This window comes from Loxodonta africana, chromosome 18 (assembly GCF_030014295.1).
Source record: "Loxodonta africana isolate mLoxAfr1 chromosome 18, mLoxAfr1.hap2, whole genome shotgun sequence".
Classification (NCBI taxonomy): Eukaryota; Metazoa; Chordata; class Mammalia; order Proboscidea; family Elephantidae; genus Loxodonta; species Loxodonta africana.
The window spans coordinates 78,832,956-78,905,044 of record NC_087359.1 but is presented as its reverse complement, the minus strand read 5'-3'; the positions used below and the strand labels follow the sequence as shown (position 1 = coordinate 78,905,044).

Genomic DNA, 72,089 nt, shown 5'->3' with positions numbered 1-72,089 from the left:
CACTTGGCAATTTCCACACAAACTGTTCAGTGACATTCGTTATATCTCAGCTAGATATGCTCTTATCAGCACTTTAACTATCTAGATTTTTAAAATATTTCATTAAATTGTTTGCTTTATATTTTTTAGCATGTGTGGGGTCAAAATGAGTTTGGCTGCAAGTAATAGAAGCCCTAACAAAAATGGCCTAAACAAAGAAGAAAATTTATTATCTCACATTACAAGAAGTATGGGTGGGGGGGAAGTGGTTCAGTGGTTGATTCACTCAGAAGCTCTACAACATCATCTGATTTTCAGCCTGATAGCTACAAACCTACAACCCCCAGGGTTGAAAAATGCTGTAACAATTCCAGCAAAGATATTCTCACATAATAGTTTCCCAAGGCTGGAGAGAGGAGCTTCCCTCTTCTGCTCCTTTCCAGAAGCTCCACAGCAGACTTCCCTTTGTGTCACATTCCCAGTCCTAGTCCAGTCACTGGCGAGGGGGCTGGAACCACCACCACAGTCATAGACCAAGTAAGATGCCCTTTGTAGGCGATAGACAGGCCCAACCTCTGGAAAACACTAGGCTGCCCAATGTATAAACAAATCAGGTGCTCCCGGCAACAAAGAGGCAGACAGTGAGTATCAGGTACAGTGTCTATCACAAGTAAAACGTCTTGGTGGAGAAAACTGGGTAGACCTTGTATAGTTCTGTGTTTTCTGTTTTCTGCCTTTGCCTTTTTTATTTGGTGAGAGTAGCCTGTGTTCCTCTTGGTGGCTCTTCGGCCTTGATAACATAATACAGGTTTTGTCCAGATATAGGTGGCAGTGTGCTAAAGGAAGATGGCCCCAGTCCCAAGGGATGAAGTAACAGTTATGAGAGCCCCAACCCCATTAGTCAGTGAATGTTTTAGGGATACCCACATGATCCAGTTTGGTTACTGAGACGGAAGAAGGGTTTCTGGGAAAGATTTTTCTATCTGGCCAAAAAGAGATGAGAGAGGGGCCCCCTACCCCACTTTTCTTCTGCCTTTGAGCTTGGTTTTCTGAAGACATGATGTGTAGAGTTGCTGCAGCTAGCTCATGGCCTTGAGTGGAAACCTTCCTAACAAGGAATAGCTGAGCAAAAGGCAGAAAGGGCCTGGGTCTAGGGAATGTGGGTGAACAGTTGACTCAGCCCTGGGACTGCTTACCTGCAGACTTCTTGTTATGTGAGGTAACAATAAACCCTATTGTTTTTGCCATTTTTAGATGTTCCAATGGCTATGGAAAGCCTCATAATGCTAATCTTCTTTCTAGGAATATAACTACAAAAGCCCTTTAGTATGGTGTATGCACATAAGAAATGTAAAATTTTTTTTTTTTTTTTTTAATGATATCTGAACTCTGCTTCAGGCAAAAAGGCAAACAGAAAACATGTATGTATACATAATTGGAGCTCAATAAATATTCATCTAAGGAATGAGTTAATATTCTACAGATTACTCTAAATTTTTCTCAGGGGAACTTATTTTTTGGACACTTACATCAACCAGCAGTATTCTTGGCACTTCCTGGAGTTCTGTGTTGAAGCCATCCCTAGAAGCTGCATTTCTACACATTTTTCTGCTGCTCTGGGATCTCAGACGTACCTGGGAAAAATTACTTTAAATTCCCTGACTTTCCCTCTTCAACTGTGAACTTGTAACTCACTGCTGCTAGCAGCTAACTAGCTGTCAAGTATTTGCCCAAAAAACGCATTCTTACAATACTTTCCTGTCACAGTCATTCAATACACAGGGCAGGTTAAACATTTTTCCATAATATTCCACGGGCCATTCATATTTTTTACTTAAAAAAAAAAAAAAACTTTAAGTATATGAACCATTTTAAACACAGCAATGTCCAAAAAGTCATATAATAAACAGCCATACACTCATATTAAACTCTCGTTTAATGTATGTTAGCTTGTAGCCATATAAGGAGACCTGGTGGTCCAGTGGTTAAAGCCATCACCTGCTAACTGAAGGGTTGACAGTTCGAAACCACCAATGGCTCCATGGAAGGGAGATATGGCAGTTTGCTTCCTTAAAGATTTACAGCTGTGGAAACCATATGGGTTCACTGTGAGTCAGAATCAGCTGGACGGCAGTGGATTTTTTTGGTTTTGGGTAGCCATATTTACTTATAGGTAAAGCTCTGGATTTGCCCTATTGCTCTCCCTTCCCTTCCCGAGATGCCTTGGTGATGATGATGATATGACTTTGATGACAATGACAATGATGAAGATGATGATGATCCTGATGAAAGAATGGTAATAACAACAGCAAGTATATATATATACACACACACACCAGGCATTATTCTGGTGCTTCATATATATTAACTTCTTTAACCTCCACAGCAGATGTATGATGAAGATATTATTATCCCATTTTATAGATAAAAAGTTGAGAAAGGATTAGCTAAATAACTTGTCCAAGGCACACAGCTGGTAAATAGAGGAGCCAGGATTCCAATCTAGGCAATCCGGCCCTGGAGACCTTTCCCACAGCCACCACGCTATGTAAATTTTGCTGTGTATCATTTTATATGTTCTTGAAAATATATATGCATCCATAATAAATATAGAGTCTTCATTTGTGTATCTTTTGTGATGGTTAAGATGGTGTGTCAACTTGGCTGGGCCATTATTCTCAGTGTTTATATGTGATCACTCCCGTGATTGAAACTGCTGTAGCCAATCAGTTGAAAGGGACTTTTCCTTGGGCAAACAGACAATGTAACAGCTCTTATGGAGACATAAAGGAGAGACCAATAGTAAACAAGTTGGAAAAGGGGAGACATATAATAAGTAAATAAGCACAAAACAATGAAAATATCAGACAGCGTTAGAGAGAAATTTGACACAAGATAATATATGTGGTGTAACAGGGTGACTCTTAGATTTAGCAGATAAGGAAGGTATCTTTGGGGAGGTGACTTCTGCTATAGAACCTCTGAGCGATGTGAGGGAGCCAGTCATCAAAAGACAACATCTGGAGGCGGGGCCAAGATGGCGGACTAGGTGGACGCTACCGCGGATCCCTCTAGCAACAAAGACTTGGAAAAACAAGTGAATCGATCACATACATAACAACCTACGAACCCTGAACAACAAACACAGATTTAGAGACGGAGAACGAACAAATACGGGGAAGCAGCGATTGTTTTCAGAGCCTGGAGCCAGCGTACCAGTCAGCGGATTTTCTGGAAAAACTAGTTTCCCAGTGATGGCTCGGAGACAGCAGTCCATATCAAACCACGTAAAGAAGCAGACCATGACAGCTTCTCCAACCCCTCAAACAAAAAATCAAAATCTTTCCCAAATGAAGATATGATCCTTGAATTAAAAAAACTAATTTACAGAATGCTTCAAGACATCACAAACGAAATAAGGCAAACTGCAGAAAAAGCCAAGGAACACACCGATAAAACTGTTGAAGAACTCAAAAAGATTATTCAAGAACATACTGGAAAAATTAATAAGTTGCAAGAATCCATAGAGAGACAGCGTGTAGAAATCCAAAAGATTAACAATAAAATTACAGAGTTAGACAACGCAATAGGAAGCCAGAGGAGCAGACTCGAGCAATTAGAATGCAGACTGGGACATCTGGAGGACCAGGGAATCAACACCAACATAGCTGAAAAAAAATCAAATAAAAGAATTAAAAAAAATGAAGAAACCCTAAGAATCACGTGGGACTCTATCAAGAAGGATAACTTGCGGGTGATTGGAGTCCCAGAACAGGGAGGAGGGACAGAAAACACGGAGAAAATAGTTGAAGAATTCCTGAGCGAAAACTTCCCTGACATCATGAAAGACGAAAGGATATCTATCCAAGATGCTCATTGAACCCCATTTAAGATTGATCCAAAAAGAAAAACACCAAGGCATATTATCATCAAACTCGCCAAAACCAAAGATAAACAGAAAATTTTAAAAGCAGCCAGAGAGAAAAGAAAGGTTTCCTTCAAGGGAGAATCAATAAGAATAAGTTCAGACTACTCAGCAGAAACCATGCAGGCAAGAAGGGAATGGGACGACATATACAGAGCACTGAAGGAGAAAAACTGCCAGCCAAGGATCATATATCCAGCAAAAAAAAAAAGATACTCAGCAGAAACCATGCAGGCAAGAAGGGAATGGGACGACATATACAGAGCACTGAAGGAGAAAAACTGCCAGCCAAGGATCATATATCCAGCAAAACTCTCTCTGAAATATGAAGGCGAAATTGAGGTATTTACAGATAAACACAAGTTTAGAGAATTTGCAAAAACCAAGCCAAAGCTACAAGAAATACTAAAGGATATTGTTTGGTCAGAAAACCAATAATATCAGATACCAGCACAATACAAGGTCACAAAACAGAACGTCCTGATATCAACTCAAATAGGGAAATCACAAAAACAAACAAATTAAGATTAATTAAAAATAATAATAATAATACACATAACAGGGAATCATGGAAGTCAATAGGTAAAAGATCACAATAATCAAAAAGAGGGTCTAAATACAGGAGGCATTGAACTGCCATATGGAGAGTGATACAAGGCGATATAGAACAATACAAGTTAGGTTTTTACTTAGAAAAATAGGGGTAAATAATAAGGTAACCACAAAAAGGTATAACAACTCCATAACTCAAGATAAAAGCCAAGAAAAACGTAACGACTCAACTAACATAAAGTCAAACACTATGAAGATGAGGATCTCACAATTTACTAAGAAAAACGTCTCAGCACAAAAAAGTATGTGGAAAAACGAAATGGCCAACAACACACATAAAAAGGCATCAAAATGACAGCACTAAAAACTTATTTATCTATAATTACGCTGAATGTAAATGGACTAAATGCACCAATAAAGAGACAGAGAGTCACGGACTGGATAAAGAAACATGATCCATCTATATGCTGCCTACAAGAGACACACCTTAGACTTAGAGACACAAACAAACTAAAACTCAAAGGATGGAAAAAAATATATCAAGCAAACAATAAGCAAAAAAGAAGAGGAGTAGCAATATTAATTTCTGACAAAATAGACTTTAGACTTAAATCCACCACAAAGGATAAAGAAGGACACTATATAATGATAAAAGGGACAATTGATCAGGAAGACATAACCATATTAAATATTTATGCACCCAATGACAGGGCTGCAAGATACATAAATCAAATTTTAACAGAATTGAAAAGTGAGATAGACACCTCCACATTTATAGTAGGAGACTTCAACACACCACTTTCGGAGAAGGACAGGACATCCAGTAAGAAACTCAATAGAGACACGGAAGACCTACTTACAACAATCAACCGACTTGACCTCATTGACTTATACAGAACTCTTCACCCAACTGCTGCAAAGTATATGTTTTTTTCTAGCGCACATGGAACATTCTCTAAAATAGACCGCATATTAGGTCATAAAACAAACCTTTGCAGAGTCCAAAACATCGAAATATTACAAAGCATCTTCTCAGACCACAAGGCAATAAAACTAGAGATCAATAACAGAAAAACCAGGGAAAAGAAATCAAATACTTGGAAAATGAACAATACGCTCCTGAAAAACGACTGGGTTATAGAAGACATCAAGGAGGGAATAAGGAAATTCATAGAACGCAACGAGAATGAAAATACTTCCTATCAAAACCTCTGGGACACAGCAAAAGCAGTGCTCAGAGGCCAATTTATATCGATAAATGCACACATACAAAAAGAAGAAAGAGCCAAAATCAGAGAACTGTCCCTACAACTTGAACAAATAGAAAGTGAGCAACAAAAGAACCCATCAGGCACCAGAAGAAAACAAATAATAAAAATTAGAGCTGAACTAAATGAATTAGAGAACAGAAAAACATTGAAAGAATTAACAAAGCCAAAAGCTGGTTCTTTGAAAAAATTAACAAAATTGATAAACCATTGGCTAGACTGACTAAAGAAATACAGGAAAGGAAACAAATAACCCGAATAAGAAACGAGAAGGACTACATCACAACAGAACCAACTGAAATTAAAAGAATCATTTCAGATTACTATGAAAAATTGTACTCTAACAAATTTGAAAACCTAGAAGAAATGGATGAATTCTTGGAAAAACACTACCTACCTAAACTAACACATTCAGAAGTAGAACAACTAAATAGACCCATAACAAAAAAAGAGATTGAAACGGTAATCAAAAAACTTCCAACAAAAAAAAACCCTGGCCCGGACGGCTTCACTGCAGAGTTCTACCAAACTTTCGGAGACGAGTTAACACCACTACTACTTGAAGGTATTTCAAAGCATAGAAAATGACGGAATACTACCCAACTCATTCTATGAAGCCACCATCTCCCTGATACCAAAACCAGGTAAAGACATTACAAAAAAAGAAAATGATAGACCTATATCCCTCATGAACATAGATGCAAAAATCCTCAACAAAATTCTAGCCAATAGAATCCAACAACACATCAAAAAAATAATTCACCATGATGAAGTGGGATTTATACCAGGTATGCAAGGCTGGTTTAATATCAGAAAAGCCATTAATGTAATCCATCACATAAATGAAACAAAAGATAAAAACTACATGATCTTATCAATTGACGCAGAAAAGGCATTTGACAAAGTCCAACTCCCATTTATGATAAAAACTCTTACCAAAATAGGAATTGAAGGAAAATTCCTCAACATAATAAAGGGCATCTATGCAAGCCAACAGCCAATATCACTCTAAATGGAGAGAACCTGAAAGCATTTCCCCTGAGAACGGGAACCAGACAAGGATGCCCTTTATCACCGCTCTTATTCAACATCGTACTTGAAGTCCTAGCCAGGGCAATTATGCTAGACAAAGAAATAAAGGGTATCCGGATTGGCAAGGAGGAAGTAAAGTTATCACTATTTGCAGATGACATGATCTTATACACAGAAAACCCTAAGGAATCCTCCAGAAAACTACTGAAACTAATAGAAGAGTTTGGCAGAGTCTCAGGTTATAAGATAAACATAGAAAAATCACTTGGATTTCTCTACATCAACAAAAAGAACATCGAAGAGGAAATAGCCAAATCACTACCATTCACAGTAGCCCCCAAGAAGATAAAATACTTAGGAATAGATCTTACCAAGGATGTAAAAGACCTATACAAAGAAAACTACAAAGCTCTACTACAAGAAATTCAAAAGGACATACTTAAGTGGAAAAACATACCTTGCTCATGGATAGGAAGACTTAACACAGTAAAAATGTCTATCCTACCAAAAGCCATCTATACATATAACGCACTTCCTATCCAAATTCCAATGTCATATTTTAAGGGGATAGAGAAACAAATCACCAATTTCATGTGGAAGGGAAAGAACCCCCGGATAAGCAAAGCATTACTGAAAAAAAAGAAGAAAGTGGGAGGCCTCACTCTACCTGATTTCAGAAGCTATTATACAGCCACAGTAGTCAAAACAGCCTGGTACTGGTACAACAACAGGCACATAGACCAATGGAACAGAACTGAGAACCCAGATATAAATCCATCCACGTATGAGCAGCTGATATTTGACAAAGGACCAGTGTCAGTTAATTGGGGAAAAGATAGTCTTTTTAACAAATGGTGCTGGCATAACTGGATATCCATTTGCAAAAGAATGAAACAGGACCCATACCTCACACCATGCACAAAAACTAACTCCAAGTGGATCAAAGACCTAAACATAAAGACTAAAACGATAAAGATCATGGAAGAAAAAATAGGGACAACCCTAGGAGCCCTAATACAAGGCATAAACAGAATACAAAACATTACCAAAAATGATGAAGAGAAACCCGATAACTGGGAGCTCCTAAAAATCAAACACCTATGCTCATCTAAAGACTTCACCAAAAGAGTGAAAAGACCACCTACAGACTGGGAAAGAATATTCAGCTATGACATCTCAGACCAGCGCCTGATCTCTAAAATCTACATGATTCTGTCAAAACTCAACCACAAAAAGCCAAACAACCCTATCAAGAAGTGGGCAAAGGATATGAACACACATTTCACTAAAGAAGATATTCAGGCAGCCAACAGATACATGAGAAAATGCTCTCTCTCATTAACCATTAGAGAAATGCAAATTAAAACTATGATGAGATTCCATCTCACACCAACAAGGCTGGCATTAATCCAAAAAACACAAAATAATAAATGTTGGAGAGGCTGCAGAGAGATTGGAACTCTTATACACTGCTGGTGGGAATGTAAAATGGTACAACCACTTCGGAAATCTATCTGGCGTTATCTTAAACAGTTAGAAATAGAACTACCATACAACCCAGAAATCCCACTCCTCGGAATATACCCTAGAGATACAAGAGCCTTCATACAAACAGATATATGCACACCCATGTTTATTGCAGCTCTGTTTACAATAGCAAAAAGCTGGAAGCAACCCAGGTGTCCATCAGCAGATGAATGGGTAAATAAATTGTGGTATATTCACACAATGGAATACTACGCATCGATAAAGAACAGTGACGAATCTGTGAAACATTTCATAACATGGAGGAACCTGGAAGGCATTATGCTGAGCCAAATTAGTCAGAGGCAAAAGGACAAATATTGTATAAGACCACTATTATAAGATCTTGAGAAATAGGAAAAACTGAGAAGAGCACATACTTTTGTGGTTACGAAGGGGGGAGGGAGGGAGGGAGGGAGAGGTTTTTTTTATTGATTAATCAGTGGATAAGAACTGATTTGGGTGAAGGGAAAGACAACACTCAATACATGGAAGGTCAGCTCAATTGGACTGGACCAAAAGCAAAGAAGTTTCCGGGATAAAATGAATGCTTCAAAGGTCAGCGGAGCAGGGGCGGGGGTCTGGGGAACATGGTTTGAGGGGACTTCTAAGTCAATTGGCAAAATAATTCTAGTACGAAAACATTCTGCATCCCACTTTGAAATGTGGCATCTGGGGTCTTAAATGCTAACAAGCGGCCATCTAAGATGCGTCAATTGGTCTCAACCCACCTGGAGCAAAGGAAAATGAAGAACACCAAGGTCACACGACAACTAAGAGCTCAAGAGACAGAAAGGGCCACATGAACCAGACACGTACATCATCCTGAGAGCAGAGGAACTAGTTGGTGCCCGGCCACAATCGATGACTGCCCTGACAGGGAGCACAGCAGAGGACCCCTGAGGGAGCAAGAGATCAGTGGGATGCAGACCCCAAATTCCCATAAAAAGACCATACTTAATGGTCTGACTGAGACTAGAGGAATCCCGGCGGCCATGCTCCCCAAACCTTCTGTTGGCACAGGACAGGAACCATCCCCGAAGACAACTCATCAGACATGAAAGGGACTGGTCAGTGGGTGGGAGAGAGATGCTGATGAAGAGTGAGCTAATTATATCAGGTGGTCACTTGAGATTGTGTTGGCATCTCCTGTCTGGAGGGGGGATGGGAGGATAGAGAGAGTGGGAAGCTGGCAAAATTGTCACGAAAGGAGAGACTGGAAGGGCTGACTCAATAGGGGGAGAGCAAGTGGGAGAAGGGAGTAAGATGTATGTAAACTTATATGTGACAGGCTGATTGGATTTGTAAAAGTTCAATTGAAGCTTAATAAAAGTTAATAAAAAAAAAAAAAGACAACATCTAAAGGCCAATATTCCAGGCAGAGGAAACACAGAGGTTAAAGCTCTCTCTGCCTCTTGCCAGTCTGAAATACAATCATCCTTTAAGGTAAAGGCCTGCTTCTATGAGGTTTTGCCAGACCATTTCGTCCCCCAGCAAATTCTCTTTTGATCTCACATATTCTTCATTCTCACATAATTAATTTAATTTAGGTTTATTGTATTTTCTTTCTCAAAAAGTTAAATGGTTTCTTAGGACTGCATCTCTTGTTTATCTGCATAAACGTGCGTTATCTGCCTCCAAGGTGTAAACGGTTAAATGCTCAGCTGCTAACCAAAAGTTTGATGGTTTCAGTTACCCAGAGGGATCTCGGAAGAAAGAACTGGCCATCTACTTCAGAAAAATCAGCCATTAAAACCCAAAGGAGCACAGTTTGACTCTGACACACGTGGGGTCACCATGGGTCAGAATCAACTCAAGGACCATTTTTTTTTTTTTTAATCCAGCGTACTAGATGCTCGAAGCTCTATTTATGGTAAACATATCAAATTATAGTCTTGCTTGCTTGCCATTGGACTGTTTGTTCACTACAGTCTTCAAAAGCCTGTGAAAGAGACATGGAAAATTTGGTCCTGGGCTCAGATGAACTAGAAATAAAGAAAGTGGCTCATTGCAGAACGTGAAATTAAATAGAAAGCTAAGGTATTTACTTTCTTCTTGATGAAACTTTATCAGACAGTCAGTCGACGGAAGAAAAAATCTAGTCCAAAGTACGATTTAGATAACTAGTGTTTTAAAGGGAACAGGTTACTACCATGTGTAAAAATGTGCATGTGTGTTTTTGCACTTGTGTGTGTATGTAGTATTCAGTTAGCGTTCCCTATTTAAGGAAATGATTATATGAACAAAAAATACATTTCTCATCTTCAAAGAGCTTACAGTCTATTGGGGAAAGAATAAATGGCAAATACCTAGAACTCATAAAATTTCCAGGAACCTCTAGGAACTTTAAAAACCTGTGCAATTATGTAACTAGTCCTGTACCTAAGGATCCATGAGTGGTGGGCATATAGCTAAGGAAAAGGAAACAGTTTTACCAAAGGGAGAAGGCAGATTGCAGACAGAAATGGGGTGTGTGTGTATGTGAGTGTTTGTGTTCTGATGTTTGCTGGACATACTGAAGATGGAATTCAAACCAATTTCTTCTTACTCACCTTTTTCATAACTCCAGGTGTGATAACCTAGAAACCCAGAGACCATTTATGAGATAAAGGCTCGGAAAAAAGGAGACACCAAACCCAAGATATTTTTGGCACATAGAAGCGTGAAACTATGTTGAAATATGCTATCCACCAGAGTTACTTCACATTACAGAGCTCTAAAAACATTTAGAAATTTTGGGGTTATTTGACTTAAACTGATAAGGATTCGTAAATGCCAAGCTAGGCCAATGGAATGACTGAATAATACAAAGAGAGATAGCAGAGAAGTGGAATAAGAACATCTTTGAAACAGATTGATGATTGAAGCAGAATTGTGATTGAGAACACAAGATTCCACTCTCTGAGTTAGAAGCCCAGCTCCAGAGCTTAATAATGGTGTGACCTTGAGCACCTTACTTAACCTCTACATACCTCTGTTCTGCAAAATGGGGATTCAGTTAACAACGACTATGAGCTATAGTACATAGGGTCGCTATGAGTTGGAATCGACTCAGCAGCACTGGGTTTTTTTGCAGTGTACCAGGCTCTGTCTTAGGTGCTGGGGGATTATTCTAGGCACTGGATGACAGCAGCTACCTTCCTTAGAGGGCAGTTATTAAGCAAGTCCATAAATGCAAAGAGCTGAGAAAATCATTATCATCATGAGACACAGAAGTAAAATTTAGTTTTAGAAACCAAAGCCAATTGCCAGCGAGTCAATTCTGACTCATGGCAACCCCACATGTGTCAGAGTAGAACTGCGAGTCATAGTGTTTCCAATGGCTGATTTTTTGGAAGTTGATCACTAGACCCTTTCTTCTGAGGCACATCTGGGTGGACTCAAACCAGCAACCTTTCGGTTAAGCCCAGCGTGTTAATGTTTTGCACCACCCAGGGAAAATAAGACAGACCGAGGTGAACAGATTGCTGGCAGAGTTAAGGAAACTATGAAAGGAAACAAGACATGTCATCTTCAAATTTCACATGGAATTGGAAACAACATAGAGCACAATACCTGGTAGATAAATGTTAAACAGAAGCCCCTGTCCAAAATTCCCTTGGTTTCCCGCTCTCCAGTCCCCCTACATTCTGGCCTATCCACTTGGCTACTTCACTGCTGAGCTGATTCCCCGAACAGCACTTAGATTTATTATGCCCACCCCCAAAGACTTAGTGATCCCTAATATACTCAGTTCAGACTACAGATTCCTAATTGGGACATTCAAGATTGTTGGGGGAATGGTCTCCTTCTGTGCATCCCATTTAGGCTGCCTAAATAAAGGCTTTGGGCCCAGAACATTCTTGGTAAGGAAGCTGTGAGTTGGGTCTCTCTCTAACTCTTTCAGTTCCTTCTAATTAGAGAAGCCTTCCCCCTGTACAGGACACACAGTAACTTCCTCTGTCTCTTGCTCATTCGTGGGCACCATATGGCACCTGGTCAAACCGACTTCTGTGTGTTCCCGGCAGGGAGGGAACAGGGTCACTCAACTACAGCACTAGAGGGGTGAACGTAGAACATCTGCCCTGCACTGGCCATAGGTGGGCACGACCCTGCCAGCCGTGGGAGACTGGTACCCACTAGTGAAGTTGGTCCCTCTCTTTCTCTTCTCTATGTGAGTAAAACGTTTACCTGTGCACAAATACAGTGTGTGTGGTCTGTGTCTTTTGATGGCAACCTCCAACCCTGATACAGCAAAGATGCAGTATACTTTTATCCCTCACTATCTTTCCAGCCTTATTTCTCACTCTACACCTGCATTTGGGGTCACATCCTACAGATAATGGTTTTGAATGGCCAGCATTCTTTAAATGGTATCTAGTACAGTCTATTCCTCATACCTTCTTCTTTACACAGTTTTGCCTACTTCAGACACTTGAGTTTGAGAACCTTTCCCCTTCCAAACAACCTGCTCTAGTCAAACTTACGTTTTCTTTTTGCCTTTAGAGTTAGAAAAGTAGCTGGTATACATTTGTTGTTGTGAGTTGCCGTTCTCTTAGGCTCTGACCCATGGGGACCTCATATACAACAGAACAAAATGTTTCCTGGTCCTGTACCTTCTTCGCGTTGGTGTGCTCAAGTTCATGGTTGAGGCTACTGTGTGTTTTGAGTGCCTTCTAACCTAGTGAGTTCATCTGCCAGCACTATATCAGACAATAGTCTTTTGTGAGATATAGGGTTTTCATTGACTGATTTTTGTAAGTAGATTGCCAGGCCTTTCTTCCTAGCCTGCTTTAGGCACTCGATGAACATGAATACACTTTTCCTTTCTTCTTATTTACACTCACTTTTGCTGTTCTTGGAATAAACTCTAAGTTTTTCTCTGCCGAAATAATATCCATCCTTCCTGGGCCAACTTAAAATTCAACTTCTTCAAAGACTTCTGACTGTCCCATCAAAGATGACATGGACCTCTTCCCCTTCGAAGCCTTCATCCATACACTTTCAATACCATACTTCTCAACTGCTACCACAATTAAAACTGTTTGTGTTATGGATTGAATTCTGTCCCCCCAAAATGTGAGTCAGTTTGGCTAGGCCATGATTCCCAGTATTGTGGTTGTCCTCCATTTTATGATTATATGTAATTATCCTATGTGTTGTAAATCCTAACCTTTATGATGTTGAGACAGGATTAGAAGCAGTTAGGTTATTGAAGCAGGACACAATCTACAGGATTAGGTTGTATCTTGAGTCAATCTCTTTTGAAATGTAAAAGAGAGAAGCAAGCAGAGAGAAAAGGTTCCTCATTACTACCAAGCAAGAAGAGCCAGGGGCAGAGTGTGTCCTTTGGATCCAGGGTCCCTGTGCTGAGAAGTTCCTACTTAGGGGAAGGTTGATAACAAGGACCTTCCCCCAAAGCCGACAGAGAGAGAAAGTATTCCCCTGGAGATGGTGCCCTGAATTCGGACTTCTAGCCTCCTAAACTGTGAGAGAATAAATTTGTTTCTTAAAGCCATCCACTTGAGTATTTTTGTTATAGCAGCACTAGAAAACAAATGTAGAATTTGGTACCAGGAGTGGAGTGCAGCTCTAACAGATACGTAAAATGTGGAAGTGGTTTTGGAATTGAGTAATGGGTACAGGCTGGAAGTTTTTGTTTTGTTTTGTTTTGATTCATTTTTACTGTGCTTTAAGTGAAAGTTTAGAAATCAAGTCAGTCTCTCACATAAAAACTTATATACACCTTGCTACATACTCCCAGTTGCTCTCCCCCTAATGAGACAGCCTGCCCCCTCCCTCCACTCTCTACTTCGTGTCCATTTCACTAGCTTCTAACCCCCTCTACCCTCTCATCTCCCCTCCAGGCAGGAGATGCCAACATAGTCTCAAGTGTCCACCTGATCCAAGAATCTCACTCCTCACCAGCATCCCTCTCCAACCCGCTGTCCAGTCCAATCCATGTCTGAAGAGTTGGCTTCGGGAATGGTCCCTGTCCTGGGCCAACAGAAGGTCTGGGAGCCATGACCACCAGCGTCCTTCTAGCCTCAGTCAGACCATTAACTCTGGTCTTTTTACGAGAATTTGGGGTCTGCATCCCACTGCTCTCCTGCTCCCTCAGGGGTTCTCTGTTGTGTTCCCTGTCAGGGCAGTCATCGGTTGTAGCCGGGCACCATCTAGTTCTTGTGGTCTCAGGTTGAGGTAGTCTCTGGTTTATGTGACCCTTTCTGTCTCTTGGGCTCATAATTGCCTTGTGTCCTTGGTGTTCTTCATTCTCCTTTGCTCCAGGTGGGCTGAGACCAATTGATGCATTTTAAATGGCCACTTGCTAGTATTTAAGACCCTAGACTCCACTCTCCAAAGTGGGATGCAGAATGTTTTTTTAATAGATTTTATTATGCCAGTGGACTTAGATGTCCCCTGAAACCATGGTCCTCCCACCCCTGCCCCTGCTACACTGGCCTTCAAAGCATTCAGTTTATTCAGGAAACTTCTTTGCTTTTGGTTTAGTCCAGTTGTGCTGACCTTGCCTGTGTTGCATGTTATCTTTCCTGTCACCTAAAGTAGTTCTTATCTACTATCTAATGAGGAAATACTCCTCTCCTACCCTCCCTCCATCTCCCCTCTTGTAACCATCAAAGAATATTTTCTTCTCTGTTTCAACTATTTCTTGAGTTCTTATACTAGTGGTCTTATACAATATTTGTCCTTTTGCAACTGACTAATTTCACTCAGCATAATGCCTTCCAGGTTCCTCCATGTTATGAAATGTTTCCCTGATTCCTCACTGTTCTTTATTGATGTGTAGTATTCCATTGTGTGAATATACCATACTTTATTTATCCATTCATCCATTGATGGGCACCTTGGTTGCTTCCATCGTTTTGCTATTGTAAATAGCGCTGCAGTGAACATGGGTGTGCATTTATCTGTTCATGTAAAGGCTCTTATTTCTCTAGGATATGTTCCAAGGAGTGGGATTGCTGGATCGTATGGTAGTTCTATTTCTAGCTTTTTAAGGAGGCACCAAATCGATTTCCAAAGTGGTTGTACCATTTTACATTCCCACCAGCAGTGTATAAATGTTCCCATCTCTCCACAGCCTCTCCAACATTTATTGTTTTGTGTTTTTTGGACTAATGCCAGCCTCGTTGGAGTGAGGTGAAATCTCATTGTAGTTTTGATTTGCATTTCACTAATGGCTAATGATTGTGAACGTTTCCTCGTGTAGCTGTTAGCTACCTGAATGTCTTCTTTAGTGAAGTGTTTTTTCATATCTTTTGCCCATTTTTTAATTGGGTTATTTGTCTTGTCGTAGTTGAGATTTTGCAGTATCATGTAGATTTTCAAGATCAGGTGCTGATCAGAAATGTCATAGCTAAAAACTTTTTCCCAGTCTGTAGGTAATCTTTTTACTCTTTTGGTGAATTCTTTGGATGAGCATAGGTGTTTGATTTTTAGGAGCTCCCAGTTATCTAGTTTTTCTTCTACATTCTTTATAATGTTTTGTATACTGTTTATGCCATGTAATGGGGCTCCTAGCATTGTCCCTATTTTTTCTTCCATGATCTTTATCATTTTAGATTTTATATTTAGGTCTTTGATCCATTTTGAGTTCATTTTTGTGTATGGTGTGAGGTATGGGTCTTGTTTCACATTTTTGCAGATGGAAATCCAGTTACACCAGCAACATTTGTTAAAAAAAAAAAACAAAAAACTGTGTTTTCCCCATTTAACTGTTTTGGGGCCTTTTGTCAAATATCAACTGTGCATATGTGGATGGATTTATGTCTGGATTCTCAATTCTGTTCCATTGGTCTATGTATCTGTTGTTGTACCGGCACCAGGCTATTTTGACTACTGTGGTGGTACAACAGGTTCTAAAATCAGGTGGAGTGAGGCCTCCCACTTTGTTCTTCTTTTCCAGTAATGCTTTACTTATTCAGGGCCTCTTTCTCTTCCTTATAAAGTTGGTGATTTGTTTCTCCATCTCATTAAAGAAAGTTGTTGGAATTTGGATCGGAATTGCATTACATCTATAGATCGCTTTTGGTAGAATAGACATTTTTATAATGTTATGTCTTCCTATCCATGAGCAAGTTATGTTTTTCCACTTATGTAGGTTTTTTTGTTTTCTTGCAGAAGTGTACTATAGTTTACTTTGTATAAGTCTTTTGCATCTCTGGTAAGATTTATTCCTAAGTATTTTGTCTTCTTGGGGGCTATTGTAAATGGTATTGATTTGATGATTTCCTCTTGGGTGTTCTTTTTGTTGGTGTAGAGGAATCCAACTGATTTTTGTATGTTTATCTTGTGTCCTGATACTCTGCTAAACTCTTCTATTAGTTTCAGTAGATTTCTTGAGGATTCCTTAGGGTTTTCTGTGTATAAGATCATGTCATCTGCAAATAGAGGTAATTTTACTTGTTCCTTGCCAATCTGTATGCCCTTTATTTCTTTATCTAGCTTAATTGCTCTGGCTAGGACCTCAGGCTGGAAGAGTTTTAAAGTGCCTAATTGTAAAAGCCTACATTGCCTTGAAGAGACTGTTAGTGGAATTATGGACATCAAAGACAATTCTGGTGAGGGCTCAGAAGGAAGTGAGGAGAGCTGTAACACCAGATATGGTGCAGATGATGAGACATGGTGGCAGAAAAATGGCAGCAGCAGAACCAGGAGACTGGCAATACACGACTAGGGAGCTGACCCACAGAGTGAGAGAGCTGAGTTCCTTTGGGCAGAAGGCTTCCTGGTGGAGTGGGGTGCCTCTGGGCATTTATTGATAGAGCTAATGAGCTTTGTAACACATGCTTGAGGAGGGCAGAGGCCGGGCTGGCCCAAGAGGCCCAAGGAGCTGAGAGGCCAAGATACCAGGAAACAGAAGCTGAAGAGACAAGGATCATGGGAAGCAGAGCTGCCTCAGTCTCAAAGGGTGGGGCCACAACCTCTGGGGTCTCCAGTGTGGAATCACAGCCAGCTGGATCTCAAAGGATGGGGCCATGGCCTTCTAGGTTTTATAGAGTCAGATCTTCACCAACTCAACTCTGGAGTGTAGGGCTGACTTTCACAAGTCCCAGGGGGATGGGGCAAGATCTGCTGCCCAAAGCTAAGGTGGCAGGGTTGCCATGCCCAAAGGGCAGAAGAATGAGGTCCACTGAAGCCAAGGGGGTAGGATCACCACTCAGACCGAGTAGGAGAATGGGGCTACCCAAATCTGAGGGAGCAGAGTTGCTGTCACAGTGGACCTGGAAGGTGGAGCTGAAGCCCAGGGCTGAGGGGTCTCCACTCAGAATCTGGAGAGTATGACTAACACCCAGAGTCTGGAGGGCAGAGCCATTGTCTAAATGATCTCAGAGAACAGATTATTTTCAATCCGGGAGAGCTAATGTAATGTGTTCTGCTGACTTGGTTGGTGCCTGTTATCCCTTTTTTCCTTTCAATTTCTCTCATTTGTAGTGGAAATGTCTACCTTGTACCTGTTCCAACATTGTGCTTTGGAAGCAGATGCCTTGTATTCTGAATTTCACAGATGAAGAGAAACTTTGCCCCAGGGTGGAATTTTCACTTGGATTTGATGTAAGACTTTTGGGATGATACGATGGGGTGAATGTGTTTCACATGTGGAAAGGACATGAATTTTGGGGGGCCAAAAGGCAGAATGTTATGGATTGAATTTTGTCCCCCAAAAATGTGCGTAAACTTGGCTAGGCCATGATTCCCAGTATTGTGTGGTTGCCCTCCTTTTTGTGATATGAATAGTTAAAAACTCTTAAACTCAATGATATTAATGAGGCAGGATTACAAGCAGTTATGTTAATGAGGCAGGACACAATCTACAGGATCAGGTTGTATCTTGAGGTAATCTCTTGAGATTTAAAAGAGAGAAGCAAGCTGAGAGGAGAGGGACCTCATTACCACCAAGCAAGAAAAACCAGGAGTGGAGCGTGTTCTTTGGACCCAGTGTCCCTGTACTGAGAAGCTCCTAAACCTAGGGGAAGATTGATGACAAGGGCCTTCCCCCAGAGCTGACAGAGAGAGAAAGCCTTCCCCTGCAGCTAATGCCCTGAATTCAGACTTCTAGCTTCTTAAACTGTGAGAGAATAAATTTCTGTTTGTTCAAACCACCACTTGTGGTATTTCAGTTACAGCAGCACTAGATGACTCAGGCAGCTATGTCAGTGCCTTAGGATTGTACATGAAAAGTCCCTGACAACAATGACTGTGTTCTGCTAACTTACATATTTTTACTGTTTTCACCTAGTACCTTGTGCCTACCAGATACACAGAAGTTTCAAAGGAAATCTGTTGACTAAATGGAAGGAGTGGTGAAGACTTGAGAACAAATAGGCCACTTGAGGTTGGTTTAAGGTCTGAGTGGTTGAAGAGAGGCTATGTTCAGTTCCTTCAAGGCTTTTCTCTGGGCAATCCTTCCCATTCCCCTTGCCCCAGCCCCGGCCTTTCCACAGAGTAAGCCTGTGTTTAGAGTCATATGATTTAAAGGTCGCATTTATTAACAAATAGCTGTGTTTATAAACTTAGTTTGACAAAAAAGGGAGCCTTTGAAATAAATACTGTTTGCTGAAACTAGAACTAAGTTCAATTAACAGCTTGTACTGAGCTTGGTTAAGGAAATATGCAGTGTGGCTTCCACAATTTTATACTTCTCATCTGTTCATTTTTTTTTTTTTTTGAAACTTCACTTAGCTTTTTAAATCTTGACTGCGTTTCTAGGCTGGAATTTACCTGTTCAGTGTCAATTTCTGTTGTCATGATGTCCCACTTTAAGAGTTTCCTAAAGAGAAGAGAGGGAGCCTCAGGATCTACCCTGTTCAACTCAACTCTACTCCAGGTCCCTGGTTCTTTTGCTTTTTTTTCATTGTTGTAAAAATATACCTGACACATCATTTACCAATACAACATTTTTCAGGTAAACTAGTCACTCTGCAGGAGAAAGATGAGGCAGGCTGCCTCCGTAAAGATTTATAGCCTTGGAAACCCAGGGGGGCAGTTCTGCTCTGTCCTATAGGGTCAGTATGAGTGTGAATCGACTCATTGGCAGTGAGTGTGGTTTGGAGTTAGTGATATCAATTACCTTAATCATGTTGCGCAACCATAACCCATAATCACTGCCAAAGTTTTCATCACCATAAATAGAAACTCACTGCTTCCTAAACAATGGTTCCCCTTTCCCTCTACATCCTGCCCCTGGTAACCACAAATGAAATTTGGTCTCTACCTTTTCTAGATATTTCATTTAAGTGAAATCATAATATGTTTGTCCTTTTGCAACTGCCTTATTTCACTGAGCATAATATTTTCAAGGTTCATTCATGTAGCATGTACCAGGACTTCATTTCAACTTATGATTTGTAATTCTACTCTGTCCTATAGGGTCGCTATGAGTTGGAATCGACTCGACGGCACTGGGTTTTTTGGGTAGTATTACATTGCTTGGTTATTTTTCTTGTCAAGAGAGTCCAAAAAGCTGTGAGTCCAGTGATTCTGGATCTCCTCCTGGCACTGTTCCACTTCTGCTCGAGAGCATTTTTTGGGAAAGGTTACCCTGAGACATTGGTGGTCTTGATCTCTGATACAGAAAAAACTGATCTGAGCCAAAACCTGGAAAGAGTCACTTTCTTACCTGAAGGATTTTGGCTCTTCTGTCCCCCAAGTACCAGCTCCACAGGGAAATGACTGTAGGTAGAAGATGGCCCCAGGAGCAAAAATTCATCCCAGGAAGAGATTAGCCAGCCCAGAGACTTCTAATGTCTTTTGTATGGTTTTAGTTAACAGGAGATTATTATACCTCTGGAGTATTTAAACCTTTAGTTGCTGAGAGAATGATTCAGAGAATGCAAGATGCTAGAATATTTGCTGATGATCCTGTCCGGGGAAATCAGAACCCCCACCTCTAAAATGTGGAGAAGTTGACCATTGTGGATGATTGTACTCGATTACTTGACGAGATGACAGAGAATTTCATACCAGAGGAAAAGCATTTTCTAGAATGGGAGAGGGCACACAGTTGTATCAAATGAGAGGTCCCTTTAGGGTGATTAGGGACTGCCTCAGATGTATGGGATGTGAGGCCATTACAGCCCCCTCAGTGAGAGAAATGGATAAGGAATGATGGTGACAAACGCATATTCCTTCCAAGTGGTCATTTCGGGAGGCTCTGCATTTTTCTTAAAGAATTCTGCTTTGGAATTACTTCTGAGCTAGTTTATATTTTCAGTCTCATCACTACAATTGCACCTCATTTTTAACCAAAAAATAGTTTCCTGTTTGATCACCCACCTTATTCATCAGACTTGGTGTGGAATGATTTTTGGTTGTTTCCAAAAATAAAATTTACCCTCAAAGCTGAAAATTCACCCTGCTGAAGCTCTTAGAAAGATTGTGCCATTGACTCTAAAGAACTCAAGAGGAGCTCCAGGTATATTTTGGTATAGAAAAGATTTAAATCTCATTATTTTGGAGTTCCATCCCATGTATTTTCGTATCTTCTTCTCATATTGCTTTAGAGATGGAACTCAGACTTGTATAAAGTATTTCAAGTGCATTGATCAATAAGTTGTGCTTAATCTAGTCACTTGTAACTAATTTTGTGCCTCTACAATACCTTAAAAAAAAAACTGTAATTTCTGTTCTCTGCACGGACTTTTTTTTTTTTAATAGACATTATTTTTTAAAGCTGTTTTAGGTTTATAGAAAAAATCGTGCACAGAGTGCGGAGTTCCCATATACCTTCTGCCCCTGCCTCCCAATACACACAGCTTCTCATTAACACCTTGTGCTCCTGTGGTAAATTTATTAAAGTTGATGAACCAATATTGATACGTTATCATTAACCAAAGCTCATAGTTTACATTAGGGATCACAGTTAGTACTGTACAATTCTATGGGTTTTGACAAATGGATCAAATCCTGTGTCCCCATTACAGAAGTTTCACTGGGCTCCCCTGTTTATTGGATCCTCCCTCCCCCGAACACTTTTTATTGCCTCTGTAGTTTTGCTTTTTCCAGAATGTTATATAGTTGGAATCACACAGTATGTAGCCTTTTCAGTTGGCTTCTTTCACTTAGTAATATGCTTTTAAGGCTCCTCCATGTCTGTTTTATAGCTTAATAGCCCATTTCTTTATCACTGAATAATATGCTGCTATACGAATATACCACAGTTTATCCATTCACCTACTGAATCATACCTAGCTTGCGTGCAGGTTTTTGTGTATACGTTTTCAGCTCGTTTGGGCAAATACGAGGGGCATGATTGCTGAATTGTGTAGTGACCTTGTGTATAGTAAGATTGTATAGTTTGGGTTTGTAAGAAACTACCAAAATGTCTTTGAAGTGGTGTTGGTTTGCATTTTTGCAAATTTCTTTTAATGTCAGCTTTATGGAAGACAGCAGGATTCTCATATCTTCTGCATTCAATATATTGTGATTTCCTGCGGCACACAGCCTCTGGAGAATTCCAGAGTGTACTCACGACAGAATGAAAGTGAAAAAAAGGTAAATACGGCCTTAGTATTATGATGAAAATAACATTTGTCCTCCAGCTTCCCTGAAAGGCTTCAAGATCCCTTGGGGTGCCCAGGCCATAACCCTGGGAACCACTGGCATAGAGGAAGGGGTAGTCAAGACAACAGCGTGGAGAATTGCAAGCTAAGGTTTTCAGATCTGTCAGCAATAAGTCTCTGTTTATTTCTACGTCTGTCTCTATATGCTGAAAACTATGTGCTCACTCTGACTCCACCAATTCTGGTCTGAGAGCACAGCATCTATTCTCATTCTAACCCTTTCCCCATATGTGTACCTCCCTTCTCTGAGAGGGAGAACCCAGGTTACCACGATCCTTTCTTTATTAACTTCTTTGGTCAGTCCTCCTGTGGGTGCCTGATCCCCTCTGCCTCTTCTGCTGACTCTTCTCCATGTGGGTGAACTTCCTGCCCTGCTTGGACCCTGAGAACTTTCCCAGGTTGATTTTCTGCATGAACGCCCTCCTCGCCTCCTGTGAGGGTGAATGTTATGTGTCAACTTGGCTGGGCTATGGTGTCTAGTTGTTTGGCCAGAGACTAGTCTAGTTGCTGTTCTGGAGTAGTTACATGCAGTTAAATCAGCTGGCCTCAAGTGAATTGGTGTACCTTCCATAATATGAGTGGGCCTCCACCAATCAGTTGAAGGCCTTAAGCAAAAAGGGAGTTTCCCTAAGTGTGTTCTACCTCCAGGGTATGGTAGATAGCTGGCACAATGGACTCTTCACTCTTCTCCTTACCTGACCTTCAGATTTTGGGCTGCTGGCCCCCTGCAATCATGTGAGCCAATTACTTGAAGTAAATCTCTGTTTCTCTCTCTCTCTCTTTCACTGGTTCTGTCTCTCTAGAGAACCCTGACTCAGACACCCCTGTTCAGGTTTGGACACTCCTCACCAGCTGCAACTATGTGTGGACACCCCTTTGTGGGGATTCCTTCCTTGCCCTGCCCGGGCTCTGACACCCCATGCCAAACCACCCTATCAGGGGACACCTCCTTACCCTGCTGGGCTGATACCCTATGGTAGACCACCCCCGTACAGGGCCATCCTTCTCCCCTGCTACTTGTCTCTAACACCCGCCCGATGCCAGCCTACTACTTCTCAGGAACACCCCTCTCAGTCTGTTTGGACACCCCTGGGCCACCAAGCTTCCTGCTGCATCCTGCACAGAGGTCTACCTCGTCTGATCCACCCAGTGGCTTTGAGGCCGACTTGTTCAGGAAGGGACGGGACAGGAAGAGACAGAAGCTGAGGAAGCACCCGAAATCTGTATCTCTGTCACCACAAAAAGCTCAGGACTCCTAGAGTGTCCCCATTTTCTAGTACCCAAATCCCACATGCCTCTGTGTTCAGTGAGGCAACATTGGGTGCCCTTTACCGGGCCGTGGCCAGGACTCCACTCCTCTGCCCTTCCCCTGATTTATTTTCCTCCATAGCACTTGCCACCATCTGACTGTATTTACTGAGTGAATTCTTCTATCTTTAGCACTCAGGGCTGTGCCTGGCACATGGAAGTATAAGGAAATATTTGCTTAATGAACAAGTCTCAGAAGAGAGCACAGGTGAGCGTAGCCATTCCACGTGCAAGGGCTGCGCTGACATCCCTAATGAGGGTGGGAGACGTGGCTTTGATAAAGGATTTCCTGCCGCAGGGTACTCTCCTGTGCTGGGCACAGTGGTCAAGCTAATGCGTGAGTGCTCCTTCGTCCTGACACCCGCCAGGTGATGCCTCCTCGGGGCCAGCAGCCCAGTGACTTACGGCATTGGACAGAAGAGGAAGTGTAGTTAGCATTCATTCATTGCTTATGTTGTACGGCCTGTCAAAACTAATGAAATTTTATGACAGACGGGCAACGACCAGCTTCCTGGTGTTATTTATCTTTCTTGCTTCTGGCTCAGCGCGCTGGGTGATTTTTCATTTACATTTAAAAATGCCAAGATGACTAAGCGTAATTCGCCTCTTCGGAAAACTAGCAAATTGTATCAATGTACAAATGTAATTAATAATCATCAGGCATGAATAATGAGGAGCAGTTAAGCAGGATACTCTGTCTTTCCAATCCCACTCCTCTACCCCTCTTTCAACTGGCTCCCGAATTCCAGGGACATGCATCATGTTTTGTTTTGTTTTTCCCCTCCCTCTCTGCTCATATCTGGTGGCCAATATTTGCACAAATATTGAACAAGAGGTCCTTGTGACTAGTGACACAGGTCTCTCAGTGGCTCAGGATTTATTTGTGGCAACCTTAGAGGGGGTGATGCAAATGTGTGTAACACATAGGGGGAAAAGAGTAAGTAAAAAATAGAAAATGTCATGTACGGGGATGGGGACCCTGGGACGTTTTCATCTAGAGTAGCAAAACTCAAGATTGGGAGACTGTTTACATAACTGAGAGAAGTCCACAGAACAAATCAATCATGATAGCCTGAACCTGTGAGCCGTGTGTGCTTTGAAAAATTCTTTTGTATACATCACTTCATTCTCTTATCTCCTCACTCCTTCAGTATGTTACCCACAGTTCCCTCGCTCTGGTCTCCACCTGTGAGGGCGGGCTCTCTAGCCCCTGCAATCCCTGCTCTCCACAAATTACTTCTGGGGGTCTCCAGAGGAATTCTTTCGTGTGTTCACTAATAAATTGTTAGATCTCATGCAACGTCTGTATTTTTGTTCCTGCCACCCCCACTCTGTCTACTGGGGTTTTGATGAGCTGTGTCCTTAAGATGGCAAAGCAATAGCATCGTGTCCTCTGGAGCCCTTCAAGGGTCAAATGCTTCCTCCCCACTCCCTGTGTTTTCACTGGGATTTTTAAATTGTGCTGTTTGTGTTGCGATGCCTTCTGGATTTTTTTAGTAAACAGCTCCCGGGCAGGGAAACAGAGCTGAAAGGCAAACATTATACTCTACTCTGAGTCCAAGCCCCTGCCGCCATGACTAAGGCTTTGTTATGGGGGCCAAGCTTTCTGCCTCACCTTCTCTCTCTCTCTTAGGATGGGTTATTTCCCAGAGGACTCCTCAGTGCCTTATGCCAGTGGGTACTCGGAAGCCCAGACATGACCAGACATGTCCACCTCCCAGTAGCGAGCACTTGCTCAGGCTCAACTGAGACATCTCTATAAGGAAGGTGTCCTTACTGAGACCCTGCCCTTTGCTGGGTGCTCTTGTGCTGAAGAATGAATCAGACATCCACCTTGCCCTCAAGGACTTCATTATACTAATAGGCACTTAGTAAATAAATGGTGGTTCTTGTTAGCTGCCATCTAATCGACTCCGATGTGTCTGAAGCAAGTGTATTGTCCAGTTCTCACAATCCTCATAGTCACCAGCATGTTTGAGTCCATCATTGTGGTTATTGTGCCAGTCCATCTCACAGAGGGTTCCCCGCGTCCTGCTTGGCCCTCTACTTCACCAAACATGATGTTCCCCCCCCCCCAGTGTTTGGTCCCTTCTGATGATGTGTCTGAAGCAAGTGTATTGGACAATGTTGGCAATGTAGAGAAACCATAGGGTTTTCATTGGCTAATTTTCAGAAGTAGATCACCAGGCCTTTCTTCCTAGTCTGTCTTAGCATGGAAGCTCGGCTGAAATCTGTTCACTATGGGTGACCCTGTGCATATTCGGAATACTGGTGGCATAGCTTTTGGCATCATAGCAATATGCAGGCCACCACAGTACTACAAACTGACAGACGAGTGGTGGCAATAAATGGTCAATCCAAACCCATTGCCATTGAGTCAATTCTGACTCCTAATAAATGGTAGGGGAAGTAAAAACCAGTGCAGTGAGAGGGATACAGACAGTGAGCTGTGGGGACAAAGAGGACAGCTACTTCCAGCAGAGGGAAGCAGGAATGGCTTCATGGAGGATGCATTTGAACTGAGCTTTTAGAGATGTGAACGTGTGGGGAAGTGAAGAGAGAAGGCACTCCAGGAAGAGGGAGCAGCAAGAGCACGGGCAGGACTACCAGCCATACAAGGGGAATGGTGAGGGTTCAGATCAGCCAAAGCACAAATTGTCTGAAGTGGGAGGGCTTGGGGGAAATTATGGTTGAAAAGGGGAGTGAAGCTAGAGACAGGAGATCCTTGACTAGCAGACTGAGATGTTTGGATCTTATTTTGTACGCAGCAAAATATATCAAACTGAGATAATATACTACACAGAGTCATCGAAGGCTTTGTACAGAGGCACGTGTTTCTGGATCAGTGTGAATAAACAAATAAGGGAAGAGACCTGGTGGGGTGTGATGGATCGCTTTTGTGTGGCCTTTCTCACCATGGGCTTGTAACTCCCACCCAAGTGACTGAGTAGGACTGTGCAGATAGGGTAATTGTGGCCCACTGAAAACATTGGTCTGTTTTGCCGTCCTGCTGGGAAGGAAATGAGCCACCCCAGAGGCACAAAGGAGAGGATCCTACTACCACTAAGGAAGAACAGCCAGGAGTCAGCACATCCTTTGGACCCAGGATCCCTGTGCTGAGAAGCTCCTGGAACCAGGAGACAGAGAGAGCAAGCTGTAACCCTGAAGATGGTGAAAAGCAGTGGCTGGAGAGACTGGCAGGAGATGATGCAGTGGGCCTCCCTGCCCATGGAACGAGAAAGCTGAATGCCTGGGGTGCCTCTGAGGACTTATTGGCAGAAGCTAAAAGAGTTTTGTAACACTTGCCTGAGCAGGGCAAAGGCGTAGGGCCAGAGAGAAGTGTTCCTGCTTGCAAGCACTGCTGGGAAGAGGCTGTCCTGATGGAAGAACTGTATCCTGAGTGTTCCCGAGCCTTGGCTATAACTGTTACTTCCCTAATAAACCCCATAAACATGAGTGTTGTTTGTGAGTTCTGTGTGGCCATTGCAATGAATTATCAAACCCAGCAGAGAAGTAGAGAGTACTGTGGGAGGGATGGTTGGTGTCAGAATTGGTAAAGATGGCGGAGAGAGGAGGCATGTCTGACTTCCACCTCATGGGAATCAACCTTGGGCTGTTGATCTTGATTCTCCTTCCTGCTTGGGAAGTTAGAGGAAGTCAAACACTGCCCCATGCCATTTTGACACCTGGGCAGGCAGACAAGTGAGGAGGCCACTGCATAACAGAAGATATGGGTACTGAGATGGAAGCAGAAGAAATTCAGAATACAGAGAAGATAATGGGTTTAGACAGATGCTGGGGGTTTGGAAAGAGAAAAATCCATGAAGAGCCTGAAGCCCCCAGCATGAACAGGAAGAGAGAGAATGATGTTCGAGAGGCAGAATGATTTCAGGAGAGAATGTAATAAATGCACATTTTCAAAACAGCTTTGTAAGGTGATCAGATGGAAACTATGACCCTTATTTTAAAGGTAGGGAAATTGTGACAGGGAGCAGGTAAGTGGTGTGCCCATGAGTGCTAGAGTAAGTGACAGAACTGACACCCAAACCCAGAGTTTGGATTTTAAAGCCTTTGCTCTTTTCCTTATATACCTACATATTTAGACGCATAGAGAAAATTCAAACCCATTGCCGTTGGATCAATTCTGAGTCATGGCGACCCTGTGTGCTTCGTTCAGACTAGAACTGTACTCCATAGGCTTTTCATGGTTGTCATCTTTCAGAAGTAGATCGTTGGGCCTTTTTTCCATGGCTTTGCTGGGTGGACACGAACTGCCAACCTTTTGATTAAAAGAAATCAACAAGAAGATTAATGACAAAGAGATACGCTGTTGGTGAAGAAAACGCATTGTGCTCATGTTAGTAATTGTTGTTGGGGGAACCATCAGCAAATGAACTTTCCTAATCCAATCCAGTAGGGCTGTCCTGGCATGTGGATCCATAATCCCACTTACTCCTCTAAAAAGAGAGACTTCATAAGAGATCAACTCTAGTACAAAACCAACTTAGAGGTAACAATGGTGGAGAGAAATTCAGCATCCCCCAAAGATTCCGGGCTATCATACATAAAATTCATAAGCCACATAGAAGTTGCTCCATCCAAAACTTCTGGAAGGTCCCCAAGTTTGTAGCTAGGACAATAATAATAGACATTTTGCTCACGGTTATCCTAGGTGATAACCAGATGTTTATGAAGCACCCTTTTTCCCGAGAAATTGTATTCTATCTCGATCTAGTTCCCATTTAGGAACGAGGCAGAGATTGTGCTGTGTTCCCTTGGGTTGGTGAGGAGGAGAGGTGGGAAGTGCAATCTTGCCAATGTCCTATTCGTCTTTCTGTTTATTGTTGCAACTGGCCTCATTAGATCAGGGGAACATTGCCAACATTGATAACTCTGGCTTTCCTAATTAAAGTTTTCTTGGAAAGCCTGCCCCTCTCTGACTCCCTCAGCAGGAATGCTCTCTCATAACTGAGGCATCTGCCCCCTGGACTAACCTTTCCTCAAACCAGATAAACAAAGTAATACCAATAAAAATATCCATCTGTGCTTAAAGATAAATAGAGCATTAATATACCAAGCCGAGACCTGGATTCTTTTGGAGCCAGCTTTAATGATATTAGACATCTGTTCCTGCCTGCTTTTCCCTCCCTTTCCATTTGCACATTCGTAGAAGAAAACAATGTGAAAGCGGTTTGTCTGGGCAAAGTGAGGGGTGCCACCTGACTGGCTTCTGACTTCTATCCTTTTCTGAGGCGATCGCCCTAACGGAGGATGTGAAACAAAGGTATAAGCCAGTGGTGTTCCTTAGCATTGGCACCCTGCTGGGTTTTACTATAGATTTTAAGCACGGTTTATTTTTTACTTTTTAGATACCAGGATGCCAATTTATTCATTTATAACAGTAAATAGAATTGTCACATAGACCAGATGCACAGAGGTTGGCAGGACCATGGTAATCACCCCTTCTGGAAGTCAAGATGTGGGAATATCCAATTATATTTAATACCCAATTATACATAACCACAGCCCGGGAGTTTACCAGAAGAGAGCACGGCCTCAGGTCCTCCACAGCCATTGTTTCTTTTCAGGAGAACTGTACTTCCATGGTAGGAACCGGCCTCAAAGTGTTTCTGGTAACATATTTAAAACATGAGAGGAAAAGTTTCTCCACTTAAAGGCAAGAAGACCTGGGTTTCTTAGATTTGGCACTAACTCCAACCTGATTTTAGGCTAGTGCTTTTATTTCTTTTGACTTCAGGCGTCCATTCTTTAGTCATGGTGGGAGTTGGTCCAGCCATTATCAATGTGATTGGGGGCCATTGTGAGTTTGGAAACATATGGGGACATTTAAAATTGATAGAATGATGGACTTTTAGTGCCTCGAGGCCAAGGACGCCTAAATACAACAATGAGAGGGACACTCTTGGACAACAAAGACTTGCCTGGCCCTAAGTGCTGGTAACACTTCTACTGAGAAGCAGTGATTTTTTTTTTAAAAAGCGGAGAAAATTTTCAAACAAAAAATTCCACAGAACCCTGAAACGTAAAATATATTAAAGGAGGGCCATTTTGCCTGAAGAAGAGGAGGAAGGCCCTGAAGCACTTCCAAGGAACAGAGTTTGAGTACCACTGATCTAAAAATTAAAAAAAAAAAAAAAAAATTAGGTGCTATCAAATGACCATACAGCCATCATACTCTTCCAAGTTCTGCAAAGTTCTAAGGTCTGAGTGGTTGTTTTTTTTTTTTTTTAATTTTTATTTTTAAACTATAGATTTATGTTGTTGTTGGGTTTTACTGAGTCGATGCTGACTCACAGCAACCCCTCAATATTTTATATGCACATTTTTTTTAAAGTTGTGCTATCTATTTATAAATGTTGAAATGGTAAATGTTGTGCTATGTATTCTTAACCACTGTGCCACCAGGGCTTCTCTCTATATAGGGAGAGAATATATAGCACAACATTTACCGTTTCAACATTTTTTACATGTAGAATTCAGTGACGTTAATTAAGTTCATCACGTTGCACGGCCATCCCCCCTCCCAAATTTTTCCTCGTCCTTAGCAGAAGCTCAGTGTCTCCTAAGCAATGAGCCCCCCTTCCCCCTGCCCACCTGTGATAAACACTAATAAATTTAGGTCCCTATACAGTTGCCAGGAAACCCTGGTGATGTAGTGGTTAAGTGCTTCAGCTGCTAACGAAAAGGTTGGCAGTTCGAATCCACCAGGTGCTCCTTGGAAAATATGGAGCAGTTCTACTCTGTCCTATAGAGTCGCTATGAGTTGGAATCGACTCAATGGCAGTGGGTTTGGTTTTTTGGGTTATACAGTTGCCAAGTGGAGTCCTGGTGGCGTAGTGGTTAAGTGTTTGGCTGTAACCAAAAGGTCAGCAGTTCAAATCCACCAGCTGCTCCTTGGAAACCCTATGAGGCAGTTCTACTGTGTCCTATAGGGTCTCTATGAGTTGGAATTGACTCGATGGCAATGGATAATGAATTTTATACACTGCCTATTCTATATATTTTATATAAGTGGGATCCTACAATAGTTGTTCTTTTGTAACTGACTTATTTCACTCAGCATGATGTTTTCAAGGTCCATCCATGCTATAGCATGTATCAGAACTTCATTTCTCTTCATAGCTGAATAATTATATGCATGTTTTTAAACGTACAAAAAGTTGAAAGGATTGTATAATTAACACCCATATACCCACCACCTAGATTTTACAATTGCCAACAATTTGCTATCGTTGTCTCATCACTCATCTCTCCACCTTTCCATCCATTGATCCATCTTATTTTCTGATTCATTTCAAAGTTGCAGACATCAGTACATTCCATGCCAAATACTTCAGCATGCCTATCACGTATTAACTGGAGTTCAAAATTTGTTTATAGTTCTTTTTTGAAGGTAAAATTTACATACAGTAAAGTGAATGGGTCTAGTGTACAGTTTGATGAGTTTTGAAAATACAGTTGTGTGGCTCAAGCCTGTATCCAGACACAAAACACTCTCATCCCTGCGAGCTCCCTCTTCTCAACTAGTCCCCAGACTCATACCCCCATCCTGGGGGAACACTGTTCTAGTTTTTTTTCACCATAGGTCAGTTTGACATGTTCTAGAGCTTTGTGTGAATGGGTTCACGTAGTAACTACTCTACCGCCTGACTTCTTCTACATAGCATAATGCTTTTGAGACTTGTCCATGTTGTTGCTTTTATCTGTTGTTGTTAACTGCTGCCAAGTTGATAACAACTCATGGCGACTCCCATGTGTTACAATGTTCAAGTGCTCCATAGGGTTTTCTTGGCTGTCATCTTTATGGAAGCAGATTGCCAGGTATTTCTTTCACGGGGTCACTGGTGGGTTCAAACTGCCAACATCTTGGTTAGTAGCAGATGGCAAACGGTTTGCGATCAGTAGTGCCTTACTTTTGCATCCAGAGCGGGTGACATTTTTAGCCACAAACTGAAGACAGCTTTGACTTCAATGATTCATGATGTAACACTTCCGTACCAGGCCACTCTCATTATTTCTAGTGGTATTAACTTTGTCTAAACACCACCAAACAATCTGTCAGTTGAGTTCATCCAGTCAAACAACCGGACAGTTTGGTGAGAGGATGGTTTAACTGGGTGTTTTACTGGAGGGGGCAGGGTGGTTGACATGGCTGCAGTAGCTCCCCCAGTTGGCCACCACCATAATCAGGAGGCTGGAGGCCAATACAGACACTGATCTCCTCTGCCGCCTGCAAGCCGGGAGGCTGGGTGTGACCCTTGCCTCCTCCTGTTCTTCAGCCCCATCTTCAGTCATCACAGTCCACACTGCAAACATCTCCGGCACGCATTACCTTCTTCCTTCCATCACTGTCCTGCCTACGTTAGGCGGCCGTCACCGGCCATAATCTCCTCCTCTTACCTGGACCACGGCTTCAGTGTCTTCTCTGTAGGTTTCTCTGAAGACTGTCCTGGCTAGGCTCTGCCCAACTTTTTTTTTTTTTTTTCACCTTACATTGCAGCCAGAATGAGCTTTCCAACAAGCAAATCTGATCACATCACCGTGCTCCTTTAGCTCTGGCTGTTGATAACCCTTAGGAGGAAATTCTAACAAAGCTCTGCATTATTTGGCCCTGCTTAGCTTTGCAGTTATCTTTCTGCACTTCTCCTCCCATATTTGAAGCTGAAATGACTTTTGATTGTTCGAATATGTTACACTTCTGCTCAGCCCCAGACCTCTGCTCAAGTTTCTTTCGCCTGGAACGCTTTCCCTGCTTCTTGGGTGATCTAACTTTTTGTTCTTTAGGACTTCAGATATTCCTTTAAGAAGCCTTCTCTGATTGTGCCCACCCAAGATTGAACTAGGTGGCCCTATTGCATCCTCTTATAGTTGGAGCCCTGGTGGCTCAGTGGTTAAGTGCTTGGCTGCTAACCCAAAGGCTGGCAGTTTGAATCCGCCAGTCACTCCTTGGAAACCCTGTGGTGCAGTAATGGACTCGACAGCAAAGGGGTTTTGTTTTTCAGTTTATTGCATTCTTTTTTCTTGTAGTAGCCTGTGGCATAGTGGTTAAGAGCTACGGCTGCTAACCAAAAGGTCAACAGCTCAAATCCACCAGGTTCTTCTTGGAAACCCTATGGGGTAGTTCTGCTCTGTCCTGTAGGGTCAGTATGAGCCAGAATCGACTTGAGCAAGGGGTTTGGTTTTTCTGGTTTGTGGTAGCCTAAGGGGACAGCAGGAGGATGTAGCTGAAAGACTTTCCACTGAATTCTGTCACCTAAGGTAAATTTCTCACATATTATACTACACATTATAACATGCTAAATATAAACACAGAGTCTCTGGGTGGTGCATGCAGTTAATGTACTCATTGTTAACCAAAAGGTTGAAGTTTCAAGTCCATCCGGAGGTGCCTTGGAAAACAGATCTGGTGACCTACTTCTGAAAAGCATCTGTTGAAAACCCAGTGGAGCACAGTTTTACTCTGACACACACGGGGTTGCCACAAACTGGGGTCAACTCCACTACAACTGGTTTAGTTTTGGCTTAAGTATAAACTCAGATCATATCAACACAGAATGAACCTAGGCAGTCATTTTGGCTAACTTGACTTCTGAAACTTTGGAAGCCCTGTGGTATAGTTCTAGCAGTGTACTGATAAACCAATTGTCCAGATAATAAAACAAAACAAACAAAAGCCTTGTTTTGTAGTGTTTGCTGATTTTCTTGGTATCAATATTCCCACCATGGCATACTTCAAGCCACTCAAGTGGCATAATCGAGCATGGAGTTGGGAAGAGATGTGCTTCTCCGAGCACGAAACCAGGTTCAAAGGACACACTCTGCTCCCAGCACTGCTTTCTTGGTGGTATGAGGTCCCTCTATTTTCTGCTTGCTTCTTTTATATCTCAAAAGAGATTGGCTTAAGGCACAATCTAGTAGATTGAGTCCTGCCTCATTAACATAACTGCCAGTAATTCCATCCCAATAGCAACATAGAGATAGGGTTTACAAGACTTGGAAAATCACATCAGACAACAGAATGGTAGACTATCACGCAATACTGGGGATCATGGCCTAGCCAAGTTGACAGATATTTTGGGGGGACACAATTCAATCCATCACACCATGGGTATGCTACTTAACCTCTCATAGCTTCAGTTTTCTCTTCTAGAAAAAGAGCATCAGACGATGTCCCCACTGCTGGGGAAATGGTAGCACCCTAACAAGGCTTTTCCCTTGTGGCACTTATACTGCAGTGTGGGGTGGGGGGGGGGGAGGGGGCAGATGAAATCAAATATTAATTTGAACAATAATAAACCAGGTTATGATAAGGATTAGGAAGAAAAATCAAGCAGGGGAAGGAGGAGGGGAGTGATTGGAGGTGCTGATTAAATAGTGTGATCAGGCGTGGACTTTTGTGGGGCAGCGATGTTTGAGCCAAGACTGAGTGAAGTGAGGGAGAGACCCGTGCAGATTTTACATGAGGGGCATTCTCAGAGGGGACTGTAAGATTGATATGAACAGGGCCCAGCAGGAAAGCCAGTGTGGCAGTCGTGGAGAGAGGACAGGAGAAGGCTGGAGAAGCAGCCAGGCGACTGTGCCCATTTGCGGGCCATGGGTAGGAGCTTGGGCTTTACTCTGAGTGAGACAGAGAGCCACTGGAGGATTTTGAGCAGGGATGTAGCATGCTCTGACTTCGTTTTAAAAGACTTTCACCCTGGCTTTTTGACCACACTGATTTTTTTCCGATGGAGCATTATCTGGGACTTCTTAACCACTGGACACAGTTAACAGCAATATTGATCATCATTATAAAACACACAGTGTGGGGAAAGAGATTCGCAGATTACAAAACACCTCCATAGTCATCATGTCAGTTTGGGGTAGTTTCTACAGCTGCCAGTCTCCTGGCCAAGTGCTTCTCCTAGCCACTTTCAGCACCCACCACCTCTTACTCCCTTGGCATTTTAAGAGAGGAGCCTGGGCACGCTCCTCACGCTCAGAAAAGTGATTTAGACATCTTTGACAGAGAGCACAGCTCTGGCAACAATGTACTGGTTTGGGGGCTTGCTTGAAATTAACCCGTCTTTTTATAGCTCAGCCATGGTTGCCTGCGCAGAGGGCATCGGGAACAATCCTCGTGTTCTATTTAAACACCACTCATCCCCTCTCTTCAGCGCTTTGGCTTTTTCTCAGACGATAGGACCATCATTGTCACTGCTTCTTTCTTCATAGTGGCTCCTGCAGACACCTCTCAGTCCTAAGAGCGTCAGGACTCTTTCATTGGACTTTAGTGGTTCTTCTTGGCGGGGAGGCGGGGGAGAGAGTGAAATGTATGCATTTATTCATTCATTCACCCACTGCATATTTATGGGGGTCCACTGTGCACTGGAAACTCTAGTAAACACGGAGGACACAACAGTGAAAAAAGAGACATCATCTCAGGCCGTCTGTATCCAGGGAAATTAGATGGATGGGCCAGGCATGGGGGTAGGATGAGGAGTGGACATGGGAGTTCTAGATACATTCCACACCCATGGGCCATGGACACACAGAGACACACAGCACACACACATACACACACGCTGTGATTCCGGCATTCATAACGGAAGTTCATCTGGAATGACAACTAGACTTCCTTCAAACTCCTGCTAGCAGTGACTTCATCACCAGCTTCATTCCTCGGTTGAGACCCAGGTAACCACAGAGAAGACCTGCAGGGCCAAGGTTGGCTGCTTAGGGACAAATGTGCTTTTCAACTGGCAGAAATAAACAAGCTACATTTGAGGCAAAAAATCCAAAGTTCCAACAGTTTCATTGTCCTAAAATTTTAAAGACCCATTCAGTTTTGATCACGTCGTCCTTTATGGATTGAATTGTGTCCCCCCAAAAAATAAGTGTTGTAAATTCTAACCTCTAAAAAAAAAAAAAATTTTTTTTTTTTATACCTGTGGTTATAATCCCATTTGAGAAAGGGTTTTCTTTGTTATCTTAATGAGTCAATCTCTTTTGAGATAAAAACAGATTAAATAAAGAAGCAGAGATGCGGGAAGAGAGATGCCAAGCCACATGAAGACTGCCCAGAAGCAGAAGCTCAGAAGATAACAAGGAACTTCCTCCAGAGCTGACAGAAAGAGAAAGACTTTCCCTACATCCAGCACCTGGAATTCAGACTTCTAGCTTCCCAACTGTGAGAAAATTAATTTGTTTGTTAAAGCCACCCACTTGTGGTGTTTCTGTTATAGCAGCTCCAGATAACTGAGACGTTGTCTAACTGCTGTATGGTTCTGGGCTGACCTGCAAGGCTGGGTGACCAGGATGGAGGGGCTAGAGTGCGATGCCTGAAGCACTGGAAGGAACTGCTCTCCCTCCTACAATCCAAAACCAAAAAACCAAACCCATTGCCACTGAGTCGATTCTGACTCATAGTGACCCTATAGGACAAAGTAAACTGCCTCACAGGGTTTCCAAGGCTGTAATATATTTTTTTTCTTTAATTTTTAGATGAGGGTTTACAGAACAAACTAGTTTCTCGTTAAAAAGTCAATACACACATTGTTCTATGATAATGTCAGTACTCTCCCTTCTCAACCTTGGCTTCCCTATTACCAATTTCCTGTTCCCTCCTGCTTCCTAGTCCCTGCCCCTGGGCTGGCGTGCTCTTTTAGTCTTCTTTTGTGGGTTTGTCCAATCTTTGGCTGAAGGTTGACCTCAGGAATGACTTCATTACCGAGTTGAAAGAGTGTCCGGGGGTTATACTCTCAGGGTTTCTCTAGTACTTGTCAGGCCAGCAAGTCTGGTCTTTCTTTTTGAGTTAGAATTTTGTTCAACTCAAATTTTGTTTTCTCCAGCTCTGTCCAGGACCCTGTATCGTGATCTCTGTCAGAGCAGTCAGTGGTGGTAGCCAGGCACCATCTCGTTGTACTGGACTCAGTCTCGTGGAGGCCGTGGTAGATGTGGTCCTTTGGACTAATCTTTCCCCTGTATCTTTAGTTTTCTTTGTTCTTACTTGTTCCCAAAGGGGTGAGACCATTGGAGTACCCTAGATGGCCACTCACAGGCTTTTAAGACCCCAGACGCTACTCACCAAAGTAGAATGTAGAACATTTTCTTTATAAACTGTGTTATTCCAGCTGAGCTAGTTGTTCCCTGAGACTATGGTCCCCATAGCCCTATGCCCAGCAATTTGGTCCCTCAGGGAATTTGGATGTGTCTATGGAGCTTCCATTACCTTGCCTTGTACAAGTTGTGCTGGCTTCCCCAGTATTGTATACTGTCTTACTCTTTACCAAAGTTTGTCTATTTAGTGTTTTTCCATCCCCACTCCTCCCCTCCCTCGTAACCATCAAAGATTGTTTCTTTTTGTGTGTAAACCTTCTCATGACTTTTTACAGTAATGGTCTCATACAATATTTGTCCTTTGTGATTACTTATTTCACTTAGCATAATGTCCTCCAGATTCATCCATGTTATGAGATGCTTCACAGATTCATTGTTTTTCTTTATCATTGTGTAATACACCATTGTGGGTATGTACCACAGTTTGATTATCCATTCATCTGTTGATGGGCATCTAGGTTGTTTCCATCTTTTTGCTATTGTGAACAATGCTGCAATGAACATGTGTGTGCATATGTCTATTCCTGTGACAACTCTTATTTCTCTAGGATATATTCCTAGAATGGGATTGCTGGATCATATGATATTTCTATTTCTGGCTTTCTAAGGAAGCGCCATATTGTCCTCCAAAATGGTTGTATCGTTTTGCATTCCCACCAGCAGTGCATAAGGGTTCCAAACTCCCTGCATCCTCTCCAACATTTTTTATTTCCTGTTTTTTTGATTCATGCCAGTAATGCCGGGGTGAGATGGTTTCTGATTGTGGTTTAGATCTGAGTTTCTCTGATGGCTAGAGATCGTGAGCATTTCCTCATGTGCCTGTTGGCTGCTTGAATGTCTTCTTTCGTGAAGTGTCTATTCATTTCCTTTGCCCATTTTTTAATTGGATTATTTTGCTTTTTGTTGTAGAGGTGTTGGATTTTCTTGTAGATTTTAGAGATTAGAACTTTTTTTCCAGTCTGTAGGTTCTCTTTTTATTCTTCTGGTGAAGTCTCTTGATGAGCATAAGTGTTTTTTTTTTAGAAAATCCCAGTTATCTGGCTTATCTTCTGGAGTTTGTGTGTTGTCAGTTGTGGTTTGTACCTACAGTGCCGTGTATTATGGTCTCTAGCATTGATCCTATTTTTCTTCTATGAACCTCATAGTTTTTGGCTTTATATGTAGGTCTTTGATCCATTTCGAGTTAGTTTTTGTATATGGTATGAGGTATGGGTCCTGTTTCATTTTTTTGCAGATGGACATCCAGTTTTGCCAGCACCGTCCATTAAGAAGACTGTCTTTTCCCCATTTGATGGACTTTGGGCACTTTTCAAAGATCAGGTGACTTTAAGTGGATGGATTTACATCTGGGTTCTCAATTCTGTTCCATTGGTCAATGTATCTGTCATTGTGCCAGTACCAGGCTGTTTTGACTGCCATAGCTGTATAGTAGGTTCTGAGGTCAGATAGTATGGGTCCTCCTACTTTATTCTTCTTCAGTAGTGCTTTACTGATCCAGGGCTTCATCCATTTCCATGTAGAGTTAATGATAAGTTTTTCCATCTCTACAAGGAATGTTGTTGTTATTTGGATCGGGATTGCATTGTATTTGTAAATCGCTTTGGGTAGAATTGTCATTTTCACAATGTTGAGTTTACCTATCCATGAGCATGGTATGTTTTTCCATATATGTAGATCTCTTTTGGTTTCTTACAGTATTGTTTTGTAGTTTTCTTTGTATAGGTCCTTTACATCCCTGGTTAGATTTATTCCTAAGTATTTTGTTTTTTTTAGGGGCTATTATAAATAGTATTGTTTTCCTGATTTCCTTTTCATCGTTCTCTTTATTGGTGTATAGGAATACAACTGATTTTTGTATGTTTATCTTATATCCTGCTAATCTGTTAAATCTTTCTATTAGTTCCAGTAATTTTCTAGTGGAGTCTTTTGGGTTTTCTATGTATAGCATCATATCATCCACAAATAGGAACAGTTTAACTTCTTCATTCCCAATTTGGATGCCCTTTATTTCTTTTTCTTGCCTTATTGCTTCTCTAGCTAGGACCTCCAGCACAATGTTGAATAGGAGTGGTGATAAAGGGCATCCTTGCCTTGTTCATGTTCTCAAGGGGAATGTTTTCAGCCTCTCTCTGTTAAGAATGATATTGGCTGTTGGTTTTGCATGGATGCCCTTTATTATGTTGAGAAATTTCTCTCCTATACCTATTTTATTGAGATTTTTTTTTTTTTTTTTTTAAATCAGGAATGGGTGTTGGACTTTGTTGAATGTCAAGGCTGTAATCTTTATGGAAGCAGACTGTCACATCTTACTCCTGCAAAGTGGCTAGTGGGTTCAAACCACTGACCTTTTGTTTAGTAGCCAAGCTCTTAACCACTGTGCCACCAGGGCTTCTCCCCCTGCTCAACTTGAAATCCCTTTGTGGAGGTGGCAGACATGTGGGTACCTTGAGCCTGAAATTGAAAATTTTCTGAAACACAAAAGAACAGCTTAAAATCCCAGTAAGCTATAAATGAGTTCATTCATTTACTCAGGAAAGTTTTTTGAGCAACTGTTAGGTGTCAGGCATCATTTCAGTGCTGGGCACAGATAAGGAACCATCTCTTGTCATGGAGTTTACATTTTCCAGGTAGAGAAGATGGACAGTTAAAAAAAAAACAAGCAAATTAGTAAATAGAAAAAAAGACCATTCAGAGATTGTTAAGGACCGTGAAGAAAATAGAAAAGGGCAATAAAGAATGAGCGGGAGAGCAGACTAATTTGTTGTTGTTACTTGCTGGTGAGTCCGCTCTGTCTCATGGCAGCCTTGTATATAACAGAACAGAACGCTGCCCTATCTTGCACCATCTTCATGATCACTGGCAAGTCTGAGTCCATTGTTGTGGGTATTGTGTCAATCCTTGTCATTGAAAATTTCCCTTCATTTCCACTGACCCTCTACTTTACCATACATGATATCCTTTTCTAGCGATTGTCTTTCCTGATGACATGTCCAAATTAAGAGATTTGAAGTCTTGCCATCTTCATTTCTAAGGAGCATTCTGGTTGTATTTCTTCTAGACGGATTTATTCATTCTTCTGGCAGTCCATGGTATATTCATATTTTTTTCCAACACCATAGTTTGAATGCATCAATTCTTCTTCTGTCTTTCCCTTTCAGTATCCAGCCATTGGCTATCCTTATCCTTCCGTCTTAGGCTGGGTTTTCTAGAAGATCAAAACCAGTGAAGCGTATATATATAAATATATAGAGAGAGATTTAGTTCAAGGAAATGGTTCACGTAGTTGTGGAGGTTGGAAAGTCTCAAAATCCATGGGCCAGTTGTTAGGCTGGGGCTTCACTGACTGACATGGTCACAGGGACTGACAAACCCAAACTGGACAGGTTAGATGTCAGGCTGCAGGCTCACGGCCCAAGAACTGGAGGTCAGATGATGAGGAGTCAGATGCAGGATCCAGAGCAAGAATGAGGCTTGCTGGAACATTCATTTATATACTGGAGACAGGCCAGAACCTCAAGGAAACTCCTTTTTCAACTGACAGGCTGCTCATAGCAGATCTCATTATAGAGGTGATTACATTATGGAAGAGCAATGAATCCAATGTCTGTCAAACTACTGAGAGTCATAACCTGGCCTAGTTGACACATAATATTAACCATCACACCTTCCTATTTCATTGTCTAATTATTGGGTAATGTAAGACTAATTTAGGTTGGTGTCAGGACCAGACACCACAACAAGGATTTGAGTGTAAGCAGTTTGTTTGGGAGGCCATCCCAGAAAATACCAGCAGAAGAGTAGAGAAGTATGACAGGCAAGGGACAGAAACCAAGAAAGGATGTGCTGTCAAGCAAGTTACTGCATGGGCAACTGGAGCTTAATCCTGTTGGAGAAGTCTAGGAGCCAGGGCTGAACACATGCCTCTGGGATATCCCAGCTGAAAAGCAAGGGAGCTGAGCATGGATAAAGGACGGCTCCTGGGGCCATTGATTTCCTGTCAAGTCCACTCTGTCCTGCACTGGGCAGAGTGGCTCCAGGAGCCAAAGAAAACCTCGGGAACAGTCACAGACATTGTTTTCTGAAGATGGGTTATGCACATGGCGGGTGCTGAGGGGGTGTGAGCATAGCACCGGAGAAGACATTGCTGGGCACAATTCAGTAGACCTGAGACTAACAGCACATAGGAGGCAGCTGTGTAGAGACCAAAGGAGACAGCATCGAAGGCAAGTTCAGAGGCCATTTGAGAAAGAGCATGAGGCCAGGGTGGCTGGAGGGCGATGATGCACGGCCAGCTGGAACCGAAGTGCAAGAGACAGGCGGAGACAGGGAAGGAGCCCAGTGTCATTCGTAGTGCAGTGGGGAGCCAGCAGAAGAGTCTCTCAGGGCAGATCTGCTTTACTTTCTTACCAGCTCTCTTCACTGGGTCATATTTTGACAGTGTGGGAAGATATTGACCACCTGAAGTGATGGGAACATGTCATCCCATAGGCAGCCAGGGCATAGACAGCAAACTCTCAGACAGTGCTGAGGAGCCCAGCCCCCGAGCTGTGGGAAGGGACTGGCTTTTGTCATGCACTCCCCTTTAGAATGAAAGCAGCCCAGGCAGGGACCCTGGCCTATTCTGAGGATGGTCAAGCCTTGGAGAAGAAGAACAATTACACAGTAAAAGGATTGGAAGGCGGGGAGTTTCCAGTGGCCGTTTCTTTGTGTTGCCCATGATGCTTCCTGACAAAGTGTGAAACAGGGAAGCTGCCTGACTCTGGGCCTGGCTGGCTTAGCTCGGCAGAGTAGCTAACAGCCATCGCTCGCAGACAACGGGGCTGCGCCTCCAGTTATGAATTTGGAACCGAAGCATGCAAAAAGAGATTACAGTTTAGTATTCGCCACATGCATCCAGTGAAAAATGAGACCGTCATGCAGGCTGGGACTCAGTCTGCAAGGAAAGCAGGGAAACGGGGAGCCTGGATGCTGAGCTTGGTCCAGGGCAGGCATGCCCAGGGTGGGGGCTCAGGCACTGTATAGCTTGGGGTAAGAATTTCCTCTTCTTGGCTAATTCTGTCCTTCCTTGTGTCTCCGACTCCATGAGGTTCCTTTGGTTTTTTTCTCCAGGGTACTCTGCATTAGAAACCTGGGTTTCAAACTGGGCAGCTGAAATGCAGATGCTTTGAATCCTGGAGTGGGGCAGGGGGAAGAGGAAGGCATTAAGTAAATTCAAACTGTGATAACACCTTAGAATTATATAACTTGGGGGGAGATTTTAGAAATCATCCTGCTGAATCCCTCCTTCCTTTTAGACATGAGAAAATCAAAGGCCTCGGGGTGCTTGATGGCTGACTCAGGTTCCCACGGCTCCCAGCTGGCAGACCACGGTTAGAGCCTAAGTCTCCTGACTTTCGTGCCAAGAGTCTTTCTGTGACACCACAGACTGATTTTCCTCCTTCATTTGTGGGGAGACTGGAGTTGCTGGCAGAGTTTATTCAGAGCCACAGACAGCCGGAGGCTTTGGTCTGCTGCTAAGCTGCGCTCCTTCCCAGGCCCAGGGCTGCTCTTCGTGTACCTCCCCACATGCTATGCTGTGGGCTTGGCACTGGGGCTGCAAACGCCCTGAAAGAAGCCTGCCTGAAGTTAGGGTCCCTGCCCTGAGGAGAGAGATAGCGGCAATGACTGGTGAGCTAGTCAGTAATGCGTCAATCGAGGCAGTGAAGTGTAGTGGTTAAGGCCAATCTTCTAGAACCAGAGTACCTGGGTTCTAAGCCCAGTCTTGCCTCTTACTCACTGTGTAAACTTGGACAATCTGTTTAATCTTCCACCTGTAACATGGGCATAAATATATACACAGTGTTGTTTTTAGTTGCCATTGTCTTGGCTCTGGCTTCCGGTACAACAGAATGAAATGTTGCCTGGTCCTTTGCCATCTTCCTGATCTTTGCTGTGCTTGAGTCCATTATCGTAGCCACTGTGTATTTTGAGTGCCTTCCAGCTTAGGCTGCTCATCTTCCAGAACTGTACTGGACGATATCCTGTGGTGATCATTGGCTAATTTTCAGAAGTATATTGTCAGGCTTTTCTTCCTAGTCTGTCTCAGTCTGAAAGCTCCGCTGCAACCTGTCCACCAGTGGTGACCCTACTGGTATGTGAAATACTGGTGGCCTAGCTTCCAGCATCATAGCAACATGAAGCCCCTGACAGATGGGTGGTAGATCCTCGTTATTTGTGGATTTCGTATTAATGAGTTAACCTATTTGCTAAAAATTCTTGAGCACTTTTGTGGTCATTTGCAGACATGCACACGTGCACAGTGGTGAAAACGTCCCAGCTGAGGCTGAACAAGGCTATTTTGGTATTCACCAATTCAGTGTGCATGAGGAATTCACAGAACATACTGCTGCAGATAATGAGAATTGATTGTACCTGTATCAGTTATCTACTGCCAGGTAACAATACAAACTTGGTGTCTTAAAACAATACATTTCCTATCTCACAGCTTCCGTGGATTAGGAGTTTGGGCCTGGCTTAGCTGGCTCCTCTTCAAGTCTGAGATCGAGGTGTCTGCCAGGGCTGGGGTTTCATTTAAGACTCCACTGGGCAAGAATCTACTTCTGAGCTCACTCAATTGGTTAACAGAAAGTCTTTCCTTCTGGCTGTAAGACTGATGGCCTCCTTTTCTTGTTGGCTGTCGACTGGAGGCTACCCTCAGTCCCTGGAGGCTGTCCTCAGTCTCTGGAGGCTGCCCTCAGTCCCCCTCAGTCCCTGGAGGCCACCTTCAGTCCCTGCAGACTGCTCTTAGTCCCCCTCAGTCCCTGGAGGCCCTTCTCAATCCCTGCAGGCCACCCTCAGTCCTCCTCAGTCCCTGGAGGCCGCCCTCAGTCCCCCTCAATCCCTGGAGGCCATCTTCAGTTCCTGGAGGCTGCCTCCAGTCCCCCTCAGTCCCTGGAGGCTGCCCTGAGCCCCTGGAAGTCACCCTCAGTCCCTGGGGGCTGCCCTCAGTCCCTGGAGCCCTCCCTTAGTTCCTGGCCAAGGGGGCCCCCAACGTGGCTGCTTGCTTTCTCAAACTCAGTCAGGGAGAGAGACTCCAGCAAGACAGGCACCACAACCTTATGGAACATAATCACATAGTCGTGTTCATGAAATCTCATCACCTTTTCTGTATTCTGTTTGGTAGAAGCAAGTCAGAGCCGTCCAACTTAAGGGGAGAGAGTTGCACAAGCAGTGAACACCAGGAGGTGGGGATCCTGGGGGTCGCCTTTAATGTCTGCCCACGACAGTGCCTCCTAGGGCTGTTGTAAGGACTAGCTGGGTTATATGCACAGAGCCCTCAGGAAGCACGGTGACTGTTGGTCGTGGTGGTGCTGTGCTTACCACCATCAGAAGAACACGATGTTAATTTATGCTTGCTCTTGAAAAGTTTTCTCACGGTCTTTAGGGGACCTGGGAGGACAGGATTTCAATTTAAACATATATCTACAATAATTAATAAATGAAAATAACTCCAGCAGCCTTACTTATTTAATTTTTTTTTTTTTCTAGTTGGAGGCTACCTGGTCAGTGGGAAACCCATGAGGTTTGGAGTTTGAAGAGCTATGAATTCATAGGTGGGTCACTCTGGGCTTACAACTAGAGTTTCTAAATATTTTTGATTGCGTATCCAATCAGTTAAAGATGCTTTAATTTACCATGCACATCCAGTGTATGCATATTTATTATATTATAAAACAGACACAGAATAGAAACTTAAAAAGGATGAGTTAAGTAAGAAATAAGGAATTATTGAAAGCATCTTTCTACTCTGGAAGGCTTCAAACCATCATTGGCTGATCTTTCAAGATTCCTTGGGTGAGGTTTATCATTGGCAACGGTGGAAGTGCATTCATAATTCAAATAGGAAGTTCTGGACTTTTTGTCAGACCTAATTAATGCCATCTATTTTCTTTTTTTCCCCCAAAATGTGCCTGACAGAGAGATCAAACAGCAGTGGGAGCATTGACAGCGTGGCTTTGTTCTTTTTGTGTCCGCATTATTGGTATGGTCTTCAATCTGAGTACCCCTGCAAGAATCCTTTTAAGGTACATACAGATCCTATAACAGTTGATTTAGGTTGAAATAGATAATATCGTTAAATTAATTTTACTGGTCTCATGTAAACTGTGATACGTCATAGTCTGCTTAAAGTAGACAGAGGAGGGAGGGTACCCTTCTGTCTGCCCTGCCCCTTCCTGTTGCGACCCTGAGTAGCTCATGAGACATGTGCCATCTGACACAGGGACAGAGTGGGTGTGCTTGTGTCTATGCGTGTCTTCAAAATTACAAAAGCTTAATTTCTTTCATTCTTTCTCTCTTTCTTTCCAGACAAAAACGAACATAAATAGTTCTATTATATTGTTCCTGTACCCTGTTGGGATATGTACACCCATTTTGGGGACCCCTTTTATGTATTACACCACACAAGTGTATTTTCTAACACATTGATATTTGGTGTCCTATAGACCTGTCTCCACCACCTGTTTGCCAGTTTATCGTACTGTGGTGGCTTACGATGCTGGAAGCTTTGCTACCAGTATTTAAAATACTAGCAGGGTCATCCACAGTGGACAGGTTTCAGCGGAGCTTCCAGACTAAGACAAAGGAGGAAGAAAGGCCTGGTGATCTTCCAAAAGTTAGCCAATGAAAGCCCTGTAGATTAAACAGAATATTGCCTGATACAGTACTAGAAGATGAGCCCCTAGGTTGGTCGGCTCGTGAAGATGACGCGTGACTGGGTCACATTTTGTTCTGTTATGCATAAGGTGACTGAGCGGGAGCTGAGTTGACGGCATCTAAAAACAATATGAACCTACCTGGAACGTTTCCTGCCCCTAGAAGTTTGGGTTGGGCTCCTTGCATCTTCACATTCTGCCTGTCCCCAAACTGCCCCACGATGCTGCCAAGTGGCCTTGGAAGTGGCTATGTTTTAGAAAAGTCTGCAAAGTTGGCAAACGTGCAGGGGTGGTGAACTGTGAGGGACAGCCTCCTGCCGGAGTAAAAACTGCTGACAGCCCCAGCTGCCTGCAGCGGCTCTCTGTCATCTTTGTAAACAGGGTCCAACTGGTCTGCTTTATCTCTCCCTGCAAAATGCAGATTTAATAGGAAGTGCCCTCAGAATCATTGCTGCCAGGACGAGTCTCCAAAGGCATTAGGGATAACAGTTTAATAACTGCAGAAAGAGCTTAGGTGCTTCGCTGTGTTGGGTATGTCTGAGTTAGCTAGTGAAAAACGAACTTGGGACATTAAACCCTTTTATCACTCAGATAGAGCAATAAGGGAAAAAATCCATTCCTTGGCAGGGGATGAGTTTACTAGCTTCTGAAGGGGGTGTGTGTTTGAATGTGATAGGAAAGGGAGCATTTGTCAGAGTGGAAGGGGGATCAAAAGACAAATGAACTCTGTGAGTTAAATACGAGCTTTAAATTATTCCTCTTTGAACTGCTCCAGCTATCAGCAGAATGTGCTGCACAGAAAGCCAGCCTGTCTTCCCAAGGTCTGTGGGCCACACGGGGGCCTCTATCTGCGAGGGTTGCATTTTAAAGGGCAGATAGCCAAGGCTGGGGAGGCCAGATAAATGTCTACTTAGTTGGGCAGTAGAGTCACTTTTGCTAATCTATTTACCTAGGAACCTGCAGAAAATAAAAGGTTTAGACATATTACTTGGGTGAGTTAAAAGTCATTCATACAGAGTGAGGATGGATAAATCAGGCTAACTTCGCCAAGTGGTTTCCAAATTTTGATTCATGGAGTCCCCTAAGGGTTTACCTTCTATGGAAGATTGCACAAATGGCCACACCTTCCACCCCTTCGTTCATGCCCATGTGTGCTGATGTAACCAAACGCAGGGTCTTATTCTGCTTTATTTAGCTGATGGAAATAAGACAGACGACACACCACCAGCTGTAAGGGAAACAGAAAGTGGGGATTTATTGTTTGTGCAAACAAGCAGCAGCATGGGGCTCAGCAGCTGAAAGACCATGTGCTTGCTGTCTGAGGGGGTTGGGAAGCTTTTTATTTCTAATGGCGTCTGGGGGTTGGGTTTGGTGCCCGGAACTCTCTGCCCTCGGCCATCCCATGTCCACATTTGGAAGTCCGGGTGTTGAATGATGTTCAGGTCCAGGGATGGATTGAGGCCGCAGATCTTCGGGTCCTGCACATGCTCCAAAATCTTGATTTGCGCGTGCGTGGGATGCTGGCACCAAATTCAAACTGCGGTTAGGTCCACAGTGCGGTCAGGCCGAACCACAATTCCAAGCTGTGGCCTGGCCGCTGCGAGGGGTGAGGGGAAGTTTCGGCGGAGGCTGCAGTGACATTGGAGACCCTCCCATCAAGAGGTGGAGACTGTTGCTCTACTCTTGAATCTAGGTTGGACGTGAGACTTGCCTTGGCCACTGGGGTGTTAGTAATTATGAGACAAGCAGAGGCTTAGAAAGGATTTGTGCAGGGGGCTTGCCCTCATGATGCTCTTGGAAACTCCTGCCTATACCACCATGCGAAGAAGCCCAGGCTTTTCTACAGGATGAGGAAAACACAGCCAGCTCAGCCTGTGAGCAGAGTTGCCGAGCTGGTGGGTGGCTGACTGCGGATTCACAAACGGCCTCAGCTGAGATCAGCAAGAGAACTAGCTACCTGAGCCCAGCCCAAATTGCCGACTCACAAAATCGTAAGCTAAATAAATTGCTTTTGTCTTAATTAAGTCACTGGTTTTGGGGTGTGTTATGCAGCAAAAGCTAACGTATCTTCAGGCAAAAGCACGGAACCAAGGTGCAGCATTCAGTGTCGTTGTTAGCTGCCATTGGGTCGGCTCATGGCGACCTTATAACAGGACCAAGCTCTTGCCTGGTCCTGTCCCATCTTCATGTGTTTGAGTCCACTGTTGTGGCTACTATATAAATCTATATCATTGAGGGTTTCTCTCATTTTTGCTGACTCCAGGGGTAATATTCAGGGCCCCCAATTTGGATTCATGTAGAATAGCTCTAATTTATTTTTTTCATTTAAGCTCTTGTTTGCATAAAAGATTTGGGGGATACAGTTGATGGAGGGAGAGCGTTTGGCTTAGTCCACAGCATCCCAGAATACTCCTATTGCTGATGAAAGAGCCTTGAGTCATCAGACCTGCAGTTGCTGCCTGTGGTTTTATAGTTCGGAAGTGTGGGAAGAGTTCCTAGGAATGGCTGATTTGTCTCCCAGTTAACCTGTTCCTTTGTTACTCGGAGTGCTGCACAGCTAGCCATCTCAGTTTAGGATCAGCCTCACCAGGGAAAACAGGAGCAAATCTGTTGTGGGTTTGCTGCAGACACTTGAGTTCGCTCACCGAAAGTGAGACTTTCCTTTGTGTTCTGGCGGTAATTATCCCCACGATCATATGATGACGTTGCTGATGCCATAAGATGGGATTTGCACTTGAGGAGGAAAGTGGGAGTTAGCCTTCTGTTGGGAAGAAGAGAACAAAAAGAAATGTGATGCTCCTAAAGGTACAGCCTTAGGGTCCTCTAGACAAGGGATATAGAAATTCAGTCTTTATGTTATTTCTTGCTACATAGTCATGTTATTCTTCCATCAGACTTTTACATCATTATACAGTTACCTGTGCACAGTGGAAATCTGTAGGTTTTTCCTGTCCATCATTATTCCACTTTCTTCCGATAGTGCTCTGCTTTTCCTTTGAGTTATTATTCTTCCCTCCATTGCACACAGTGTTGGTGAGACTGTTGTTCCAGGTGTCCACACATCCCTGGTCAAGGTTGGCACATGGTCCAAGCTTCGATGACAAAGAATTTAAAAGTTAAATGACACTAAGACAGACTATGGCTGGTGCTGATTCATACCCCAAGAGCCTGTCAGTCTGTTTCTTCATCCCTGTGCCCAGGATCTGTCTTGTTCCTTTTCTTTTGAAGGTTGTTGTTGCTGATATGGGCCACCGAGTCGGTTCTGACTCATAGCGACCCTACGTACAACGGAACGAAACACTACCTGGTCCTGCACCATCCTCACAATCATCGCTAGATTTCCTTTAATTCTGTGAGCTGCCTTGAACCCTCACAGTGAATTTTTTTGCATAAGTAACCAGTCAGTTTTTGTTGGCAGCAGCTAAAGAACACTGATTGATATACTTTTCTCAGCTAATGTTACAACCTATGGTCTTTATAAAGAATCTGATTCTCCTCTCTATCTGGGCATATGGTTGAATGGCATTTTCTTGTCTTCTCTGATGTGGCCATATGATTTTCTTTGGTTAATGACAATTGAGTGAAAGTGTTGCTTCCTCCTGCCGTGGTGAGTATGGATGAATGTAACAAGGCAGGCCCTCAATCAGCCTCAACCTCCCAGTGATTCTGATGAGCAAAATCTTCCTATCCCCTTCCCTTTACTCACATTAGACACATAGAGTGAGTGTGAAAATAACCTTTGTGACGATGAGCCACTGGGATTTAGGGTTTTGTATTACCATGGCATAACCTGTCCTGTTCTGACTCATAGATCACCCTTGGACAAGTCAACATCCATATTAATAGCTTGTCATTCAATTTAGCCTTATATTTCTTTACCTGTTTTTCCTGATCTCTGTTCTCTATCAGCCAAGGATTGATAAAGTTATACCTTTAGAAACTAATTATAAGGCAAGATAGCTAGCTCAACCAGAATTCAAAATATAGCAGCATGCATTCATTTCAACACTTTTTGTTGAGTGCCCAACATTGATTTTATTATTACACTGGTGCTATAAGAGATACAAAGGAATAGAACTTATAATTTGAATAAATTAATGATCCAATTGGAGATTCAAGAGTGGAATGAGTTAATATCAAAGAAAGGTGACAGTATAAGAGTAAGAAGTACTCTAGGGAATCTAGAAGTATCTATTTAAGTGGCAGAGTCAAAGTGGGGTATGAGATTCTAGATGGAAGAGATGATTGTGCGTTAGGGCAGCTTTTCAATGAGGCAGCGACTTGGCTGGGCTTGAAAGTTTGGACTGAAAGAGAGGGAGGGGTTTTCCATGGAGAGGAGACAATATAAGCAAAGTTACATAGTGAGAGAACACGAATTTAGAAAATCAATCTGATTCAAGTGGAAGGGAGTAGTAAGAGATAAGATTGAAAAGGTAAGTTAGAGTTGGATTAGAGAGAGCCTGGAGTTAGTTTGGAAAATTTCCTTGGATAATGGAAAGTTGGTGTGGAGTCATGGAAAATTTATAGGAGAGAAGTGATAGTGGGATAAGTGTTAGGCTTTATGAAGACTAATTTGGGAGGGAAAATTGGACAGAGTAAGAGCTTGGATATAGGAAAACTAGCTGGGAGGGTATCATGATAATTTGAGGATGACATATTGAGAGTCTAGAATTAGGAGATAGAGAGAATGGGAAAAATAAAAAAATTCAAAATACAGAAACAAAAAAAGAATTTAAGAAAATTTCATAACTGACATGCTGTAAAAGAAAGAATTAAAAAGATTCTGAAGTTTTAACTCAAGGGAATGAGCAGAAATACAAAAGACAAAAAAAAAGGAAGATACAGATGAATTGGATGAGTAGCTGATGGAAATGTCCAATAGACTCTAGAACATCTACTGCTAAGCTTCCTTACCAGATGACCACCTACCACTTGCCTAAATGTGTTAAGTTCCATTCTGGTTGATGATAGCAACATCCATCTACACACTTGAAGACACCTCTGTACAATCTCTATTACAGTCTTTATTTCAGTCCTTCTTCCTCTTACCTCATTTCTAGTCCTCCTATGGTTAACCTCATTGAAAGTAATAGCTTTTAATTGTTTTCCTGCTTGTGGTAGTTCCTCACTCCTTTATATTATTACCAATCATCTTCATAAAATGCAGGCCAAAGAACCTCACTCCCACACGGCAACTCCTCACACAGAATAAAGCCTGAGATATGTACATGATAATCAGGTTATCTTCTGATTCTCCATGGACTAAGACCCTAACTAAGAATATTGTCAGAGATTTTGACTCTCTTATTTTGAATGCATCACAAGGAGGGACCCATCACTGGAGAAGGACATTATGTTTGGTAAAGTGGAGGGCCAGTGAAGGTGAGGAAAACCCTCAGTGAAAGATGGATTGACACAGTGGTCACAGCAATGGGCTCAAACATACCAACGATTATGAAAGATGGTGCAGAATTAGGCAATGTTTCGTTCTTCTGTAAAAAAAGTTGCTGCGAGCTGGAGGCAACTCGATGGCAACTAACAACAATGTGAAAGGCATTCAACTTAATAAAAAAGAAGGCACTGGGTGGAACAAACAAGTACCTGAGACTTCTTGCCTGCCCTCCTCCCCACCTCCCATCCTCAGACACAGGCGACCAGTGAGCTACCTCTAGTCATCTTGATGTTCCATGATCAAAGCCTGCCCGCTCAGACATGTTGTTCAGGCTATTTCCTTAGGTTGGCATGTTTCTCTTCCAAAATTCCTCTCCTTGACACACCTTCCTGACACTTAGTTCCTCTTTCCTCTGCTCTTGTACAACACGTGCTTGGATTCCTCTTTTTATTCTTTATTTTATAATGCCTGGTGGATTAGTTCATTGTTTACACCTTCGTCCTTTCTGAATGTACTTTGGGGAGATGGTACTTTGGAAGGCCAGGCAGCACGCTCCACCAATATCTGGCAAAATGCCTGCACTTGGTAAGAGCTCAATAAATATGTGTGGAACTGACTCTCATCTACTTATCTTCATTCACCTCCAATCAACTGTTTTCTTTCACTGGGGCTTTCAGTTCTTGAGACCTGGACTTTGATCAGACCGTCAGATGCCTTGGAAACATCATGGCTCTCTTCCCATGCTAAACTTCACAGGCAGCTATTCTGGGCTTCTTGTTTTCTGGTCATCAACTTCCTCTTTCCTCTCCTGCACTTGTCCTGTTCACCGTCAACCCCGTGCCACCTCTACGTTTTGATTTTTCTGTTTCATTTTTCCATATGGCAGAGCAGGAATGAAAAATGTCTCATATTCAAGTCCAGCTTAGCCCTCTCTCCCAGTATGAATGTGAGATCTCCTGGGAACTATTGTTGCTGATCATTCAGTAATTTCCCCAAGTCATTTCCCCATAGTAGCTCTTTCAGACTTCCCCTTTTCTCTAATCCCAGCAATTCCTACCCCCTTTAGCTGATAAGTCTTTTTATAGAGACCAATACCATAGTTTTTTCTTAGCCTCACCACATTTCTGGGTATTTGTTTCTTCTCTTCTACCTCTATAAAATTTCAGATGAACAGACGGACATCCCTCCTAGGCAGAGCAGAACAGAACTTTCAACTTTGTATCAACCACTTGAAGCAGTTGTAAGTGCTCAGTTCATTTCAATGCTAATGACCAATCTTCTTATAAAACAATATCTTTCTCTAACACCTTGTTAGTTCAGCATCCTTTTTATTGCTGTCTTGGTGTCCTATACGGGCCTGAGCCCTGAGCTGTTTGGTTACCTGGACAATGAGTAGGTTCTAATTTTTTTTTTTTTGAGTAGGTTCTAGGCTTGGCAAAATCATTCCTAACAGTTTGATCTCCAGCTTTGGACTTAGACTCTGGTTCCCTGAATGGGCATTCTCTGTTCGAGAGTTAGTGAGGAGTCGGTTTTTGAGGTCTTTAAATGTATCAGATTGACTTTCATGCAGATTTATCTATTTTAAAAATAAAACCTGGGTTTGTGTTTTTATTTTCTATTTCTAATGTTATGTGCGTATGGGTGTGTGTGTGTCCTTTTTTTCTTTATCAGCATTTCCTAAACTCTTTTGATTATAATAATTATCTAGAGGAACTTGTTAAAAATGCATTTCCAGACTTCTATGCTGGGAATTTGGATTTTATATTTTTAGAGTAATTCTACAAACCGCCAAAAGTAATCCTTATGACCAAGTTCTTTTGGAAACACTTCTTGATTACTGTCAGTCACAGATGTGTCTATTACAGTAACTCTCAGTCCTTAGTGTGCCATTAAGAATCACCCTGAGGATTTGTTAAAACAGATTGCTGAGCCTCACCTCCAGAGTTTCTGGTTCAATAGGTTTGAGGTGGGAGCCGGGAATTTGTACTTCTAATAAGCTCCCATGTAATGCTGATGCTGATGGTCCCAGGACCGAGCGGTCTATTGCACTGGTTCTCACCTATGGTTGTTGTTGTTAAGATGACATCAAGTCAGTTTCGATTCATAGTGACCCATGTGACAGAGTAGAACTGTCCCATAGGGTTTTGTGATGGTTAAGATTGTGTGTCAACTTTGCTGGCACGGGATTCTCAGTGTTTATATGTGATCACTCCCATGATGGGATCTGCTGTGAGTAGCCAATCAGTTGAAAGGGAGATTCCTTGGGGATGTGGCCTACATCCGAATATAAGCAGACATTCTGGCTTTTTGCTCACTGTGGACCCTGTGGCTGCCCCCTGTTCATCTGACCTTGGGTTTTTGGGACTTCGGCTATTAGCTTATCTGCTGATCTTGGGATTCATAGATCTTCACAGCCTGAGAGTGGAGTCCTGCTCTCTGACCTGCTGATCTTGGGGTTTGCCAGCCTCTGAAGGTATGTGAATCAGGAAAATCCTTGTGGTCTTGCCTGCCAATGTTGGGATTCATTGATATTCACAGCCAGTGAGCAGGAGCCCTACACTCCAACCTGCTGATCTTGGTTTTGCCAGCCCCCGTGGCTTTGTGAATTGGGAGAAGTCTCTATCCTAATCCAAGGACTTGGAACTTTCCAGCCTCTACAATCGTGTGAGCCGTTTCTTTGACATAAATCTCTCTCTATGTATATTTATGACAGACATGACAAACTAACAGACATGACTTAAAATGAGAAGAAACAGCTGCACACATCTGTTAATAATCAGAACCTGGAATGTACGAAGTATGAATCTAGGAAAATTGGAAATCGACAAAAATGAAATGGAATGCATAAACATCGATATCCTAGGCATTAGTGAACTGAAATGGACTGGCATTGGCCGTTTTGAATCGGACAATCATATAGTCTACTATGCTGGGAATGACAATTTGAAGAGGAATGGTGTTGCATTCATCATCAAAAAGAACATTTCAAGATCTATCCTGAAATACAATGCTGTCAGTGATAGGATAATATCCATACTCCTACAAGGAAGACCAGTTAATATCACTATTATTCAAATTTACACACCAACCACGAAGGCCAAAGATGAAGAAATAGAAGATGTTTATCAGCTGCCACAGTCTGAAATCGATCAAACATGCAATCAGGATGCATTGATAATTACTGGTGATTGGAATGCGAAAGCTGGAAACAAAGAGGAAGAATCTGTAGTTGGAAAATATGGCCTTGGTAATAGAAACAATGCCAGAGATTGAATGATAGAGTTTTGCAACACCAAGGACTTCTTCATTGCAAATACCTTCTTTCACCAACATAAATGACAACTATACACATGGGCTTCACCAGATGGAACACACAGGAATCAAATTGACTACATCTGTGGAAAGAGACAATGGAAAAGCTCAATATCATCAGTCAGAACAAGGCCAGGGGCTGACTCTGGAACAGACTATCAATTGCTCATATGAAAGTTCAAGCTGAAACTGAAGAAAATCAGAGCAAGTCCACGAGAGCCAAAATATGACCTTGAGTATATCCCACCTGAAATTATAGACCATCTGAAGAATAGAGTTGACGCATTGAACACTAGTGTCCGAAGACCAGACAAGTTGTGGAATGACATCAAGGACATCATCCATGAAAAAAGCAAGAGGTCATTGAAAAGACAGGAAAGAAAGAAAAGACCAAGATCGATGCCAGAGGAGACTCTGAAACTTGCTCGCGAACATCAAGCAGCTAAAGCAAAAGGAAGAAAAGATGAAGTAAAAGAACTGAACAGAAGATTTCAAAGGATGTCTTGAGAAGACAAAGTAAGGTATTATAATGACATGTACAAAGAGTTGGAGATAGAAAACCAAACGGGAAGAACACGTATGGCATTTTTCAAGCTGAAAGAACTGAGAAAAAAATTCAAGCCTCGAGTTGCAATAGTGAAGGATTCTATGGGGAAAATATTAAACGATGCAGGAAGCATCAAAAGAAGATGGAAAGAATACACAGAGTCATTATACCAAAAAGAATTAGTCGATGTTCAACCATTTCTAGAGTTAGCATATGATCAGGAACCGATGGTACTGAAGGAAGAAGTCCAAGCTGCTCTGAAGGCATTGGCAAAAAACAAGGCTCCAGCAATTGATGGAATATCAATTGAGATGTTTCAACAAACAGATGCAGCGCTGGAGGTGCTCACTAGTCTATGCCAAGAAATGTGGAAGACAGCTTCCTGGCCAACTGACTGGAAGAGATTCATATTTATGCCTATTCCCAAGAAAGGAGATTCAACTGAATGTGGAAATTATAGAACAATATCATTAATATTACACGCAAGCAAAATTTTGCTGAAGATGGTTGAAAAACAGCTGCAGCAGTATATCGACAGGGAACTGCCAGAAATTCAGGCTGGTTTCAGAAGAGGACGTGGAACCAGGGATATCACTGCTGATGTCAGATGGATCCTGGCCGAAAGCAGAGAACACCAGAAGGATGTTTACCTGTGTTTTGTTGACTATGCAAAGGCATTCGACTGTGTGGATCATAACAAATTACGGAAAACATTGCGAAGAATGGGAATTCCAGAGCACTTAACTGTGCTCATGAGGAACCTTTACATAGATCAAGAGGCAGGTGTTCGGACAGAACAAGGGGGTACTGATTGGTTTAAAGTCAGGAAAGGTGTGCGTCAGGGTTGTATCCTTTCACCGTACATATTCAATCTGTATGCTGAGCAAATAATCCGAGAAGCTGGACTACGTGAAGAAGAACGGGGCATCAAGATTGGAGGAAGACTCATTAACAAGCTGTGTTATGCAGATGACACAACCTTGCTTGCTGAAAGTGAAGAGGACTTGAAGCACTTGCTAATGAAGATCAGAGACCATGGCCTTCAGTGTGGATTGCACCTCAACATAAAGAAAACAAAAATCCTCACAACTGGACCAGTGAGCAACATCATGATAAACGGAGAAAAGATTGAGGTTGTAAAGGATTTCGTTTTACTTGGATCCACAATCAACAGCTGTGGAAGCAGCAGTCAAGAAATCAAAAGACGCATTGCACTAGGTAAATCTGCTGCAAAGGACCTCTTTAGTGTTGAAGAGCAAAGATGTCACTTTGAAGACTAAGGTGCTCCTGACCCAAGCCATGGTATTTTCAATCACATCATATGCATGTGAAAGCTGGACAGTGAATAAGGAAGACCAAAGAAGACTTGATGCCTTTGAATTGTGGTGTTGGCAAAGAATATTGAATATACCATGGAGTGCCAAAAGAACGAACAATTCTGTCTTGGAAGAAGTGCAACCAGAATGCTCCTTAGAAGCAAGGATGGTGAGACTGCGTCTTACATACTTTGGACATGTTGTCAGGAGGGATCAGTCCCTGGAGAAGGACATCATGTTTGGCAGAGTACAGGGTGGAAGGAAAAGAGGAAGACCCTCAACAAGGTGGTTTGACACAGTGGCTGCAACAATGAGCTCAAGCATAATAACAATTGTAAGGATGACAGAGGACCGGGCAGCGTTTCTTTCCGTTGCATGTATGGTCTCTGCGATGGCACCTAACTACAAGAACAACAGCATAGGTATTTATATGCTTTACTGGTTTTGCTTCTGTGCAGAACCCATGCTAAGACAGGTTTCCTAGGCTGTAATCTCTACAGGAACAGGTTGTCAGGTCTTTCTCCTCAGGAGCCGCTCGGTGAGTTTGAACCTCCGACCTTTTCGTTAGCAATCTAGCGCTTAACCATTACACCACTAGGACTCCTGAACCTACGTTTAGACACTGGGAATAGCTGGGGTTCTTTGTAAAAACGCTATTGCGCACTCCCACACTGAGGCGGGGCCCAGGCATAGGTATTTTATGAAGTGCCTCAGGGGGGTTAACGTGGAGCCATTGTTAAGAAGCATTAAACCACTTGCTGTGGAGTTGGTTCTGACTCATGGTGGCCCCACGCGGGTCAGAGTAGAACTGTGTACCATAGAGTTTTCAAAGACTGATGTTTCAGAAGTCTATCGCTCAGACTTTCTGGGTGTACTTGAACCTTCAGCCGTCTGGTCAGCAGACAAGTGTGTCGTAGTTGGCAAACTATAGCCTATGGGTCAAATTGGCCCACAGCCTGTTTTTAGATAGCTCAGGAGCTAAGAATGCGTTTTGTATTTTTAAAGGGTTGTAAATAAACAAACAACAAAGAATATGTATCATTGGCTCTACGTGGCTTGCAAAGCCTAAAATATATACTATCAGGCCCTTTACAGAAGAGCTTTGCTAACCTAGACTGCTCAGATACTTCTATGATCCAGCTCCTGGATTTAATTATCAAGTTTGCTCTCTTTCTGTTTTCTAACACAACTGTTTCTGCTTTTGTTATTTTTATATACTTTTCCTGGCTTGTTTTGTTACTCGCTTTTCCTAATTTCCTTAGTTGATTGTATAGCTTATTTCCCTTTTGTATAGTTTTAAAAGGAAAGTGTTTCTGGGTTAGGAATTTTCCTCTGAGCAGATCCAGCCGTCACAGAAAAGCTTCATATGCAGGGTTTATATTAGTGGTACTTTCTCACATTTTATAATCATTCCTTTCCCCTTTGACTCGAAGGTTTTATGGGAGAATTTTGTTTCCTTCTCATATTTTCTGGTGATTTAAGAAGATATTTTTCTTTAAAATTTTTGTTTATGGTATTATAAACAGAGCGTAAGGCCTCCACCATTTTCACTTTGAAAAATTTGGAACTTTGTTGACTGAGAGCTGTAATACGTGATCAATATTTGTATATGCTTAAAGAAAGCTTTATAACTCATTTTCAGGGTTTGGTGTAACTATTAAGTCAGCCTTATTGATTATAGTATTAGACTCTTCTATAACTGTTTGTTTTTAGCATACTTAATCATTCTTAGTCATTAACTTGTAGAACCCAAAACCCATTGCCGTCAAGTTGATTCTGACTCATAGTGACCCTATAGGACAGAGTAGAACTTCCTCATAGGTTTTCCAAGGAGTGACTGGTGGATTTGAACTGCCGACCTTCTGGTTAGCAGATAAACACTTTAATCGTCACGCCACCAGGGTTTGTGGAAGTACGCTAAATTTTCTCACAGTGATTGTCCTTGTCACTTCTACTGAGTCCTGAGGGTTTTTGTTTTAACGTTTTATTGTGCTTTAGATGAAAGTTAACACAGTGACTTAGTTTTACAATCAATAATTCATATACAAATTGTTCCCTGACATTGCATGTAATCCCTGCAATGTGTCAGCACTCTCTCCATCTTCCCCCCTGGTTTTCTTGTTTCCATTTGTCTAGTTTTCCTGTCTCTCCCTGCGTTCTCATCTTCAGTTTTGGGCAAATGTTGCCCTTTTGGCCTCATATAGTTGATTGTTCCAGGGAACAGATTCCTCATGGGTGTTATTGTTTGTTCTATAGACCTGTCTATTATTTGTCTGAAAGGTGGCCTCTGGGAGTATCCTCAGTTTCAAGTTAGAAGGTTGTCTCAGGGCAATAGTCTTGGGGGTTCCTCCTGTCTCTTTCAGACCAGTAAGTCTGGTCTTTTTTGTTTTTTTGAATTGAATTTTGTTCCAGATTTTTTACCCATTCTAGCTGGGGCCTTCTATTGTGGTCCTTGTCAAAGTCATCGGTGGTCAGGAGTAGCAGCCAGGAACCAGCTCGTTCTGGTCTCAGATTAAAGGATGCTGTGGTTCATGTGGGCCATAAGTCCTTTGAACTAATTGCTTCCTTGAGTCTTCAGTTTTCTCCATTCTCCTTTGCTCCAGGATAGTGAATCCTAAGGCTTTGATGCTATGTCAATTGGTACATAAAGATTTATACCTATGTCTTTACTGTGAATTATATCCTTTCTTTATCTATAAAATATTAATCCAGCTGTTGCATTTACTATCTTTTTGGCTTGAATTATCCTTTTTCTGATATTATTACAACCCCCTGTTTTCCTTTTGTGTTCCTTAGTATATCTTTTTTCTGTGATTTAATTATTAACATTTTTTATTTTCTTTTTCCTTAAGCTTAAATTTTAAGAGTAGACTTTTTTCCTTCTTTTTGAGTTATAATTTCCATACAAAAAAAAAAATACCCTTTTTAGGTATATTGAAACTAAAAACCCATTGCTTTCAAGTCGATTCTGACTCACGGCAACCCCGCATGTTACGCAGTAGAGCTAACTGCTCCTTAGGGTTTTCTTGGCTGTAATCTTTATGGAAGCAGATCGACAGGCATTTCTTCCATGACACTGCAGGGTGAGCTTGAACTGATAACCTTTAGGTTAGTAGCCAAGTACAAATTGTTTGTGCCACCCAGGGACCTTCTTTTTTGTCATGTAGTTCTATACCCTTTGACAAAGTTATTCAGTTTGTGACACTACTACCACCATAACACTATAGAATGTTTCCTAATTATAGCATGATTGCTTTTTCAATAAAGGAATTTCTGTTTCCATTTAAGTTCATAACTAAATTGTCTAATCTTATCTCTGTCATTTTATATGCTTTCTGATTTGTATACTTTCTTGCTAGTTATTTTGTTTTATATCCATCTCAACTAGAGTAGTTCCCCTTCCCCTCTGGCTCACTCTTAACCTTCCAGATTACAGAATGTTCAAGTGGTTCTTTTAAGATTTCCTTTACTTAGTTGCTATACCATCACATCATTTCACAGAAAGAGGAGGTGTGCGTTGACCTTCATTCTGTTTTCTTCTATTGTATTGAGTAGAAACTCCCTGAGGGGTGAAGTGTATAATGACAAGCTTCCTGGATCCACAGATGTGTCCTGTTCTGTGATTCCTTTGGTATTTTCAATCCATTTCTTAGAGGGTAGGTTGGATTCTCTTTGTCATGCCACCATCTTCCCTAAAACTCTTCTATCTATCCTTAGGTTACCTTTTAAATCAGTGAAGTATTTAGTTTCAGAATGCTTTCAGCTGCAAGTAAGAAAAATTTCCATCATAGTGACTTAAGCAAATAGGAGTTTGTGTTTCACATAGCAAGAAAATGAGACATGTGACTGCTGGTTTTGGTTCAGCAGCTCAATCACATTTGGGCCCAGCAGCCCTGCCATTCCTCTGCCTCCACTTCATGGTCACGAGGTAGTTGCCCCAACTTCAGACATCACATCTACAACCCACAAGCTAGGTAGGAAGAAGGGGAAGAAGAGGTGGTGCCAACTGTATTTATCCCTGTTATCAGGAAAAGTAAAAGCCTTTCCAGAAGTCTCCGGCAAGCTACTTCTTCCATCTCATTGATCAGTTGGTGTTTTCCGGCCACTCCTAGCTCCAGGAGGAGATGAAAAGTGAGCATGGAGATTCTCTTGCCTGTTGTATCAAGGTGGGCAAGAAGGAAGGGAGACTGGGACCAGGATTGACATTAGACAAATGACAGTGTCGGCCACTTTCCCTTTCCACAGTATCTCACACGGATTGTTATTACACTGTTGTTCCATTAACACAGAAGCATCATATACTGTCAATCATGATAAAATACCAAATGCGTGCGGAAAGTGAGTGCCAAGAACATGCAGATGTGTCAACTGTAACATGTTGTTGTTAGTTGCTGTTCAGTCGGCTCTGACTTGTGGTGACCTTCTGTGCAACAGGATGAAATGTTGCCTGGTCCTGCACCATCTTCTTGATCCTTGGTATGCTTTAGTCCTTTGTTGTATCCACTGTGTATTTTGAATGCCTTCCAACTTAGGGGGCTCATCTTCCAGCACTGTATTCTGTCATGATTCATAGGGGTTTACTTGGCTAATTTTCAGAAGTAGACCTGTAGGCCTTTCTTCCTAGTCTGTCTTAGTCTGGAAATTCCACTAAAACCTGTCTACCATGCATGACCCTGCTCGTGTTTGAAATACCGGTGGCATCGCTTCTAGCATCACAGCAATATGCAAGCCACCACAGTATGACAAAGTGACAGATGGGTGGTGGCATTAATACAGGCATTAAATTAATATTGGTGTCAGAAATGTTAGACACAATGTAGACTTGTAATCATTAGAGAAGTCTGCACAGTAAAGATGGGCCTTGAGCTGAGTCTGGGAAGCCTGGAAAAGTGTAGAATGTAATCCTAGCTCTCAAAGGATTTATAGCCTATGGTGAGGTAAGTCTGACACTCATGAGGCAAGAACTGGAGGATACAGATGATATGTGTTACAGAAATTAAGAGGAGAGAGAATGAAGGAGTAAGTAGGGATTAGAATCTTCAGGGGAGGATCCAGGATAGAAGCAGATTTTGGATAGAGGCTTGAGAAATGAGTAGCATTTAGATGGATAAAGGGGCAGCTCTCCAGGCAGATGTGTGCCAGGTCCATATTTCAGTCTACATGCTTAAGTGTGCAATAAACACAAGTTTATTTTTCTACAACTTGATTTATTGCCTGGGTATTAGAAATGCAGTGACTGCATTTCAAGAAATTTTCTCCCCATTTCTTGGGGGTTACATTTAAATTCTGGGGCCTCGTGTCCTTGGCATCGTCCCTTACACAGGCGTTTGCTGAGACAGTCCTCATTATGCTTGCTTGGCGCCTCAGCCCCAGCGGTCATTTCTACAACTTCTTGTGGCTCTTGGGTTTCTATAAGCCACCTTGCATCTCCTGTACTAAGGAAGGTTCTAGAAAACTCTATGAGACCCTATAAAACCCATCTACCCTGATGCGCCGTGCAGCCTTCTCTTCCCTGGGCTCTGCCACCTCCCTAGGAAAAGAAAACCCAGGATACCTTCACCCTTCATCTGACAGCCTTTTTGAAAATTTTATTTCTCTCTGGGATTTCTGAAAACCAGTTGCCGTCAAGGTGACTTTAACTCATAGCAACCCCATGTGTGTCAGGGTAGAGTCGTGCTCCATAATCAATGGTTAATTTTTCAGAAGTAAAATCCTCTTAATTTCCAGGTCTTTCTTCTGGGTGGATTCAAACTTCCTACCTTTTGGTTAGCAGCCAAGCATGTTGACCATTCGTACTACCCAAACATTTCAACAATACATCCAAACAGAAACATTACATCTTTTATATATAAAAAATGTTTTAATATAAAAAATACCAAAAATACTGAGAGGCAGAGTGTACAGTCTTGAGTCCCTATGCACTCTTCACCCAGCTACTCCTTCCTTTAATATCTTTTCATTCTTGAAACATCTGCCGAAATAAAGATAAACTCTCTTGAAGCAAAAACTACTTTTTCCCCTCGTAGTTAAATTTTAGTGAATTTTGGTCTTTGTGTCTAGGCACAAAAATCAGTTTCACTGAAGTGGTTTTTAAGAAGGCTAATTTTAGGCAAGTCCTCAATGTCATTTTTCACGACGCTAGCTCACAGATTAAAGCTGAGCTTTCTCCTTTCTCCCCGGGTGGTTGGGGCACTGTTTAGACATAGCTGTTTTTCCTCAGTATCCCTCTCTATAAAATGGTTGTAATGACACTTGGCTCCGTGGCCGACCCAGGTAGCGTTCCCCTACCTCAGGACTCCTCAGAGACCGTTAGATATAATCACAGAGTGTCACGGGCATGACAGGAATGATTATGCAAAACTCTATGCCCAGTTTCCAAGTGACTCCACAATTTGACAAAATGATGTGGCCATTTGTGAAATGCAAGCAAATGGGAGGAAATGGAGGGTGTAGGATTTCTGCAAAAATGACAGACTCATCCAAAAGCAAGCGCTCTTCCTTTCGACAAATCATTCAAAGCAGAAACTTTGACCCTCAACAGCCAGCCTTACAAAGTATGAGTTTATGTCCAGCCATCGTAGGGGAGCCTTTCGGCTTTGTTTTAACCAGTTGTGTCACAGCTGCCGTGGACTCTTGTGGGGTGGGGTGAGATGGTGCCTGTCCCCCACTCCCATGGGAAGCAGTTCAAGGCAGGTGAAGCCACTCCTGGCCTCCCCAGCGTTCCTGACCTCTGCACACATAGGCTCACGCGACAAGGCTGCATCCCCAGGGCTCCACCCCCAGTGGGAGGGGGGTGATTTTATTCCTCCACCCAGGCCTAAGCTTAACTTGAGGGAAGACGATAGAAGGAAGAGAGAATAGGAAGAGCAAGCATTCAGACCTCAATTTTACTGGGCCACCTGTTCCAAACCATTTCATATGCCTGCTCAAAAAGACGTGTTACTTGTACTCTGTGATGTGAAGGGCAAAGTCAGGCCCCTGACATTCTCTACGATAGTTAGTTCATCAGTCATGGCATAGTGGTTGAGAGCTACAACTATGCTATCAAAGGGTCAACAGTTTGAATCTACCAGCTGCTCCTTGGAAACCCTATGGGGCAGTTCTACTCTGTACTGTAGGGTCACTGTGAGTCAGAATCGACTCAATGGCAATGTGTTTGTTTGTTTGTTTACATTCAAGTGTGTCAGGGAGGGATGGCTTGCTAGGACAAGGATTCAACTAGTATAAGGGAAACTAGTCATTAATCTGCTCTGTGACTCTGAGAATTTTTTAGCTTCGCTGGGCCTCCATTTTCTTATCTGTAAAGTAAGAACATTAGAGTGGATGATACTGCTCGCATCCCCCGGAGATTAAAAAGCATTACATGGTTCTAGACTACTTAGAATGTCCTCCCTCTCTCAACACTTTTAGTCTGGGGGTCCCAGTCTGGGGTGGTTGTTGTTAGGTGCTGTTGAATCAGCTCCCACTCAGGATAATCTTAGGTACAGCTCAATGAAACCTCGCCTGGCCATGTGCATGTTTGAGTCCATTGTTGGAACTGTTGTGTCAATGCATTTCATTGAGTGTTTTCTTCGTTTTTGCTGACGCTCTAGTTTACCAAACATGAGGTCTTTTTCTGGTGACTGGTGTTTCCTGATGAACCGTACAAAGTAAACAAGCCAAAGTCTCACCATCCTTACTTTTGAATACATTCTGGTTGTATTTTTTTTTTCTCCTAAGATTGGTTTGTATGTTCTTCTGGTAGTCTATAGGACATTCAATATTCTTGCCAACCCCACAGTTAAATGCATCAATTCTTCTTTCTTTTACTTCTGTATGTAGTGATGCAGATTTAATAAGAAAAATAAAGACAAGGCAGAAAAAAAAAGGTGGGGGGGAAGAATTCTCCTGGTGTTAGCACATGACCCCTTCTGTTTCCAGTGTTTTCCAAGAGTGATGGAAAGTGAGAAGAAGCTTTCCCAAAATCCCTAACCTGTCCCTTCTGACAGTTGAAAGAGTCAGAGCTTTGAACTTCCTTTGTCAGCTCTTTAGGGGACTTTCCGGGGGCAGAGGTTCATGAAGGTTAAGTGTCTTGCTCAAAGTCACTGCTACTGAGTGTCACAGCTCCAAGTACACAGAAGATCCATGGGCAGATTTGTGTGGAATGTGACCCCAAGTTGGCTCTTCCTCTCAGCAAGAAACAAACCCTTATCAGCGATGGATGGCATGCTTTGGATTGAAAAACACATACAAATTGACCCAGCAGCAACTGGTTTGGTTTGGTTCTGGGTCCATGTGTAGACACGATCCACTCCCATCCTCCAAACTGGGAATCTCTGTTTTCATTTTGATCTTTCACAGTATCAGGAAATATTAGGCTTATGAGAGGGATAAGAATGTCCCCTACATGTTGCAAGGTCCAAGGTGCCACAATGGCCTCTAATCAATGCACCCACCCAAGAGGGAGGCAGGATCAGAGATCACATTCTGAGTCTTTTAACTGTTCTCATAAAGCTCTAACTATAGGGAACAAAATGTGGTTTCTCTTCAGTTGTGACTGGGAGGCTGGTAGTTTTGCTCAGTGGCTTGTGGTTTTAATTAATCTTCAGCATTTGAACCTTTACCAGCCTAACTGAGATCCTTCAACCTGTGCTCGTTAGATGGTCGGCACAACACGATTTAAGGGTTTTTAAGTCTGGCCCCTTTTGTCTTCTATAAAAGCTAGTGGGGGCGGGAGGGGTAGGGAAAGCAAGGGACTTGATAACATCTTTAGAAACCAAGAAACAAGCTATTAGGAGGACTAACAATAAATAAATGCGTTTTCCATTCAGTGTCTCTGTGGCAATCCAGACAAACACATGACTAGGAAAATGTAATGAAAGCAATTGTAACTCTTTCAGTAGAGAGGTAATTACAGTCTATGGCTGCCTGACTGATGAAAATTACACTGCTTATAATAAATTGCCACACAGCTAAGTCTTTTCTGAAGTCCTTAGTATGATTTGTGTTTGTGCACTTACTTAAAACATCAGGGAACAATTTATAAACATGAGCCTTTTTGGACACTGCCAGGACTGGCATTTACGATTAGAGAGCCTGTGTAAGGTTTCCTGATTTATAGAGGATAGATCATGTTTTCCCGACACTCTCATGGTCAATTACAGACCTGCATGGTGCATTTCGTAACTTAAAAGCAAATTTAATCATTTTTTTTTTGTATTTGTAAGCGTGCCAAGTCAAGGAAACATTTTCTCTCAGGTTAGGGAGAAGGATGTTTCAAAGACAACTTACTTTGGTTGGGGTGGGGGGCTGAAGTGTGCAGTAGTACTGTACTCTATCTGTCTTCCTCTAGGATAAACACTAGGAACTTCCCTATGGAAATACAGGGTCCTTGGATGACTCCATTCATCCTGCCTAAGCCCTGGTCTAAGGAAATTTCCAGAAGGCCAACAATCTTTAGTGTCATTGCATTTCAAACACAAGAGTCAGTGTGGTGTGTGGAAGAGAGTGCTAGTCTGACAGTGACAGGCACAGGATTAAAGCTCAGCTGTGCAATAAGTAGCTCTGTGATCTTGGGTAAATCACTAAGTCTTTCTGGGTTTTAGTTTTCTCATCTTTCAGACGAGGGTCAGACTGTTTGGGATCTAGGTTCCTTTGGACCAAAGGTTGACGACTCTGCCCCAGTTCAGCAGTTCTTACTACTCGCTGCAATCGTTATTGTTGATGGTTGCCTTTGAGTCAGCTCCAACTCACGGTGACCCCATGTACAACAAAATGAAATGTTTCTCAGTCCTGTGTCATCTTCAAGATCATTGGTACGTTTGCGTCCATTGCTGTGGCTATTGTGTAGTGCCTTTCAACCTAGGGGGCTCATCTTCTGGCACTATATCAGATAATATTCTGTTGTGATCCATAGGGTTTTTGTTGGCTAATCTTTGGAAGTACATCAGCAGGCCTTTCTTCCTCATCTGTCTTAGTGTGGAAGCTCAGGTGAACCGTGTCCACCATGGGTGACCCTGCTGGTATTTGAAGTACCGATGTCATAGCTTCCGGCATCAGAGCAGCACACAAGCCACACAGTGCGACAGACTAACAGGCGGTGGAGTTGCAAATTAGAAGCACCGGTTTAAAACACACAAGCCTGTGCCCCGCTCCTGATCAGTTAAATCAGAAGTTCTAGGGTGAATATTGGTATTTATATTTTACAAAAATTAAAAACAAAAATACACTGAACAGGCGATTCTAATGAGCAGCTGGGGTGGAGCACACTGTTGTCTCCCCTCAAAGTCACTGAGACCCCAATGGCTAGGACCAGGATGACCGTTTCAGATGAGCACATTGCCCTCGTCCACCGCAGAGGTCCCAAGGAACAGACCAACTTCTGCCATCTTTGCTGAAACAAAGCTTAGGGCCCACTGCTGCCTGCTCTGGGCCTCCCCACCCCCACTGGAATACTCCAGAAAACAAGCAGATGGATGGTGGGGAAAGAAGGGCTGTAGCATAAATGTATGGTTGGTTTTTCCTGGAGCCAAGGACAGTAGTCTCAGTATTCCTTGTTTCTAAGTTTCGAGAGCCTCAGGGAGGAGCACGGTGAGAACCAGAGAGGGCCAAGAGGTGAGCTTTCAGCGGCTGTGGTTCTCCTGTTCACCACTGACTTCCTGCAAATCTTTTCAGAGGATGCAGAGAGCAGCAGAGGCGTAACTAAGGTATGGCAGGCATGGCAGGTACTGCACTGGCCGTGGGTGCGTGGCACCACCGAGCAGTTTCTATTAACCCGGTATAGCCAGCAGTGTGTCTATGGAAAATGGCGCCTATGACAAGCACTGAATTGGGCCCCTGTTCAAACATCTGACACCCCCCTTTTAGATAACATTACCATAAGATCAGCTCAAAAGTACTAGTCAAGCTCGTTATCTTTTAATTAACACATTACCGTGCTTGAGGAAGGACGTGGGGCCATACTGGGTTAATGAAAACTGCTCAATTGTGCCACATGCCCAGGACCTGTGCAATACCCTAGATACACCACTGTCTGGCTCAAGAGAATCCATGATAGGCATCTTTTCCCAACTCTGCCTTGGTAACTTACCATTGTTAGCTTGAACTTGACTGTGGTGGGAGTACTTACACAACAAAAGTTGGCAAATGCTTCTCCCTGCTTCCCCATCTCTCCCCCCAACCCCCCGCCAGTTGTAATGAGTTTGAGGAAATTCAGCATTGATCAAGGAAAAACAAATGACCTTGGAATAGCAAAATTGCATAAGAAGCTATTTAATGTGACATGGCAGTCACATGCAAGGGGGTGGTCCACAGCCTGAGGTCGTCCAGAGGCAAGTGGCGCAGTGAGCCACCAGAAGGGAAAGAGGGCATGAAAATCCCGGGGGAAATAGGAAAAGGCATGGGTCGTAAGCTTGCATGTCTCTGGGCGATGTCAGCCTGCAGCAAGGTGGGAGTCTCCAGGTCAGAGAGAGTGACGAAGCCCAACATGCTTCCCAGGGACCTTGTAACTACGGAATTTTATCTTGTAGCAGGTGTTGGGTGCAGTTTCATGGGGTATGTAAAACAGGTGGGCTCTAAACGGTCGAGAGTCTGCTTATTTGAGGCCTTTTTAAAACAATTGGATGTGTACAAATTTGGATTTGGCTCCAGCTGACTTTTTGGTTAACGGGACTCAGCTTGCTGTCAAGAATAAACAACCTGAGGCCAATATACAGAGACCATTTTTGACTTATTTAGGAATATACCCATACACCACTGTGCTGAAGTATTCATATGATCCTCTCCAGCCCTGGCAGCTGGGACCTTCTCACATGCTACCTGGAGGAAAAATCCAGTGTAAATGCCTACGTATTAGCTTCACCTCCTCTGACGGGTTGTTATACACTGGGAAGGCAGCAATGTTATGTTCTCTGCATGTTAAACTATATAAAGGTGCCTAAGAGGGTGAGGGTTAAACTCACGTAGAAAGCATGATTTTTCCCGCAGATTCCATAGGCAATATTTAACATCGAGCCTGATACCTGGATCAGCGCTTCTCAGAGTAGCCCTAGCATGACTTGGGAACGTGTCAGGAATGCCAATTCTCAGGCCCCACTGCAGGCCTACTGAACCAGAGACTCAGGGGTGATGCTCCGCAGCCTGGTCGAACATGCCACCCAGGTGATTCTAATTCATGCTAACATTTTCAGAAATACTGCTCTAAAGAGATGTTCAACCAAACACCAAATCAAACCCACTGCCGTCGAGTCGATTCTGACTCATAGCGACCCTATAGGACAGAGTAGAACTGCCCTCTACAGTTTCCAAGGTGCGCCGGGCAGATTCGAACTGCCGACCTCTTAGTTAAGAGCTGTAGCACTTAACCACTGCGCCACCAGGGTTTAGAGATGTTCGAGAGAGCATAAAATGACAATATTGTAATACTGTCAGTCAGGGGTCAGCAAAGTTTTCTGTGAAGGGCCAGATAGTAAATAATTTAGTCCTTGCAGGCCACAAGGTCTCTGTCACCACCATGTACTTCTGCCACTTTAGCATGAAATCAGCCAAGGACAATACGGAAAAGAATGGACATGGCTGGCTTCTAGTCAAATTTTGCTTATAAAACCTATCAGCCACTGGATTAGGCCTGCAGGTTGTAGTTTGCGAACCTCTGGTAAAGGCTGGGTGTTGGATTATAGTTACCAGAGTACACTGGCGTTAAGAACAAGTTATATATATAACCCATATGTCCTCCGATCTCACCAGCCTGTACCTACAAAATAAGGCCATATTTCCCTTAATATCCCAATTATAATAGCTCCAAATTTGTACCTTCCCAGGTTAGCAAGAAAGCCTGACTTTCTCCTCTGCTTTGCACTTCCTTGCAAGGTAACTCAAGGCGTTGGTGGTTCAGTGGTAAAATCCTTGCCCCCCATGCCGGTGACCCAGGTTCAATTCCTGACCAGTGTACCTCATGCACGGAGGCTCGTATGCTGCCATCACGCTGAACAGGTTGCAGCAGCACTTCCAGGTTAAGTGAACTAGGAGGAAAGACCTGGGGCTCTACTTCTGAAAATCTGCTGTGAAAAACCCTGTGGGTCACAACCGACCGATTCACGTCCAACCATGGGGATGGCATAGGGCTGGGCAGCATTTTGTTCTGTTGTGCATGGGGTTACAATGAGTTGGGGGCCGACTTGGTGGCAGCTCTCAGCAACAAGGTGAATCAGGACAGGTGAATCCATGGAGACTTGCTTAATCAGGCCACTGAGGGATACAGTACACTGGCAATCCTATTTCTTGCCTGTCTGAGAACTAGTGGACCTATAGGACAGCCAGAGTGGTTTATGTTAACTCATTTTTCAATATTTGCTTAGAAATATCTAACACTGTTTTTAAGAGTACCTAGTTAAGAAAATTTGGAAAATGCAGAAAAAATATCAAAAGTAAAAGTACCTCAATCCCCCCACCTGGATAAAAATAGCAAGGAAAATTGCTCGTGTGCTCATGTGCAGGCATCTATCTGGCTGGAGCCTGGGAACTCAGCAGTAAAAAAAGATAGACACAGCCCCCCACTCCCGAAAAGTAGCACTTAAGTTCAGAGCGATGACCAGGGAGTGTAAGTAGAGAAAGATCACTGCTGGCCAGGGGAGCTTTACAGGTGCGTGACCTCAATGCAGAAAAGGCACATGGCATCTGAGGGTCTGGCAGAGGTTGCATGAATGTGACTGGAGCACAGTCAGCCGGCCCTGGGTGAGGCTGGAGAACTGGGATGCATGGGGCCAGGCCATGGTATGGTGATACATGCCTAACAACCAGCTGTTGAGGGGGGCAGAGCCTGGGTTGTAGGGCTTGCCATTCTTCATGCTGCACCATCCATTCGCAGCTACAGATATGACTCAACCGAACACAAAGCTGGGAAAAGATGTACAAAATCATTTCCCTGGAGCCCTTACCATCAGATTCTAGCATACCACTAGCATGAGGTCATGTCCCTATGAAAATGACTTTTGGGTTTTATATCTTAACTGCAATAGGTATCTACCTAAAGGTTTTAGGCAGGAACACACACACACACACACACACACACACAAATGCATTTATATACATATACACAGGGCAGTACGCCCATATGTGTGAGCAATATAGCATTTCCATGATCACATTTATAATAGCTAACACTCACGGGGGTTTTATGTTGTGCCAGGCACTATTCTAAGCACGTTTTTAGCTAACTTAACTGACACAGCTGCTCTACCAGGTATTCGGTAATATTGTTTGTCACCACTTTACACATGGGGAAACTATGGTAGAAGGGTCAATAAATGGCCCAGGTCACACAGCTAGTAAGTGGTAGCAGTGGGCTCGAACCCTCAGCAGGGGGACTCGTGGCCAGCGGTTAGCAAACTATGGCCCACAGGCAAAATCTGGCCTGCCTCCAGTTATGATGTAGTCTGGGAGCTAGGAGTGGTTTTTCATTTTTAAATAAGTGGAAAAATCAAAAGAAGAAGAATATTTCATGACACTTGGAAATTATATGAAATTCAACTCTCAGTGTCCACAAATTAAATTTTATTGGAACACAGCCAAGCCATTTACTTGTTTATTGTCTATGGCTGCTGTCTTGCTAGGATGGCAGAGTTGAGAAGTCGTGACACAGATCATATGGCCCACAGAGCCTAAAATGTTTACTCTCTGACTCGTTACAGAAAAAGTTTGCTGATCTTCCTCTTGTCCGTTACCTGGAGCGTACACACGCACACACACACACACGTTAATGCCTGTAGGAGTGTAAAGGCTGCCCCCCACAATGTATACAATGCGTCTCATTGTTACATCTTAAAGGAGTTGTCTTTACCTGCTGTCTCCTCTTCCTCTCCTCCTTCTTAGTCTCTTCTCAAAGCAACTGACATTTTTCACTCCCTTGAAGCTATTCTTTCCAAAGCCGTGAAAAACCTTGTTGTTGTGGTAGGTGGTGGGGAGCGGAGACAGCCATCAGGTTGGTCCCTGACTCATGGTGACCCCGTGCACAGCAGATCGGACTGTTGTGATTCTTTGGGTTTTCACTCTCTGATTTTCAGAAGTGGATGAACAGGCCTCTCTTGCTACCTCGTCTTAGTCTGGAAGCTCTGCTGAAACGTGTTCACATCACAGCAACACTAAAGCCTTCCCTGACAGATGGGTGGTGTCTGCACGTGAGGGGCGTTGGCTGGGAGTCAAACCCTGGTCTCCCAATGGAAGGCAAGAATTCTACCACCAAACCACCAGTACTTCATTTGAAAAACCTTACTAAATCCAAAAAATCCAAGGGATGCTTTAAAAATCCTTAACTCCCGTTCCTTTTCTGCATTATTTGTTACAGGTGAGCATTGCCTCCATTTTGAAACACTCTTTTATTAGCCCTTCTGAACTTTCCCTATGCTGTCTTGGTTTTCATCACCTTCATGGACACTTCTTCCATGGGACGGAAATCAGAAGAGGACTGTTTCTGTGAAATCTCAGAAAGACAGTCCTTTGAAAAGGACCCCATTGCAATCAAGTCGATTCTGACTCACAGGAGAGAGTAGAACTGCCCCATAGGGTTTCCAAGAAATAGCTGGTGGATTTGAACTGCCGATCTTTTGGTTAGCAGCTGAGCTGTTAACCACTGCACCAGTAAAAGTAGGAGAGGTCAATTGTTTTATAAGCAGACCTTGGTCACATAACATGAGAACTGAAAACTATCACTCTCTCAGAGTTTTGTCCCTCAGCCTCTGCTCATCTTACACACTGGAATCGGCGATTCCTCTCGTACTGAAGCCTCCGGTGACCATCCCTATGTAGAACTGCAGAGTCCCTGGGGGGTGCAGTTAATGCACTCACTGCTAACCTAAAGGTTGGAGGGTCAAGTCCACTTAGAGGCACCTTGAAAGAAAGGCCTGCTGATCTTCCAAAAATCAGCCATCGAAAACCCTGTGGAGCACAGTTCTACTCTGACACACATGGGGTCACCGTGAGTTGGAGTTGACTCGAAGGCAACTGTTTTTTTTTTTCCCTAACGCAGAATTTCAGACCTAGATATCCTACGTCTCACTGGATATCTTCAGTTGACCATGCCACAAGCACCATAAACTCAACATCCTCGTTTCGAAGTCACCATCTTCCCCCAGGAGGTCACGTTCTCCTTCACTGCTACCATCTCAGTCACTCACACCAACACCTCTCCAGCTGCCCCAGCTAAAGACCCAAACTGCCTTCGCAGGCTGTCTTTCCACAGCCAAAATGTCCCACCAAAGTGCTCCGCTGAACAAAAGTTACTTTTCACCTCAGTCACTTTCCTTCTTTTGCTCCCAACTTTGAAATCAGGGTCACAAACTCAAATGCCTTCAGGAATTAAGCAGGGAAAAATAAGGTCATAGAGAGTCATGGGGACTGCGGGGCAGCGCAGAATGTAATTTCTAATCTCTACTCCCCCCGCCCCCCACAAGAGCGTGGAAATTATTTAAATTTTAAATTCCGTGTTGGCCAAATACCATGCACCTGAAAATGGAATTCATCTCTCAGACCCCAGTTTAGGACCACATTTAAAGCTAAGGTTTAAGCCCTCCCCTCAACCCCCGCAAA

General features: G+C 42.9%; 1 long non-coding RNA gene across 1 annotated transcript; it reads left to right on the top strand.

The window, feature by feature from the left end:
- The first annotated feature begins 15,405 nt into the window (after window positions 1-15,405).
- On the top strand, window positions 15,406-49,779 carry LOC111747842 (uncharacterized). The gene is made up of 4 exons (XR_002783784.2): window positions 15,406-17,835; window positions 18,521-18,616; window positions 43,797-43,861; window positions 44,226-49,779. It is a non-coding gene; the product is annotated as an uncharacterized LOC111747842 (long non-coding RNA).
- The last annotated feature ends 22,310 nt before the right edge of the window (window positions 49,780-72,089 follow it).